Source organism: Solea senegalensis, linkage group LG11 (genome assembly GCF_019176455.1).
Source record: "Solea senegalensis isolate Sse05_10M linkage group LG11, IFAPA_SoseM_1, whole genome shotgun sequence".
NCBI lineage: Eukaryota > Metazoa > Chordata > Actinopteri > Pleuronectiformes > Soleidae > Solea > Solea senegalensis.
Window position 1 is genome coordinate 26,150,583 of NC_058031.1, and position 72,089 is coordinate 26,222,671.

Here is a 72,089-nt window from a genome sequence, read left to right on the forward strand (position 1 = left end):
TTTTTCATTGAGATTGAAGCCAGTCTCCAATGCACTGATGATGTGTAAGTACCTCATATAACCCCACTCCAAAGTCCTGGATAATCCTTTTAAATCATGTTAAACTTCATAGACCCCTGTGTTCTACCAGCTGTTTGTGTTGCTGAGTCCATGCATCTGATTTAACTACTGCATGATGTAGAATTCGACATGCATGTGAGGATGTCCGGTGGTCCTCAAAGAGAGGGAGAGTTGGTACAAGCTCTCCTTTGTTGACTTTTCTTCTCATTGAGACTGTGAGTTTGAGGGGTGTTGCTTTTATTTGTTGTTTCATAATGTGTCGGCTGTGAAACCCATCGGGACAGAAACTATGATGAAGGGCTGTGCAAATAAATCCAGCTCGACGTGGCTTAAATCATGGACACTGGTGTGAGAAGCCTGACAAAAGCACATACTCAGAATTCCTCTCGCAGTAAATGATGTCTACACGGTTTTTGGGTGGCATGTTTTTAATCAGAAATGTCTTTTTGTGACTGTTATCAATTTGGGAACTTGTTTATCTCACTCGTCAAACTTAGGAGAAAAGAGCCATTTAACATTTTTTGGAGAGTGAAAGTATGAAGTTGCTTGTTTTGTGTTTTATTGTTTTTGAGTGAAGTCAGGAGACACCAGGGCACAGTCACATGTACAGCCCCACATTCTGATTTAAAATCTTTTAAGAGTACAAGCAGAAGAAAAATGCTCTCAACAGCAACAAGAGCCCAAGCTCTTATCATTTCAAAGAGGTGTAGTTTAAATGTTTTTTCCATGAATTCATCGCAGGAAAATGACAAACTTAAGTCGTTTCCTGTCACAAAGTGTCTGGAAAATTAGGTCTGAGCATTTTCCAGTGTTTGCTGCTCACACATGAAGAACTTAGGAAGGGATTGTCTGGTTTCAGACATGTTCACAACAGCCAGCAGGAGAATGTCTGGAATTATCAGGAGCTTCTCCTGCTGTGTTCTCACATGGGCAAGAGGATTTGTGATTAACGTCCAGAGCAATTTTTGTGGGCATTTGTGTAACCCTGTGGAAGGTTATCTGCACAACGTGTCCTGACTTCAGTGCATGTCTGAAAGCAGTTAGGGATTATTTGTAGGATGAGAATGTTGGTGTTAGCACTGGTGTCTCACAAACTACGTCTTACAACTTGAAGGTTGTAGGTTCAATTCCCATCTCTGCTAGTCTACATGCAAATGTGTGCTGAAGTGGCAAAACCAGAACCTCACATTTCTTCCGACAGCACAGTCAGAAAGATGAGTGACAGAAAAAAAAGAAAGACTAGAAAAGTGCTGTATAAATACAAACCATTTACCATCAGTTTACAGCAGGGTGAGTAACTCTGTCAAAGCCTGAGCAGGTTTGCAGTATCTGGACTGGCACTTGAATTTGGAATCTGTAATAGGTTTGACACAGTCTGACTGTGTGGAGTTTTCTCCCACTGGCCAAAAACATGTGAAATTAGGAAGGAGGGATGGATCCAAGTGAATGTCACTGATCCAAGTGAACTCGAGACTGTTCACTGTCCTAGCTCCCAAATGGTGGAACGAGCTCCCCATCAACATCCGGACAGCGACATCTTCCACGGCCGACTAAAAACACATTTCTTCCGACTCTACCTTGACTAAGACGACGGCGAAAAAAAACAAACAAACAAAAAAAACTTGCTTATACATCGCACTTATGACTAGCACTTCATAGTTTGGCTTACTTGAAGCTCTTACTTACTTCTAGCTCTTATGTTTAAATGCACTTATTGTAAGTGTCTGCTAAATGACATGTAATGTAATGTAAAAAAATTAACATCACTGATCCAAGTGAACGTCACGGATCCAAGTGAACGTCACGGATCCAAGTGAATGTCACTGATCCAAGTGAACGTCATGGATCCAAGTGAACATCATGGATCCAAGTGAACGCCATGGATCCAAGTGAACGTCACTGATCCAAGGGAACATCACCGATCCAAGTGAACGTCACGGATCCAAGGGAACATCACCGATTCAAGTGAACGTCACGGATCCAAGTGAACGTCACTGATCCAAGTGAACTCGAGACTGTTCACTGTCCTAACTCCCAAATGGTGGAACGAGCTCCCCATCAACATCCAGACAGCAACATCTTCCGCTGCCGACTAAAAACACATTTCTTCCGACTCTACCTTGACTAAGACGACGGCGAAAAAAAACAAACAAAAAAAAAATCTTGCTTATACATTGCACTTATGACTAGCACTTCATAGTTTGGTTAACTTGAAGCTCTTACTTACTTCTAGCTCTTATTTGTACCCAAATGTTTAAATGCACTTATTGTAAGTCGCTTTGGATAAAAGCGTCTGCTAAATGACATGTAATGTAATGTAAAAAAGTGAACATCACTGATCCAAGTGAACGTCACAGATCCAAGTGAACGTCACGGATCCAAGTGAACGTCACTGATCCAAGTGAACGTCATGGATCCAAGTGAACATCATGGATCCAAGTGAACGTCACTGATCCAAGGGAACATCACCGATCCAAGGGAACGTCACCGATCCAAGTGAACATCACAGATCCAAGGGAACATCACTGATCCAAGTGAACGTCACAGATCCAAGTGAACGTCACTGATCCAAGTGAACGTCATGGATCCAAGTGAACGTCATGGATCCAAGTGAACGTCACTGATCCAGGGGAACATCACCGATCCAAGGGAAGGTCACATCCAAGTGAACATCACGAGCGAACTGGATTCATGAACGCCATGATCCAAGTGAACTCGAACGTTCACTGTCCTAACTCCCAAATGGTGGAACGAGCTCCCCATCAACATCCAGACAGCAACATCTTCCGCTGCCGACTAAAAACACATTTCTTCCGACTCTACCTTGACTAAGACGACGGCGAAAAAAAACAAACAAAAAAAAAATCTTGCTTATACATTGCACTTATGACTAGCACTTCATAGTTTGGTTAACTTGAAGCTCTTACTTACTTCTAGCTCTTATTTGTACCCAAATGTTTAAATGCACTTATTGTAAGTCGCTTTGGATAAAAGCGTCTGCTAAATGACATGTAATGTAATGTAAAAAGTGAACATCACTGATCCAAGTGAACGTCACAGATCCAAGTAAACGTCACGGATCCAAGTGAACGTCACTGATCCAAGTGAACGTCATGGATCCAAGTGAACGTCACTGATCCAGGGGAACATCACCGATCCAAGGGAAGGTCACTGATCCAAGTGAACATCACCGATCCAAGGGAACATTTTTGATCCAAGTAAACATTACTGATCCAAGTGAACATCAATGCATCCATGGGAACATCACTGATCCAAGGGAACATTTCGGATCCAAGTGAACATCAACACCCCATCCAAGGGAACATCATCACTGGATCCAGCAGGAATATCACGGGCGAATGTCACGGATCCGTAAGCGGAATTACTTAACGGGCGAAACGCCATCATCCACAAGTGAACGCCACTGATCCGGTGAATGTCATGGATCCATGGAACGCCATGACCAGGGAATACCGACTAAGGAACGCTACTGATCCAAGTGAACATCACTGATCCAAGGGAACATTTCTGATCCAAGTAAACATTACTGATCCGCGAACATCACCGGACCAAGGGAACATCACTGATCCAAGTGAACGTCACTGATCCAAGTAAACGTCACTGATCCAAGGGAACATCATTGATCCAAGTGAACATTATTGATCCAAGTGAACGTCACTGATCCAAGTGAACATTACTGATCCAAGTGAACTGCTAAATTTGAAATTTGAGGTGTTCTCAAAGCTACAGTAGTGAGATATTTTACTTAATAGATCTCACTCCCCCAACACTTTGTAAACCATACTGTTTGTTACATCTGTTGTGAAATAGAAAGATACCAGGAGCAGATACACAACAACTGTAACAACTGTTTATACAAATACGATGACATTATGTTTTTTTTCAAGATATTACAAATGCCAATGACGTCACTTCCAGGTAACTGGCCAATCACAAGACAGTCCGTGTTCTGTGAGTGTGGTTTTGGTCTGACGAGAGCGTCAGTGATGAGACATTTGAGACGTTTTTGACCATAAAAACCTCTTCATGTTTGTAAGTACACCTCTATATCTCACATAGAAGTGGACCATGCTATGGCCGCTTTAAAATATACAAATAACTAGTGCTGTCAAACGATTAAAATATTTAATCGCGATTAATCGCATTAATGTCATAGTGAACTCACAATGAATGGCACATTTTTATCTAGCCTTTTTTTTCTTATCAACATAGAAAAGTGGATCATCTTGCTTCGTGCAAATGTTTTTTTATTTAGACAATATCTCTGTCACCTGCATATTGTGAGTTATTCCTCTTATTGTGAGAGCCGTACAATAATAAGAGAGGCTGTGTATCAGCCTGCAGTGTGTGAGTAAAGTGTCGTCTTCAACGCAGACGGAGTCCCGTGGTTTTATGTGTTGTTGCCGTAACAAGCTAATCCGAGCTAAAGGAGCTAGCGGTCTTCGGTGGTCTCCTTGCTACGGTTCGGGGGTCTGCCAGCTTGGTTGGTAACACTGCAGACATCATGACTTGGATGTGGCGAGTTTGTGGAGAAATGATCCAGAGAAGCACAAAGCGCTCACCATCCACTCAAAACAGAACGTTAGCTATTATTCTTTGTCCCAAACAAGTGTGTGCAGCGTGCCTGTTGTTTTGTTTCCCGTCTAGCCAGATCCGGTGTGGTGTTGTGGTTTTTCTAACGTTATTAGTTGTTGCAACAGCATGTGAAAAAAACTACAAAGTTTGCTAGGTTAAAAAGAACGTTAATCTTGCGATAAACAAAAATTGACGCAATTAAAATGGGTGTTAAACGCTGTTAATAATGCGTTTAACTGACAACAGTAATACAAACCAGTTAGTCTGATTGAAATTGTACTAAATCGAGTTTCATAAAGTCGGACAAACACACCCGGATAATGGGATTGGGTGTTGAATTAATATTGAATGAAAAACAAGACAACAGCAAGAAAAACATGGTGAAAGCAGTGTGTTTTGGACCATATTTATGCTACTGCATGTATAGCTAGAATAGAACAATAGTCCAAATAAATGGCGTAAGTGTGATTCAACTAAAGCCTGATTTAACTGCATAGACTGATTTGCAAAGGTTTTTTGGAAAGCGTTGCAGAATCAGCTCAGAAAATTGAGTTAAGCTGTGGCTGGAGAGTTGGGCCAAACCAAATCCTTGGTCATGATGAATAATGAGTGATGAAGGGGAAGTGGAGTCAGTAATAAAGAGAAGGATTAATGTCAGTGTGTCCTGTCGAGTCTGGAGGACAGGAAGATGTGGAATGAGAACCGACAGCTTGAGTGATATTCACGGATATGGGTAAGGAAAGGCAATGATGGCTTTAGTCTTGTGAGTTTATGTCCCTTTTAAGTGCGGACCTCACATGACCCATTAACTACCCCCCAGTGTGTGTGGGAAAAAGGCACACATATCGACTTGCACAAATAAGGGCACACACAAGTACACACACGGGATGGAGCTGTAAGGGTGATTGGTCATTTTTGTTTTCACCACAAACCAGGGGAAGGAGAACAAACACGAGAAAACAAGGCAGCCATTGTGTTGTGCCGGCTCTTACCACAGATAAGGAAAGGATAACATGAGCCGTTATCTGAGGAAAAGACCTGAAGCTCATTTCAGTGTTTTTTTTATGTTGACAACATGAGTGACTTAAAATAAAATAATGACAAAAGAAAAAAGTGTTATGCTCCCCATCACCCACTTACACCACAGTGAAAATCCTAAACCTGTTGACCCCGTGTGGGTGCAACACTGTGGAGCCCTGTTTCAAGCCTCTCCAAATCACAATCATCCTACTTCATCATATGTGTCTGTTTTGCTGTTGGAGGGGTTTCAGAGAGAGAGAGTGAAAAATATGTTAAAGATGGAAAATGTTATGCCCGTTCACACACTGAGCAGAGCTGTGTGATAAGACACGCTGGTGTCTCTGCACAGCAAACACACCAGTAGAACACTATTTAGCCGTGATATACGCTCAATCTCAAAGATTTGTTTTGGTTTGCAGCCATTTCTTAGAACATGCTGGATGCTGTGTGTCTCTAGCCCTCGTCCATTCATCATGTCATTGGCTTTGATCCGCCCTTTCCACTCATGTCCTACGCTGACTCAGCATTCCCAACTAATGAATCCGCACCTTTGCTAAAATGAAGACCCACATCAATGCCATAATGCATTTTAGTGTAGAGCACGTGTAGTGGGTCTGAAACAGCCACATATAGTTTATTATGTTTTTCATTGTAATATTTGAACTTTTATAAAAACAGTTTTGCAGAAAGCACTACTACTTTGCACCAGTAGAGGGTGCTATGACACCAGTGGGTCCAAGCAAACGGCTTCTGCTCTGCTTTGCTCGGCGCATGTGCAGAGAATAAACATAGCGAGCAGCAGTAGCAGAAGCTAACAGTTGGATCCACAGGTATGTAAAATGTACTATTTGTACAGTTCTGTTCACTTCAACTATGTAACAACATATAAGCGAAGCTATGAAGTAGAGCTTAGCATTGTATTATGTTTAAATATGGACTTTATTGCCGTGTTCACTTCACTTCTGTCACTTCTGTTAAACAAGAATGAGTTTATATGTGTGTGTGTGAGCCGTTCTGACCGTAAACGTTGCTAGCTACTAGTTATTGTCTGTTACTACTATTCTGAAAGTAATTGGTATGATATTTGCAATGTTGTATATATGAAATGTGATGTGCTCGGCGCATGTGCAGAGAATAAACATAGCGAGCAGCAGTAGCAGAAGCTAACAGTTGGATCCACAGGTATTTATAGCGTAGCTCAGCCACTCAGTGCACGATGCCTGAGGGGCTCATGCTGCCGGACCAGAGACCCGAGCTCTGGCGCCGGTAACACACGCAAAGATACCCAGCTCCACTGCTGCTCTGCATGCCAACGCGTCCTTTGTCCTGACAGCTGTGCCGGCAGCATGTCAACAGGTATGATAGATGTGAGGTAGACCATGAGATAGAACAGAAGTGTGAATGAAGTCTGTCTCTGTCGCCACTCTTTGATAGACATGAATCCATGAAGACATGAATCCATGAAGACTTGAATCCACGCAAAAACTATCTTAAATGACGTGAATGGTGTGGCGTGACCACAGCTCAGGCCCCACTTTACACCTGACTTTAAGAATCTGTGATTGGATAGCGCTTCACCACATGCTGTGTCCCCATCAACATCTGATCGTTATCCGATCACAGTCCTTATGTCAGATCCCGCTCTTCTTCTGCAAAGATTTCCAGCAGCAGGAAATGGACTCGGGGAAGAAGTCGTCCTCGACAAGTGGAAAGCCGACGCTTTCATGTTCGCCGCGCTCGCAGCCGCCAACGTATTTCCACTCACATAGTGTGGTTGTGGGTGGAGTGGAGACGCAGTGGAGAGGCATCTGACCACCTCCCAAAGAGGTCCACTTACAAGTGGTCAGGAGGTATCTGATTGCAATCCAATCACAGAAAACACATTTTAACGCCAGGTGTAAAGCGGGCCTCAGAGTCAGCTTTCACTACCAGACCACACCCACTGTACTGCTCCCTCCTCCTCTCTCTCCCTCACTCAGCTCTTCTCAGTATTTTTCAAAATCTCAGCTTCAGCAGAGGGGCTTTAGTTCGCATTTAAAGCTTTACATGGACCTGTGTTCAGTTACGATAGCAGTAATGACTTTGACATCATGGTGCAGTTTCTGTCACTCTCTGCAGCGTCTCGTTATTGGAAGCTTGGCAAGGTGCGCGCCACGCACAGGGAATCCCTTGTGCTCCAGTAACGGAGCTTGTTTTTCCTCTGCCAACGCTGGCTAAGCGTAAATGACATATGTATGTTTGTGCATGTGGGCACACACATGCAGCTGTTTATGTCTCCCTGTGTGCACGTGCTGTGCCCTCTGTGTTCCAGCATGGCCGTCACTCAGCCTTCAGCTGGACAAATGTGGAGCAATTGCGTCACAGTCAGAGAAAAGAGCAGTCCTGGCCAGTAAACTAGTCTTTAATTGCTTTGCAACTGAGAACACATTGTGGAGGAAACAAGGGGCTCATTGTGACTGAGCGCGCGCGTGTGTGTGTGTGTGTGTGTGTGTTCATCTCAGCACACCTCATATTTTTCTACCGACCACCCCACCCCCACCAGCTCTGCAGCATTTTACAATAAAACCAAAAGCCGAGCAATTAAAGTGTTTGCTTGCAAGCTCATGAGCAGAAGCTCTTAACATGTGTGTGTGTGTGTGTGTGTGTGTGTGTGTGTGTGTGTACAGTGTTAAAGCACCAGAGGAACAACGGGAAGTCAGTTTGGTCACCAGAGGATGAAACACAACAGTGTGCTTCTGTGTTTCACACCGACAAATGCTTATCATGCATGATGAGCTATTAAAAATGACTACAGTTGAAATGTGTGTGTGTGTGTGTGTGTGTGCATCCATGTGGTGGTGGTGGTCTGATCATGATCTAAACCAGATGTTGAGTGGATGGATGCAGACTACCGTACCCACAGGAGGGAGAGTGCAGCCAAAAAGTGTGTGTGTGTGTGTGTGTGTGCACAGAGCGCCAGCATTGATTACAGATCCAATGTAATTTTGCAGTGCACCAACCACATTGGGCAGAGTATGGATTGTGTGCTGCTGGAATGAGCTCATGGTTCATACGTCTCACCCATAAATCACACAGACTCCGTAGAGCCGCTGATGTCACAGCTAAAGCTCACTGCTGCTTCATATGCTGATATTATTACATGCATTTAAAGGCGATGTTGGATAAACTATGTCAGTGTGTGGTGATAACCTATAAACCTGTCAGAACACTGCAGGTGTTGATGTGGAATAGAGTAAAATAAGCCTTCAGTGATTTATCTTGGCAATCAAGTTTTTACAAGAAAAAATGTCAAATTTTCTGAAAACACGTCTAAATTTGCCTGAATTACTTTAAGCGTAAATAATCAATAGCAAGCTAAAACGATGGTTTCTATGAAATCCCAACTGCTTCTAGTTGTGTGCGTCACAGAGGTAAGTTGGATTTGAGTGCGTGTGTCAAGCCACAAAAACACTGTAAAATGCTGCCTACAATTGCAGCATTACAGAGTAATAAATACACATCAATCACTCAATTAGAACCTGCTCAGAATACAGTGCACTTAACCGCTGAGCCATTTGGACTCTTCTATGGCTAATGTTTGGCTAAAGTAAAACATGGACGTAAACCTATAGCTAACCATTGTTAGCCACCGTTAGCGACAACTGTCGATAACAACACGTCCGCGGATCAAATTGAACAGTACTATGTGTACGACTCATTAACTTAACAGAGTTACCAACTCCTCAGTAATGAAAGTAGCTATTGGATGTCATCGCCTCATTTGCATCATTGACCATGTACATGGAATTGTAATGGACGCAGGAGGAGAGAGGAATGGGAGAAACAAACAAAAAAAACACCCTAAATATGTTTAAAACTACAAATTAACTTTCTCTGGATCTACAAACGTGACCCAAAAGAGACACCCTGCAGGAGCTACTTTTTGATTATTGTTTATTTAACAGATCAGTCACACATTCATTTGCAGTCTGGATGCAGAGAGCTGACTGAGGACTGGACCACCTGTGAGTGCTCTGGGACAGGGGAGGGGCCTGTGGCAGCGTCTGCTGTTCGTTGACAAGTAAAATTATATTTTCTTTCACGCCAGAGTCTAAAAAGTCTCCAGTGACACCAGAAAAAGTCACTAGATTGGTCGATTCTTTTGACTTTTTTGAAAAATGGCTGCTAGTGGGGTCTGAATCCTGACTGGATGAAGTGTTGAAGTCCTAGATTTACTGTCAAAGCCTGAGACTGAGAGACAGAATACAGATGTGAAGCACAGTTTTTCACAGCTTTAAGGCCTTTGCACTGTACATTTTTATATTTTTCGTGTGATTATTTGCATATGAGGAAAGTTTAAGACCTATATATATATATATATATATATATATATATATATATATATACATAAGCCACTGGTTAATAAAAGTTTGTTACCTAACACTGTAAAAAGGTTGGAGTTTGACTAAAAATACAAAGAAGCAACTTGCTACTGCTCATATAGAATGAAGATTTTATGTGAATAGTTTGTATTTCCGAGTTGTTTATTCATCTTTTCTACACTCTGTCTTAAACTGGAATACACAAACACTTGACTTTAGCTTAATGATGATGTTCATACAGCAATTAAAATCCATTTGTTTCTATATGATCCCACAAGCACCCGTGTCTTCACCACAAAGGACACAAACCTGCCTTGTTTTATCCCCTTTACCCACTTTTGCTCTTAAACGCTGCTACAAAGAGAAAATGGAAAAAGTGAGTGTTATTCCTTCACGTGTGCACTAATAAAATGCCATTCCATTCCCACACCTAGATCTTTATGAGTTCATATCTTCCTGGTCCTATTGTGGAAAAAGAAACAGTGTTTCCATCACAGGAAGTGCCCTTTGACCCCCATGAAAATCTTGTGTTGTTTGTCCCCCTTATTTGAGAACCTCCACCAACAATGGTTGGCCTTTGCTTGCATTGTTTGGAAAGACCACACTCCAAGACAAGAAAAGCACATTGCACTGTAGAGGAGTTTACACCTGCGAGCTAACCCTGCATGATTATCACAAAGATTAGAATCAGGTTCCCCTTATTTTAAGTTGGGTTTACACATGTGACACGTGGCAGCCAGTTTCCACACTGTCTCAAGTCCGTGTGAAATCTTACCATCCCCGAGCTAATACAGAATACTTCCCCTCCCTTTGGTTTGGCTGCAAAGTGCCGGTGGTTCTTAACTGCCCACAGAGTCGGGTAATTTATCACCGTCCATGTTGAACTGTTGTAGATGGAGGCTGCATTTTTACTGCTGGTGTCACGTGTTAACGAGCAGGTTTTACGGTGGAAAGGATGGAGGGTCACGTCACCTAGAAATTAACACACCAAGTGGCTTGATTTTACTTGTCTTTGCGGTTTCATTTTTGATAATTCAACCCTTATCTGTATTTACTTTTCAACAACACACAGTGTCTTTAGCTAATTCTACACTCTCTCACTCCTGCCGTGGGAACAGAAAATAAGAGACAGCCTTCCTTCCTTCCTTCCTTGTCCGCATTGCTTCATGAAGTTTGAGCTGCTTCCCAGGTCACTACTGTTAGGAAAGGATCAAGTGTCTTCACTGCTCAGTAAGTGATGTCACTGTACTGGAATCCACCAATTTTCTCTGCTTCTCCCACATCACGCCTGTGGCCCGGTGTTTGAATCTAATATAAGTGGGTCGTGAAGAAAATCTCTGAGAAGACTGATCACAAACAGTGGAGATGTTTCATGAAGGTCTGAAGACAATTAAACTAAATGAGTGGTGGATTCATTATTATCTCTTATCACTGCAGGACTGTACACGTGGTGATGCACCACCTTGGGGTCATGACCTTCATTGGGGTCACGGGTTAAATTCTGGGGATTGTTTTTACATTGAAGTGCCATTGAGTGAGTTTGTGAGAGTCAAAGTCTGTGCACAGGATTCATCTGAGCAGTTAGTGCATGGATAAAACACAGAAGATGCTCATGCACATAAATACTTCCAGTAACGTCCAGTAACAGCTCGCCTGGGTCAACCTAGACGAGTCTGCCAACAGTGTGGCAGACACATCTGTGTGAATACACGGTTGGACAACCACAGAATCTCCTTCAAAAAGTGAACACAAGGGTGACAGAACCGTCGTAACGCCGGCGCCACCAGAGAACGACGACAAGCCTGTCTGAGATTGAGATACAGTCTGGTATTAGCCAGGGTAACTGAATTATTGATAGTACACACAATAGATTTGTATTTTCACTGACAGTTACATGGTGGAAAAGAGGAAAAAAAGAGTCATACTCAACCCAACTCAACACAACCAACCAACCAACCAACCAACCACCAGTGGCGGTTGCTGGTCTTTAAAACAAGGGATGCTCATTTCAGGCCCAGTTATTTATACATACATTCTTAAATAAGCATAACAATGTTATAACAGTGTTTTTATTACAGAGTATATGTACTATGTGGACTATATTGCAAAGTAAATAAAACATCAACCAGCTGTTTGTCTACAGACTTCCCTCACAAAAATACACACACACACCCATTGACTCTGAGAGAAGTCGAGCTTCCCTGGAAGTGATATCAAATCAGTCATGGGGAGCAACTGAACCTACTCATATGTAGTGTAACAGACATTAAATCCAATATTGGCTATCTATGTTACTTAAAACAACAACAGCAATGGTCTTAGTTCAGTTATTCATTATTTCTGACGACCGCAGGGTCAGAAAAATAATAACTTTCCCATGTTTTTTTAAGGTGAATATCATTGTACAGTCTGAAAGATCATGAATCAACATGACGCAGAGATTCCCTTATCTCAAGTCCCTTTCTTCAACATCTGGACACTGTGCTGGGACAGACATCTGTTTAAAATTGTGCCACTTATTTCTGTGAATAATGGTATTTGAGAGTAGCACCGTCTGTCAGAATAGACACACATTTAGAATCATTTCCTCGTCACTGTCTCGCTCCTTCTCAGTGTTTGAAGTGATGGGATGAATCGTCAGTGGGAAGAAAAGATGTTTGGAGCCAAAACATACAAAAGGGAACTGCAATGATGGTAAATATGATCTTATAGAATATTATGAAAAGACAGAAATAAGCATATCGAGTTCATCTTTTGTTCAGAGCCACCATCTGTTGGGTTCTGTTTGCACCGTCACTCCTCCACTTATGTCAAGTGTCTGTTTGCCGACTGTTAAACGGTGTGTTTTCCTTTCACAATGACCCATGAATGAGGAGTCAATAGAGACACTTAAATGATGCATAGTCCACACACAGGTGAGAAGGACACGGCAAACAAAGGGGCCCATTCACATGCCAGTCTGATCGTCGAGTTGAAACTGTGATCCAGCCACTGCATATTTATTTGGCAGCGTGATCAAACCTCAGTTTGATTCAATTGTTTTCATCAGAGCAATTCATTGTTTGTAGTGAGCTATTTCAGTTATGCTGTTTACATGTTACATACTCCATCTACAACTCTAATGTCATCATTCAACTGTATACAAGTGGATATAATGTGATTTCACAGAAAAGCTCATGTGGCTTATTTCCAACAATGACCTCATCTAAAATGTGTGAAAAACATCTGAAATCAATGTATAAAACATTATCAAAAGAGCACTTGTTATATTTTATACAGTCCAAAACTATTGTGATGCACACTATTATTTTGTATGTAAAAAAAATTGCATTAAACTTATCAGTTCTTTAAAACACATTATCATACAAGCTTCTTTTCAGTGAGAAATATCTGTTGCATTACAGCTCAGATATTCCACACTTTAAAGTGACAGAGAAAAGAAAAGAGTTTTGAAACGTTCATTTAAAAAGCTGCTTCAGCGACAGACGCTCAGCAGTTCCATCAAACCCACGACCTTTCAGCTCAAAGGTCGTGGGTTTGATGGAACTTCTACCAGTGACCCTTCAGACCTCAGTGTGTGTGTGTGTGTGTGTGTCACAGGCTGGGATTTTTAATGAGTGACCGTGATGAAGCATGGAGGAGGTCCATTGTGTCCACAGCAGCCACGCACACGACACTGGACTGTGATACACAGCTGCTCCCACAGCAGATGGAAAAAGAAAAAGAATTAAAGAGACAAAAAGGTTTTGATTATTGGAGAAAGATGATGTCAGAGCTTTGTTAGCCGTGCTGTGTGAAGCCTCCGTTTACTTGAGTTTTCATATTTCTTACAAATTACAATTTCTCACAAATGACACTTTCCCCATGCATGTGTTTGGTTAAGGTTGAGACAGAAAGCAAATGCTGCCCTCCACAGTTCAAACTAGGAGAGAGAAGAACCTTCCTGTGGCCCCTGGTTCGTCAGATGACCTTTACTGTGCCAGGATGCCACTAATCTGCTTCATTATCATGCCACGGCACAAACACGCCACAGTGGCTCAGCAGTGGAGTCATCTCTCTGCATAAAGGTTGAGGGTTCGATCCCTGGCTCCACTAGTCTAAGTGCTCATGTCCTTGGGGAAGAACCTTAAGCCCATGTTTCTCCAGCAGCGTGATAGAAAATGCACACACAGTAAATGCACGGTATGAATGAGTGAGTGAGTGAGTGAACGGGTGAATGGGTGAAAACTGTAGTGTAAATCGTCAAGACGAGAAGAGCACATTATAAATACACATAATGTAGCAATCAGTCACTTGGACTTGATTTACAAACAGCCTGACCATTCTCACCACAACACCACTTAAAGATGCTGCCCCCTACTGGCAACAAGGGGAAGTAGGTCTCTTTTTTTCTTCTAGTGGAATAATAAGTTAAATTTTTCATATTCAAGTACAGTAAATATTGGTACTTTTCCTCAAGGACTATTCTAATTTTCTGGTGAGGAACTTTCACTCAAGTGTGGCTTTCCACTGCTTCATACACAACTGTGTGTGTGTGTCATTATTGTGATAATTATTATTGATGATATTGTGTGTGTGTGTGTGTGTGTGTGTGTGTGTGTGTGAGAGGGAGAGAGACAGAGAGCGGGAGTGAGAGAGAGAGAGTAGTGAGTCCAGCCCCCACCTCCACCACCGTGCAGAGTTGTTGGGGTGGGACATGCAAATCCAGGCTGTCTGTCTGTCTGTCTGTCTGCCTGCCTGCCTGCCCCCTTCACAGGCAGCAGATCAGCACACTGCTTCTTACACACACACACACACACAGTAAAGTCAGCAGGTCTCACACTCGCTCTCGTGTGTGTGTGTGTGTGTGTGTGTGTGTGTGTGTGTGTGTGTATATGGAGCCGAAACTTTCCTAGAGACACACTCGTTCTCTTCCCTCCGTCTGTCCTGCTCCTCTCCTCTCCCTCTCTCTCTCTCCTGCCTCTCTCTCTCTCTCTCTCTCCCCTCCCCTCCTCCAGCACACCTTGTGTTGTTTTCCTTGCCCCTCTTCCCTCTTCCCTCCCTCTGCAGCCTCACTAGTTCTCCCTCTGCTCTCTCCTCTAGCTCTCAGAGTGTGTTTTGGGAGCGAGGTGAAGACAGGATGCTGCTGCTGCTGCTGCTGATGCTACAGCTGTCTGGGCTCCATGTCACCTTCAGGGCCCACTGAGGAGGACAACGCTGCAGGTGTGACCTCAAGGACCCTACAACTGTTGCTCTCGACCCGCGTTTCTTCACCATCATCATCATCACCACGCGCAATTTAAGAGAGAAAAAAACACAATGAGGACCAAGTTGTGCTCAGTTGAAGTGGCTGCACAGCTCTTTCTGTCAGCAGTGCTGCTCTGTGTGGTGGACAGTAAAGGAACCTTCTATGGAGGAGGTCACGTCAACCCGTTCTATGGAAGCAGATACAACCTGTTCAAGGCTGGACTCAACGCTCAGCATCTACCAAACAAGCCAATGACACGCCACAAGTAAGTGCTCAACCAGTGTTGTCAAGTGACTTTTGTAAATAAAGTACACACAGGGCCACTGTTTGTTTCTACAGAACAGGGTTAGGGCCACATGTGAATTTAAAAAAGAAAGATCAAATTCATAATTCATATATTTAAGACAACATTCTGACTTGAAAAAAGAACATTTTGAGAAAAAGTCCCAGTCCCTTAATTCACATATTCACATTTTGTGTAAAAACTTCTCAAATGTGATATTTGAATTTTTGTGTTTCTGTTTCTTTTTTTAATTTTTACGCACAGATTGAAAATGTAATCAAATCCAACTCATGTCACAGGAGCTCATGCACAGTTGATTTCCCGCCCAGTGCTGCAGGGTAAAAGTCTATGCATTCCAAATATGTGGACCCACCTTACACTGTATTTCCCCAGAGAAACACATGTCACTGGCGAGTAGTATGGAAATATGGTTTCAGTTAGGGTATCGGCTCGGTAACAGATCCCTGAATTGACTCTGTGTTTCTCTCTCTCTTACTCGCCATCAGCTTTCTCTGCTGCGGTTCACACCTAAAACCATCTGTGGCTGCAGATAAACATTATACAGTAACAATGACAGCATGAAAACAAAAGGCGTCATCGTGGCCTGTGTGCTGCTCGGTTGATGACAAGGGTATTGATCCCGTGCAGCCGCTGACTCTGTGTGTGTGTGTGTGTGGTGAGAGCGTTAAAACTTCTCTTCTTCTGAGGCGATTGTTCATTGTTCATCACACTCTCTGCAGGTCGATGTGAGTCTGTATCAATACAACCTGCTGCGGTGTGTGTGTGTCAAAAGCTCATCTTATATTGTGTTCTTGTTAAAGGTGAGTATGATGTTCTAATGGATTTCAATCCTACTAAATGTTCAGATCCTCTGTGCTGATAGTTTCATTAAGGTTCCAGTCAATCAACATGTGACATGTACAGTATAACATCTTTTCTCAGACCTGGAACTCAAACCTTTGTGTCGCCTCCCTTTATCAACCCTTACAATATCAATAAGAATGAGAATGAGGCTTCGTCCTCTGTGTTCAGTCAGAGATGTATGGACTGATATTGTGCAGACATGCAACAGCAGAGGAATAACAACCACACACTGTGCATGGAATTTAAAAGTCCTGAAGGTGAAGCAGAGCCTTGTTGATCTATTTCACCTGGACAGAAAGCGCTGATGTTCGCCTGCTGCAGAACACTGTTGACTGTCACCTTCAGCCTGAATGCACTAACCATGTTGACCTTTAACCCTGTCACTGCACTTTAAGACAAAAGTATTCAGACGCCTGACCATTACACCGACAGGGACTGTTATGATGTATTCAAATACATATACAGGACTTAAATATGGAGTTGCTCCCCCTTTTGCAGCTATAACAGCTTACACACTTATTAGAAGACTTTCCTCAAGTTTTTGAAGTGTATCTATGTTAGTTTGCCCATTAATTCTGTAGAGCAACTGTTTAACTTTTAACTTCTAACTTCATAGTCACAGCAAGTCTCTTAAGGCATTAAGAGACAGTTTCTCATTTGTTGCATTGGGTCGATACAAGCTCCATAACGTTGGAAGGGAACTATGTGAACTGACATTAGCCATTTTTAGACATGACCTTTGGGGACTCGGGTTTGGACAAAGTGGCAGCTACTTGCGACATCTAAACTTGTTTTGAAGCATCAAGACTGGCAGTTTGACTGGCACCATGTTGAAGTTTTGCAACTGGAAGTTTAACAGACATCACCTGCATTAATGATTTTACTTGTCATGTCAGCAGAATTGCTCCCTGGTGGCTATTTAATTTTGTCTTGCATCCATATTGTCGTCAACCAACAACTTAGACCAAGACCATGTCCGATATTTAAGTAGGGATATAATCTGGAATTTTTCCAAAGTTTGAGAAGAATGCATCATGTTTTAAGTTTTTAAACTTAATGGTGCAGTACATAAATGGAGTGCTGCATTTCTGACACTGGTCACATTCACATTTTTGCTCAGACAACAGCAGCATGTCTCTCCACAGGTTCCAAATGGCTCTGGGTCCCTCACAGTGAATGTCATCACAGCTGTGTGTGTGTGTTGCTTAACCGTTTCCTCCACTGCACACCATCATGTCCCAGGACAATGTTGCTCCATTTACCACTTCTTGTGGAACTGCAACTGCACCTCATGTTTTTCATCACCTTTGTAGTCTTTGGTTCAGGCTCATTCCATCAACATCTGATTCCTCCTGAACAGAACACTGGAGAGATGGTGTTTTCAGTTTTTACTCCTTAATTCATTGTTTCACACGTAGTTTTCCTTAATGTTCTCAGCCACTATTTTCTAACATATGCTTTTGCTTTCCAGTGTTTTTAATAATTATCCATGTTTTGTATGGGTCTAACTCTTCTGTCATGCACTGCTGGCTGTTCCATTTAACTTGGACAAAAGAGCAGGTGGGTTTGGAATTAGCAACACCATCTGTCTCTTCCTCTGTTGAGTTATTCTGTCAGTTTATCCTACATTGTTACCTTGAGTGTTAGTTGGATTGTGCTGACAGCTGTTTCAGCAGGTTTTGAAAGTTAGCGTCAGAGCTATAATTTGCATTTAGGAGAAATGCAAATTATAGCGCCCCCTCACCAAGAGGGGGCGCCCAAGTCATGCTTATCTTCCCACATGGCTTTCACATAGGCTTTAGTATGGAAACGTGTGCTGGCACTCACACTCACATAAATCCTCAAAGTTGTAGGTTTATTGTAGTGACAGTATAATCAATTAGTTCTATCATAATGTTTAATGTTTGGACTATTGTTATTAGAGAGAGAAAGAAACACAGGCACACGTGCATGCAACCAAAGAGAAAAAGAGAGCGAGATGAACAAAGTTTATCATTAACTGGTGCTGGATTAGAATTTGTTTTCTGACCTCGATGATGCTTAAATCTGATTGCAGATCAGCACAGAGGCATAAACTGGTCCCACAGGTCAAACTCCAGGATGAAGGAGGAAGTTTGTGACTTGAACATATTTATCTCTCTACAAATCTAATGTCAAGTTTCTAACAGCACCCAATATCCAAGCAGTATAGTTTTTTTAAGAAGTAATTCACAAAATGACACTGGGCTACAGTGTTACCAATTCAAATTCAAATTTCAGCTCAGATACAATATACATTTGCAGCACAGACCTACAGGTCGGTGTGATTACCGCACATACCGCACATCACATGCACTGTTGCCTCACAGCAAGAGGGTTACTGGTTTGGAATTCTGTTTAAGTCCAAAGACATGCAGATTAATGGTTATGTTATACTGCCTCTCACCAGTAACCTCCAGTAACCATAAGTTGTGTTCTTAACAATAAAGATATTGCAGCATGGCTACTTTCCATGTAGCAGTATCTGATGAAAGTGTGATATGCAGTACATACAGTAATGTCTGCACATAACAGTTGAATGTTGTGTTATTTGTCTGCAGCTGTGGAGGAGCTTGGTGGGGATGAGGTCAGTGAGTTTCTAATCGTATATCGGATGAACTAGGAGGGAGGAGGTGTATTGTGCACCAATGTTGTGTCAAAGTAAGTGTTATACTCACTTGTGTTTGCTGGTCTGGGGTTTTTGCACAAATGATGACTCATATGAACTCATATGATCTCACAAACTCAGATGGGTTGAGTCCCAGTTGGAACAAGGACCTTTCTGCGTGTTGCATGTATTATGGTAATTGTTCTCTTCCTTGTATTTGAATGTAAATCATATTTTGATGGTGTGTCATGTGGTAACTCTCCATCCTGTTTCATGGTGAATATTGAATTGGAGCTTGACTTTTAAGATTTATCACAAATCCCAATGACAATATCTTTCATAAAAATCACAATTAGAAATTTCCCACTTCAGAAAGCCTTTAGGGGGAAAGTGTAACACGCAACCATCAGATACAAAGGAGGAAACGGGACAAAGTCAATAATCCTCAAATCAACAGCATTTTCCTCCCTCTCTAGACCCGGATTATAAACTGTGAGCCAGGTTACAGCCCCTCGCCATCACCCCCACTGTGGGGACATTTTTCACGGCTCCAGTGGTTTGATGGCTGGATTAAAAGGTCAAGTGGAATCAGCCAGACATGCTGCCTCGCCTGTTGCACAACATGGTCAGTCTAATAGCACCCAGTTACTGCAACATATTCTGTGTCAGCCGTGTGCAAAGCACGGTCAAGCCCTTTACTTTACACTACACTGCAGATAGTGTGGAGTCAGAGGGAGGTCAGGAGGGGTCAGCATGCTATGATACATGTCTGGGCTTCAACTCTCAGCCTCTCTCCTTTCGCTTTCGCTGTTTAATGAAGACACAAAGGCCCAAACTCTATAGTGAGCTACCCTGTTTACGTTGGGTGGCATGTTCCTTTATTACCATGAATACACATACACACACACACACAGGGTACTTTGTTTTAACTTGCATCCACATATGCGGTCCTGCTGCTGGGACAACTTAGTATATATATATGTATATACAGTAAATCTCAGCTGAAAATGGGCCCCAGCAAACACACTGCTTCCTCCTGTTTGAGTAATGTTAGCTGAAAACTGCAGTGCCCCACTGTTTAAGGAAATCACTCAACCCTTGTATTGGAAATAGAACACATTTGTGAGGTTAGCTTTATATTATTATTAGTTTGAACCAATGGGTCTGATGCTGAACATAAACACCTTATTGCTTTTAGTCAAGTTCATGAATGCTGATTTGGAAATGGGTGCCTGCTTGTGAACATATTTATGAACTTAATAAGTTAGTAACATGTTGGGGTTCTGTTTCGAGGTAAAGCAAAATTACATTAGTTTCAATAGCTTTGGTCCAGCATGTGATATCTAAGGGTGAGACTGCAGATTTTAAGCAGGCGGAGGGATCCTCTACTCACCCATCCCTTTCCCCCAAGAGTGTCAGGGGACTACGGTGGCCTTAGCACACAGAAAAGATGTCATTTTTCTTTACTTGCATAGTAAACTTCCACTTCAAAACACACGCTCTGGATAGTTTGTCCATTCAGAGAAACATGGCTAAGCAACGTGGTAACCTCTGTAAAGCAAGGCCCTTGCCTAAAGTACATATAAAAAGGCTTATTCTAAGGCTTTCAAAGCCAAACAAAAGCGATTTTACATGTCACAGGAAATATTCTTGTGGATAGTCAATATAGTCAATTACTAACATTTGTGACCTCTGTCCTTATCTCTGTCCCGATCTCTTCTCAGGAGACAGACATTAGCCGACGCACTCATTTCACAGACAACAGGACAAAGGCAATTTCTGAAACTCTACAACCATGTCAGCATGTGTTTTATTGCATTAATTATCAGACTCTCTTACAGAGTCTTTGTGTTCATTGCAGCGTAGAAAGCTGCTGCCAATGCTGAAGTAGCAATCTTTCCACTTAAGGGACATGTGCGCACAGCAGTTGTAGCAGAACAGCCAATAGGAGTGTTTCTTTCACTGTACTGCCTTGTGATTGGTCAACGTCTCTTGTCACAGGCCAGATTTTCCTAGAGCTGTAATCAGAGTTTATTAAGATATCAAGCCTACTGCACCTTTAGTACAACAAATAAGGTCTAATCATAAGACAAATAAGGTCTAATCATAAGAAGTATGCACTGTGCCTACTACATACATGTATCTTAGATTATTGGCACTCATGCATACACACATTAGCAGCAGAGAAAACAATGTTTTCATATAGCAATGCATCATGTTAAACAAACAGGTCACATAGTCGCAGTTACAAAGTAATTGGCGCCTTCAGTCATCAGATAAATGAAATGGAGTGAGACCTGTCACCTGAACATGTATTTATTTACCTTATGTATGTAGTTCATGTTGGCAGGAACCTTCTCATGATATCTTGTCTTATTCCCATATGTACTGGAAGCAGCTGTTGTTACTGTACATATTTATACCTGTCATCCACCAGCACCGCTCATCCTCTCCTCAATAGGGAACAGATCATCTTTCCATGTAAACATGATGCTAAACAGAAAAAAAAAGTGAGTCTACTTTCAGCTCCTGCCTCCAGGTGTTCACATGAAGAAAGGTGGGGTTGTCAGTTACGTGCATACGCCTGTAGTAATTACAGGTGCATTACCCAAAATAACTCACAATAAAGTGATGTTAATGTGCTGCACATTAAAGAAGAACATGGAACACTTCCTCAGGCTCCACTGGTTTACCCACATTGTTCTTGACAGAGTGTCCAGGTATTACTACTGGTGTGGGGACCTAAACCTGTTTACACAGTCACATTATGGGGACTTGTCTTCCTTGTGGGGACAAAAAGCCTGTCCCCATAATGTAAATTACTATGATTTAAGGTGAAGATTTGTTTTTAGGTTAGGGTTAGGGTTAGGGTTGTGGTCAGGTTTAGGATTAGGTCAGTAGTAATTATGGTTAAGGTTAGAGGCAATGTTCCCTCAAGTCATGTATGTCGAGTGTGTGTGTGTGACCGACATTTATATGACAAAAAGACTAATGTTGGTCGCACTGGAATTATAGAAAATGGAATAACACACCCATCTAATAAGATTGGGAGTCTGCCAATCTGCTGGGTGTATGTTTATCTTTAGTCAAACGGAATCAATCTGGCTTGGCCGCTTTGTGCAGGCAACAGAGTTCCTTCTTAAACCCATGAATAAAAACAAACAAACCAGTACACGGACGAATGACACAAAAGCAACAAATCTTAGGCTGACGCATATTTGGACTATAAGAATGAGACAGAGTTTAGTTAGTTAGTTTAAAGAATGTAATATTTTAAAGTTCATCAATGGAAGGAAGGTTTGGAATGGCACTTGGCAACTATAATCAACTTTAACCAGAAACCGCCTAATACTACCACACCTTGGGTAGTGAAGGTGGACACTTTTCAGTCAGTAAATCGATTTCCCACTAGGGCTTTTATGGTGGGACAGGACAGTTGTCCAATTGAGTGTTGTAGTCGAGCTATAACCCCACTGTGACACTTCTGGTGGGCTGACCTGCTGTTGATGCTGTACAGTTAATATTTGCTTTGTAGGTACAAAACAAAACAGGACCTTTTGATCATTTCATGTGATTTTCAGCCCCAGTTTTCACTGGACTATGAAAATGACTACAATATTACAATGTAATGCAATAATTCACACTGTGACCTTGCTTTTTTCATTGCCCACGACTGGCTACACCCAGCACCTGATAGAAAAAGCACTTAGTGGAGCACTGGCCAAATGAAGAGTGGTGGCTCAAATGAAGGACTCCTCCGCTCACCCGTCCCTTTCCCAAACGTATCAGAAAAGCCGAGGTTGCCGAAGAGGATGAGTAGATCAGTCTAAGACTGCACTGAAGATAGGGAGAGGAAAAATAGGGTTATATACATATATATATATACATATACATGTATATATATATATATATTTCAATGTTCAAGTTCTGCCAACCAATAAGCTCTTAAATCTTTACACCCTGGGCCGAGGTTGGTTTTATGGTACTGTTTTGTCTTGTTGTTGATCACAGGTTAAAAAACACTCTGAGGCCCACATGTTTTTCCACGCAGCACAGACTCTCTGTCACTGACTGACAGACCGGAGGACCCGCCTCCATCCCCCACCGCGGCTGACCAATGAGGCTGCGCAGCGGGGACGAGCCTTCAGGAGCAGCAGCCTCTCACACGGCTCGCTCGCTACACTAACCGTGGCGCACACTGGCAGTCATGTGACTCACTTATAGTACAACTCAGTGAACGATCCGTTCAGTCGTGTGTTGTTGCTGCTGCTGCTGTTGCTGTTGCTGAAGTGGTGCGTCTCAAGGGCAAATCCCGTTCTGGTCCCGTCAGGATATAAGCATTTTCCACGCTTCCTCTTCTTCCTGCACTGGGAATATATTTGCTGTGCATGAACACGGTGAGTAAGGAGGTTTGCTCTCCCCGTTACTAGGTCCGTGTGTTGCAACGTGCGCGTGTTTCCGCTCGGTGCTGCAGGGCTGGATGAAAACATGTTTACGTTGGAAGCGGTGACGCGCGCCAACTTGTGTATGCTGTGCGCGGCCGTGGAGGCGACAGCGAGGGAAACACGGCACACTACTCCGCATGGTGAACCTCTGTGGATTAGCACGGGGGTCCGGGTTGTTGCTCTGCGGCAGATTAAAAGCACAATATGGGCTTCAATGAATGAAGTGAGCAGTTTGAGTCTCCTGAACACAGCTGCGTGTGCGAGAGGGGAATTTTCTGTTCCATGTTGCCTTTGAAGGTGTGACTGTTGGATCACATCATGGTTATGTAATTGTTGTTGTTATTTAGCAAACAGGAAAAAGAGAGTTTCTTAAACACAATTTCTAAGATGCTTTATACTTAATCATTTAGATACAGTGTGAGTGTTGCATTTGTTACGTTTAAAACCAGTTTTGATATGTTTTTCTCATTGCTCTTTTTCTTTTTGTCTATGTAAAAACATACTTTAGAATAAACTCCATTTTATATGTATATATATAGTAAATGGAACATGCCCCTTTTCAAGGTTTTTTTAAAATTATTCCCCTAAACAATAAACACTTTTAAATATGTCGTTTCTTTAAAAAGTAATTTATATAGTATTAAATATAATACAATAACTAATAGAGAGAACACTTGCGGGAAGGACACGTGATGTGACCCATCACAAGTAACATTCGGCTCCTAATGGCTTACTGTATATATATGAAGTAACATAGATGATGTCGTTTCCTCGGCCAGTGATGTGGCTGCTGCTTAAATGCTCTAATTGTCCCATAAACAAACAGAGCACGTGATTGATGCAGCACAAGAGCGCGCTCTGCTGCCTGTTCTGACCCATGCGTGTTTTCTGATTATAATGTGGACAGATCCCCGTTACCCCCCTCCTTCTCCTCCTTCCTCCTCCTCCTCTAGCCTGAGTTTACTCTCGGTCATTGAGACCATGCAGGGGCCTCTGGAAAAGGAGGAGGTGGAGGAAGGAGGAGTAGGAGGGGGGTATATGACCCACGCTCTCTGTTCAAGGAAAATATCCTATTTATAAAGTTCATAGTTGGAAATAATAATAATAGTACATGACAAGCTGAACCACATGTCATTATTTGTTTTCATACATGACACTACAGCGGCCTACTGATCTTTAAGCCATAAAGTACTTTAAACCCATAAAAAAGAGATAAGGTTGATAATAAACAATCCTTGTACAAGAAAAAGGAAATAATATCCATAAAGAAAGATAACATTCCTTCTATTTTCATTGAAGATGACATAAGGTGCGTTTAGTCGGACTGTTTTTTATGTGCATTTATGATTTTCATGAAAAAAAAACTCTTAAAATTTTATCTCTGTAGAATAACGTCCAGTAACTGGAAAAATTATTTTTACAGAAGGTTTGCAAGGTCACATAGTCTGTTACTGGTTTTAATGGCGTTTGCTGTGAATTTGGATAACAGCGTGCAAATATTCCACCAAAACAAGGGGGACTGTCACTGCATCTTTTTCTTAGAGACACCCAACATCCAAGATAAATGTAAAGGAGAGTTTATTTTTTCCTCTGTAAATGATATTAGCTGGTGGCAGACCAATCTCCACCTCTGACAAAGTCTGTGAAGTAAAACAAAAAAAAAAAAGAAAGAAAGATTATATTGTCTTTGGATGCAAAGGAAACAACCCTGTTTGTTTGAACTGTTAAATGTCATTGATGATGATCTGTTGTGCTGAGTTATTATACGTGGAGGTCAAAGGGTTAAGCAATTAAGTTGTGAGTCATTGCAGTAGAAGTATATTTTCAAGTGATGCTTGAAAACAAAATGTCATTGTGTAAACAAACATTACCACAGTTGTGTTTTGTCGTTGGACCTCTCGTGGTCACAGTGACTATGTTAGCTTTAATGATATGAAGGCAAAGTGGATGTATGGGTCAACAATACACTTTCACACATTTCCTGTCATGTGATTCTTCTATTCACAACCGTATCGTGACAGTTTGGCAGACTTGACAATGTGTTTATTATTGTTGCCATGATGACAAAGATCCAGTAGCCGTGCTACTGTCATGTTCCTATCGATCATATCAGAGGGTAGAGACAGATGACCTACACAGTCTTGTTGAACTCCTTTGTGTTATGTAATAAATGAAGTTAATTCTTAACTGTGCTATGTCACAGTTCTAAGCGTGTAGAAGACATGGCACTTTGCATTTAATTGAGAAATTTAAGTCATATTAATCATTTAATGCACTTTTTCCCAATAGTATTTTTGAATTGGCACAGTTAGCATTAAGACTAACAGATTATTTCGTCCTGTGTTTTTTTTCTATTTAGACATACTGTATCCTGACTGGAGACCTTGGATTGTTTCGCTGGCATTTACTTTTTCCAGTCTGAGAGAACACCAGGTGTTTCACTATCTCACACTAGTGGGACGCATGACCTTGATGACCTGGGTATGTTTGGCCTAACTTTTCCAGCCGCACAAGGAATAACTCTCTTATAAGCCAAACACAGACTCCGAGTCCAACTGGAGACAGAGGTTTGGCACTAGCCAGGGGATGGTAGACAATTTTCCTTTGAGCAAGGAGATTTTTCATCCCAACAGTGGCTCTCCACTGGCCTACCAGCTTTCTGACATGGTGACAGACCTGGGGATCTACCAGGTGATGCCTTCACCACTTTCTGAGGATGACCTAAGCGAATCGTCCAGCCCACGTTCCTGCTCCAGCCCAGACTCCCAAGTGCTCAGCTCCAGCTATGGCAGCAACTCCAGCGCTGAGAGCCAGGATAGCATCCTGGACCACTTGCTGTCCCAGGCCTCTTTAGGTGTCAGTAGCATTTCAGCAGGGTCGGGGGCACCTATACCATTATCCACCTTCCTCTGGGACTCACGGAGAAATGAGCTTTCTGAACGTGAGCCGGTAAAGGAGGAAAATCTTGACTTCCTCACCTGGTCTAATGTGGAGACAGAGGAACAACTTTGTGGGTCCTTTCAGCCCACTCTGGAAGAAATTGAAGAGTTCCTGGAGGAGAATATGGAGGTGGTGACAATAAAGCAGGAAATCCGAGAGGGTTCACCTGAGATGAGAATGGGACTAGAGGAAGCTCATGGTCTAGAAGTTGGGATTGAGTGGTGCAGGGAGGCTTCATCTGACCATACGCCAGAGCCAGAGGCCAAGTATTCAGACCAAACTGTCCCCACTGGCAGCACCACTGACCTGGCCACTGGTGCCTCCAGCGAGACCAAAGCTACATCAGTTGACTCTACAGATGAATCCAGAACTGGGGCCAAGAATGCATCAATCAGCAAACCTTCATCAGCACACAGTGAGGCTGCCAGTAGTGGAATGCCTGTCATCCTTCAAATTCAGCCACTTCAGATCAAGCAGGAGCCTGCAGTAGCACCTCTTGCCCCAGCACCCCAGCCTCCACAGCCTCCCCCAGCAACAGACATCAAAATTGCACAGCTACTCGTCAACATTCAAGGTCAGACGTTTGCGCTGGTGCCCCACGTCGTGCCATCATCTAACCTGAACATGTCCTCCAAGTTTGTGCGCATTGCTCCTGTCCCCATCGCAGCTAAACCTGTTGGGCTTGCAGACAGCTCAGTCTGCCAGGGAGCAGGGATTCTTGCTGGAGGTCAAAAGTTCCAGAAGAATCCAGTGGCGGATCTTATTAAAATGCACAAATGCACTTTTCCTGGGTGCACCAAGATGTACACCAAGAGCAGCCACCTAAAAGCCCACCTGAGAAGGCACACAGGGGAGAAGCCCTTCGCCTGCAACTGGCAGGGCTGTGGATGGAGGTGGGTGAACTTAGCGTACACTGGCTGAATGAATGTGTATCTTCTGAATTTTGAACATATCGACCACTTGTTGACAACATAATAAATTCACTTACAGACAGACTATAAGAATTTGATTTAGAATAATCACCCATGACTGGTTGTATAAAGTTGTTCTGGAAGCAGCAGTAATTATATGTCAGTGGAACGTTGCTGTAGAGTATGTGCTGTAGATAGTGTCATGTTGCTCAGTGTGCTACAGATTGGAGGTGACACTTAAATTGACCTGTTACACACACACAGACACAGCCTACAGTTGTGAAAATACTCAGGCATAATGCTTTCCTTACTCTTATCTTATACCATCTCAACTAAATACCTAACCCCAAACTTGAACCTAAAGTGGCAAAAGACAAAAACAGAAAGAGTCTCATTATTTTGCACAATATGAGAAGAGGTCTCTCCTGTCAGTAAGTGATCAGGTCTTTCCACCTAACCAAGGCAAGTTCTGTCCCCTCTTTTCTAATCTCTTAACCAAATGTCCTGTCCCTTAAATCTGGTTTGTAACAGTGGGACAAATCTACTCCTAACCCCAAAACCAAGTCTTCACACTCAAAAATCTATTTGTAGTTGTGTAGCACAGTAGCATTGTCCTCCCAACAATACTACTGTATGAAATCATGTGCTCTCAAGCCGAGAAACACACAGATAAACACACACATACACTCACCCTACCAAACTCAGAGAAGTAGCTTTTGACCATGAATGTCATTGTTGGTTTATCACAATGGAAGCAAGACTTTCCTGTGTGTGTTTGTGATTTTGGACTGTCAGCAATAATGCTTCAGCAGTGATACAGGAAGCAGTTTTTCAAGGGTCACTTCTACAAGAGCCTGTTTTTCTTTTCACTAAGCTGTGGAGCTGAAGAGCCTTTAATGGCAGTCATGGGGCCTTGTGTTTATTACCATGAAGTTAGGTGAGGGGGTGAACACACTCACACTTCTGTGATATCTGAGATGAACCGGAATTGTTGGGGTTGGTGTCTCCTTTTTTAAGGATGTGAACTGAATCTAGGACAGAACATATGGCCTGGATGGTCACAACATTGGCACCTCCTGTTGAACTGTTGAAACTCCTGTTCAGTTGCTGGGACATTGTAATGTGCATGTGTAAATGTGTATTTTTGTATGTGAAGTATAAAAAGTGGCAAGCTCTAATTACATTGCATTATATTCCATGAATTGTCCTATCTGGAATGCACACGTACAGCTGTTCTGGCATTCACACGTACAGTTGTGGACATCTGTGGATGACAGTAGTTAAATCTCAGCTGACTTTTTTTGACACGGAAACTTGGAATTGTCTTTAGGTAGGTGGGTTTACTCAAACTTCAGTTGACCCCCTCACCAGTCCTCGACACCCATATTTGAAGCTTGTTTTGTTTGGAAGGTAATGCAATTTAATTTAATTTAATGTGGAATGGAATTGTATATTGGCTCAAGGTCCCCTGTGACCCTCAAAGAATAAGTGGTAGATGATGGATGGAGGGAATCTTGATGGATAGAACTGTGTGCATTTACTTTGGTACTTTTTAGTGTATATAATTTAAAGGTACTTCAACCATATTACTGATCTACTTTCAGTTTAGCCAACATGATTATACCCCTTATGGATAAACATTATATACATACAGGTGTTGTAGACCCATGATTCTCAAACTGTGGTACATGTACCACCAGTGGTATGCAAGTTAGCTTCCTCTGGTGGTACTTGGAGGAAAATCAGAAATACTGTTCTACTGTATATACCAGGGTATGTGATTGGTGTGGAGCTGAGGAATTTTGACCTGAGTGCGTAGAAAATGAAACAAAAAACTGCGTATTTTCTCAGTTGGAACTTGGTTACACAGTATAATAACAAGCAGAAGTGCAGTTTCCTACATGTGGTTTGGTGAATTGTGTGTTATCTTTGCTGTTCACTCTCTGAACTAGTTTTTCCATTTAGCTCATTTGTCAGAAGCTACAAGGCACCCAACCCTAACTCTCACACTAAACACATACTGTAGCTGAAATGACTGACAAGCCTGACTGCTTCATGTTCACTGACGTGCAGTAAAAGTCAATTACAGTAGTGAAGCTACAACAACAATTGTATTACTATATATATGATTGTTTTTGTTCAGCAAGATGTGCAAAAATACTTATTAGTGGTCGGTATACAGAAGGGAAATATTCCCATACATGTAGGGCACCCCTACATGTATGGGCAATAGGAGGAGTCTTTTGTCATGAATACACGCTCTGACTTGTTAAATAGAAGTCAAATTAAATTGAATGGATGTTAAGTTATTTCATCAAGTCAAGTTATTGTAAAGCATTACTGAATGTATGAGTCATGCTGAAGGAGCAGTTAAGGCAATGAGCACAATGATTTACTTAGATGATGTGTGTCTATCGATCTATCTATCTAATAACTAATACTAAGTTATCTAATAACTCTCTGACATTTATGAATGATAATATCCATTTTTCATATTCACAGCTATATAAATAATAAATAAAATATCAAACAAATCTCAACAGCAGCTACTGCACTGGACAGGTGATAAAGACCCATCCTCAGTTAACTGATCAAACATGTACCTTAAGAAGGCAGACAGGAAGTTGGATGCGTGATGTCACACAGTGAAATGCGTTGGTGCTGCATAAAATCACATTCACATGCATGTAGCTATTTATAAACGGTTCTTTGCATGCAGTTACTGACTCAGAATTAAAGTCCCACAGGAGCTTTGTGTGAGACCATTTGACTGTAGAACCAAACTGGAGATCCGCCACCAGTTCTTGTCATGCTGCACAAGTGAGTCCTAAAACATGAGGGGAGAAATGTTTGTGCTAGTAATCTAGGCTGTGTGTTCCAACTAACAAAGGCCTCTTGTCTGTACACAAAAGGCAGGATCTAGTTTGGATGGAACTGAGCATATGTGTGAGAACCAGAGAGAGTGTGTGTGTGTGTGTGTGTGTGTGTGTGTGTGTGTGTGTGTGTGTGTGTGTGTATGTGTAACCCACTGTATGTGATGGTGTAAATGAGGGGGCCAACCAAAGGGGGAAAAATGGGGGTTGGGGAACGTCTGGGAGATGCAAGTGAGTGGAGCCGAGAGTTACTGAGATTTTCAGTTTTACAGTCACTTAAAGAGTTGAGTTAGGAAGTGGAGTGAACAAACACAAAGCGTTGAATAGTAACCATGACCGTGGGCTCGGAACGTCCAGGCTGCCATACTACATAATAGGGAAGAGAGGGATCAGTCAAGGTTCCTCACTTAGACCCGGGAGGAACAGAGAGGGAATGGTTAGGTGGAAAGATAAACTGCATGTGGCACTGCATATTCTAATGTGCAAGGTTGACACAAGGTCTACTGACTTTTTCAGTGTTAAAGTTCTCCTCCAGAGAGACTGACTTCCGAAAAGTACTACATGAAATAGTAAATGTTTTAAAGCAAACCTTTCCTGCATGGCCACCCATTGGCCGAGTGGAGTTTTTCAAAGCTATTTAGACGTAAAGTTGAATTGTCACCAACAGCACTGGACTCTGCTGCCCAACAAGTGTTGATCCAACCCTTTTTTACACTTAGCTGCCACTCTTTCCACAAACTTGTCCTTGCTTTGCTTGCTGACAGTGCAGCATACATTGTTTGTTTACATCTGGCCTCAAGAGTCAGGACAGACGTTTTCTAAAATTTTAAAATCAGTCATAAACTTTGATCACCCGTGGGTGTTTGAGGCTATAGACAACATCTTCTATAACTTTATGTAAAGGTCCTAAACCTGTGTTTTGATACAAGTCCTCTGATGGGGCAGTTGGTTATCAAATCCTGTCCTGTGGCAGTTGTTAGGTCATCAGGGACACAATTTGTGCTGCCACAAAGATGCTCTTTGGTTTGGGGAAGTTGTGGTTCAAGAGGTAAAGCGGGTCATTTTCAAACCAGAAGGTTGCTGGCTCAGTCCCTGGCTCTCCTTGTCTGCAATAGGAATGTCCTTGGGCAAGATATTGAACCCCTATGTGCCATGTTGTTAAATTGCCTATCGACTTAAGTGTGGGTGTGTGGACTGAATGGTTTACAAAGCAAGACAGACTTTAGTTTCCCAGAGGGAAGAAGCAGTCTGCAGGAAAAAGATATTTGAGATTTTAGCAGGTGTAGATCTTATTAGGTGAGCCTTTTTTAAGAGTGTTCCAGCTGGCGGCTGTGTTTTCACTGAGAGCAAGCTTCCAAGTCTCAGGCTGGTTCTCGATGTAGGATGCGCACAGAGTGCTGTCAGCTCTTATCTATGTTGGTTCCTCATACAACTGGGTTTCAAAAAAATCACCTGCTCTTGGACCAGATTTGAAGACATTTCCTCCATGAGGAATGGATGGACATCCTGAAAATGTTATGTCTCCTTTCCTGAGTTTCCCGGAGAAATCTTAAGGAGCGTGACATCATCAAGCCCATGCACTTACTCAGCGCACACTGACTGCTGTAGTGGTTGAGCTTGTGTGTGGGTGCACTATTTAAGTATGTTTTTAATCCATATACAGATTATTTAGAAGTCAAGTCACATGAAATGAAAACAAATCCTTTTAACAGAGAGCAAGCTGCTTCAAATTGATGCTGTCGGGACTCCAAGGGGATGAAACGTTGTAAATCCTGTCACTGTTTGCTCTGATAGTTTTGTTCCCTCACATAGCAACAGATCCAAAGCAGATGTTGGAATGTCAGACTTCAGACAGTCTTACTGTGTACATTATGAGACCATCTATGCAAAGTACGTTGACCAGGTAGTGGATCACATTTGAATGCACACAGTTTACTGACAAGTGCCGTGTTATTTGCAGCATTGGGTGCAATAAAAGCTTAATTTACGTGTAGGATATTGTAGGATATTACATCCCACGCTCACCCTGTAATAACACAGACAACCCACTCCACAGAACAGTACATATGTCCTGTGGTGTATGTGTTAGTTCCCATGGGATCTCAATTCTCTACAGCACTCTGTTTGGTTACTCATGACTAGAAAGGGTGCAGTAGGTGTTTTTCGTGCTAATAGAATATTGTCAATGGCAGTGTCTCCCTTTATAATCTGTCGTCTGATACCTTAAGCACTTTAATCATGTCTGTTACTAGAGCAGCTTAACTCTGGCCATCAGCTCTGAGCTTGTTTCTGCACTTGACACAGAGTACATTTGGTTTCTGCTGCAGCTCCCAGAGTGTTGTTGCTTAATTACAGCATGCAATTGCATCAATTCATCATCTTGTCAGGTCAGCGGAGCAACATCTGGGATGCAGAGTGTGGCTGGGGACAGTCAGTTCCAGAGAACTGGGTCACTGGGAAAAAGTCACGGAGTTGTCGTTTCTGTGGCTTCGGCGAAGCAGCATTTGCCTCACATGCAAAATCTGCTGCTGCTGCTGCAGAAGACACAAATGCTTTGCTTGTCTAAATGAGTTACAGAGAAGAAGTAGCATCAACCTGTGAAGCGTGCTCATGTCACATAATGATGCTAAATCATAGGGGAACACATGCGAGAGAAGAATTTAGAAGATAAAGTAACAGTGTGAGTGTAATGAAAAATTAAAAAAAAAAAGTCCTTTTCTTGCATCACGCACTGTGGGTAACTGTCAAATGTTGCGCAGTAAAACATCAACTCAGTTTACTCTGAAGATTTTAGTTTTTGTTCTTGCCATGTTTGCTGGTTGTCTTTAAACACTTCCTCTTCCTCTAACAGCACGGTGTGTGTGGTGTTACTGTACAACCCCCCCCCCCCGATGAGCAGCAGAAAATGACCTTTGTTGTGTTTGTGTAGATTCATCCAGGTCATAGTTATTCACAAAACATTGCATCGGTAGCAACTGTGCTGTCACCTCTCCGAGGCTTCTTCAGTGGTGAAGGCTGGTGGTCAAACCACGGAATTGAGCTTTTGAGAAGTGTGGGCAGTGTTCACTGTGACTCCGGTTTTTCCTAACACCTTATTTGTTGTTCACTTCTCTATTCATCCTTCATCTCCTCCACAAGTGTGAAATTGTGTGACTGCAGCTGTGAGACACTTGTGCTGTTCATCTTCACTGTTGTGTTTGGCTCAACCGACACTGACACTATCAGAGAGAGGCCAGCGTGCAGCTGACTTGATTCCAGTCTCTGTCCGCTGTGTTGTCTGTTGACATTCCTACTATCACCATTTCCTCCCTCCTACATCACTTAGTGCTTTGAGTTTTGTGGGATAAGATGAAGAGACCCAGAAACATATTCATAATATAAAGCCAGTTAAAACGGATTTGAACCAGAGGATTTAACTGATAGCAGCTTTAGGTCAAAGTCAATTGTGTCTCACATTCATGAGACAATTCCATGTCACATTTGACTGTTCATTTTGGAATATAAATGATTTTTTTCTTCTTGTTTCTTCCAGGTTTTCACGATCAGACGAGCTATCCCGACACCGGCGCTCCCACTCGGGGGTCAAACCCTACCAATGTCCTGTTTGTGAGAAGAAGTTTGCCCGCAGTGACCACCTGTCAAAACACATCAAAGTGCACCGCTTTCCACGAAGCAGCCGAACAGTTCGCGCAGCAAACTGACGCCCGGCTCCCATCAATGGGAACACTGGGATTACAGGGAAATGCTGGGATCTCTGGGATCACTCTCGTACAGACACAAGTCACAGGAGCAAGGTGCGAGTGTGAACGTGAAGGTGAACGCACAATTATTTTGGGCAAAATAAAAATGTGAGAGGAGGAGAGCCTTGTTTTTATCGATTGTTTTAATTTATTGTACAAAAGCGAGCCAACACATTTGACCATCCAGCCTGTAAAAGCAGCTGACGGTTGTTGTTGCCATTGGCACTTTGGTTTGTTTGTTCTGTCTTTATCTTCTGCTTGAGCAGGAGATAAGATAACCTTATTTTCATTCAGTCTGGATTATGTGTCTGATTTTGTAATGGCCTTGTTTGTCAATTCTACCTGGATAAAAACAACTGCCTTTGATCTTCCTGAAAGCTGCCAATGTCTTGCACATTCCCGATGTTATGCAATGTTTAGGAAGTTTGAAGGTCACTGGGATGTCCAGTCCTCTACCTGGGCTCCGCAGGTTTTCTGACAGCTTTGCTGGCTCATATATTTGTGGATGGACAGGAAGAGGACTGGAGCGCGTCAGAGACACAAACTACTGATCAGCTCAGAAAGAAGCGAACAGAGGTCTCACAACAATGCTCACCTTTTTATGTAAACCTGCTGTGATTCAAGGGAGAGACTGACAGAGCAATGCACGGAATGCAAACGTGAAACACAACTAAAGGTGTGTTCACAGACCAAAAGGGAAGCACATTTTTCATGTTGAAGTTACTAATGCTACAGGAACACGACGTGTGTTTGCTCATAGTTTGTGTGTGTGCTGAGGTCGACTACGATCCATGTGTCATCGTCACCCACGTCTGGCACGAGCAGACGCGCTGTGGATGTGCACATTAATCCCATAATTTGTGACCACACACACAACTGTTGCGTGCTCTAGGTAGAACAATATACTGGGAATGAATTGGATTTGATATCAGGTGCATATGCGTGGTCACCAGACTGACACAGACCTTCATTTTAGTATCACGTAACCACTTTTCCCTCATTTCTGTTCATTGATTGGTGGATCATCCTTTTAATAAATGTGAGTTTTGTGACTCTCATTTTGGGCAACACAAATGATAACCTCATCCTCCGCATTCATACGTGTAATCGTGCAAAAAATGACTTTTGTGTTTGGTCTGAATGTACTACAGAAATGGAAGCGCACAGCGATTGTTAAATCGGCTTTTTTGATCAGTGTTAAGTGTTTCTAAGTGTTGTTGATTAAGCTATCATATGTACCTTATTGGTGGTCTTATGTTTTATCACGTTTCTGGCCTTACTGTACCATGTGGCCAAATGGTTTTTGGAAATCAGGCTCTAAGGTGATCCACATGTTAAGCAGGTGACTTTTTAAAAAGGTTTTTATTGTTTGGCCTGTTTCACTGAATGTCTCTGTCTTTTATTGTTTTCTGACAACTTCACACAAAAGCTGCCTCAGCTCTGCTTCATCAGTTACTGGCGACGTCCAAGGAAACAGGCTTCCCCCCCTCAGCTGGCAGTGATGCTATGCTGAGGACACATTACATATAATGGTGCTGAACTACCAGGAGAATGAGCTTCTTGGGAAATGTAGTCACAACAACCTTTCAGAGGCCATGACTTACCTTTCCCTCAAACATTGCTCGCTATGTAAAGCACGCCCCGCTGTAGGAGTGCGATGCTGCTCGAGCATACTTCATGTGTATTAAGTGGGGATTTTTTTTTTTTTTATCATTCCTTTCTTTCAATTTTTGAATTGTCAATGCTTGTGTGAATACAGGTGTTATATTGCATCCTATGAATGTATGTAAATATGCAGCAACATCAGTGCATCTGGAAAAAGAGACTGCTCTGACACCATATCTTAAAACGAAAGAATGGTTGTGAAAATTTCTAGTTCGAAATCGAAATGTGTACATAACTTAACGTTTCAATACATATGAATATATTATATCTATTTTTTTTTCCCTTGTTCTATCCGAGATGCATTTACAAATAAAAGTGAAAAGAAGCAAATGTGTCTACAATAATTCTCTATTCATTCAGGGAACATCTGTCCCGTCTGTTCATCCATCTGCAGGTGACTTAATAAGTGCATGATTGTGTGCAGTGTCGACATTATAGCCGTGTTTGGATGAGATATGCGATAGATATGAGAGGAAATGTGACAGACGCGTCGCTGAACGAGCTGCTTCCGTCCGGTCTCACATGGAGAAATGAATGGCTACAGATGCCGCCATCACCTTCCTGTTATCTAAATGCAATGTAGCAAAGCAACCGTGCTACTAAATCACACACTTGGATTTTTCTTTCTTCAAAGAACACACCAGGGTGTGCAAAGTTGACTTTGATTATATAAGAAATGCAAGAGATGTCCCCAGAGATGTTTCTCTGTTAATCCTCAGTCTGTCAAACGGGTTGCTTGACAGGCCTCAAACTTGAGGGGGACTTTTACTAAGGACACCATCATTATGTGCACCGTCGACTTTGACAGCATTTGGATAAGAAATGCAAGGGAACGTGTACAGGTGGTGTCCTCGTTTCAGACACTCAGCGTTGGTCTCTGTATATTATTATTTTACGCAGGAGTAAAGTGATTTACAATTTACAAAACTGTAATAAATGTTAGAATTACGAGATCGCCATTTGTTTTTGTTCGTTGCAGACCGACTTATGATGACGTACGTGCAGCTGGTCACATCAGAAAGAATATGCAGAAAACAGTCAAAGTTTGGACAGTGATTTATTTTTCCTTTGAGAGGCTGCCATGGTGAATAAAGTGGATTCAGTTCCAAAGGAAACTTCTTGATTGTATTAACAGAAGTAATGTTGCTATATATGAGTATTTTAAGTCATTATTCTTGATACCAAGTAATTAGTAAAGTAATATGTAATAATTAACGTATTAAACACTGAATTCTATACGGATATTTGGCCTGGGCTTGAACAAATATTTGAACATTTTAATCAGTTTGGGTTTCGTCATGTTGGCTGGGCGTTTTATATGATATCTATGTGTGTATTGACAGTTATTTGCAAAAACAAACATTAACCCTGGTAATAATTGTGTGTTCAGAGTCAGGCTCAGGTCAGGTTTGGTCTGGTTTAGACAGTCAAATGCAGCCTTAATCATTCTCTGTTGTACAATTTAAATATTTTCTTTGAAATGTTTTGGTATCGACCTTCATAAAAACTGCATTTTTCATCAATGGGAAGTCATGGGTAGTTATGTGTGGACAGCAAACATTTTCCATTCCATTCCACAAAATGTGGCTGATAATGTTGCTTTTATTTTGAAAAAAAACCCAAAACATCTCGACTGCATGTCAGACGAGGAGTTTTGCACAAGCTATAAACCACACAGGTCTCATCAGCAGAAGTGTTTGGTGTATTTCCATAGAAACAGAAATGTTCAAAGTGAATTAAACAGAACCAGGTGAACAGTTGAGCTATAAGTATTTGTCCATTTCACACTCGCCAGAGTCAGAAGATGAAGCCAAAATCACATCAGCAAAGAAAAATGTGGCTGACGTTTCAGCTCCTGATGACTGTTCATACGTTACTCCAGTTCCCTCAGCTGCTGCTCTGTTATACATTTACAGACACTTACACCAATCGGTCACAACATTAAAACCAGCTTTTTGTTTTAATGTTGCGACTAATCACTGTAATCCTTGGTAAATTCACCCCATGCTGATGGAAAAATCTAATCAATTTTTTTATGCATCAAATTTAAATCTACTGCAGCTAAAATCAGATGATAACAGAGATAATCAGATGAAGAGTCATCTCAAACGGAGTGTGTACCAGTAGTCTGTGGAGAGATAATTATAGTGCTCTAAGATTTCATGCTGAAATTTAATCCTAAACATGAATGTGCCGTGGTTTGTAGCAACATTATGCTTCCTGTGTTCATCTTAAAGCTGCAGTGTGTAACCTTTGGTGGGGTTTTCTCTGTTATTGATGTTATTTTCCTTCCTCTATTTGTGTCCATGAACAAAAACAACGTTACCTTATTGGTATGCTGGATCCTTTGTCCAGCATACAAATAAAAGGGGCATACAAAGGGGCTCTGACGGGCAAAACTATCAGACCTGAGTGAGGGAGTGTTTGTGTTTACACCAGCAGAGCGGGGGGAAGATTTGTTTATCCATCAGTGCAATTCACTTTTGACATAAGAATATGAACTCCTGTTCCCAGTATCGGTGTCATGTCAATGTTGTGCATGTCACTCACTACATTTACATGCACTGTTTAATCCAACTAAGACAGGCAATCGGACAACTTGCCGAGTCTGAGGAGAAAATCAATTTATTGGCCGTGTATATCCGCCTCCGCCTCTGTAGGTGGAGCTGTATCGTCCTATAAGCTGGTGTGTATCTGAATCAGTTTCCTGTTGACCTTTATGTCAGCGAACGGTGAGACGTAACCTGCTGTGACACAAATTAGATGGAGTGTGGCTCTTGTGATTGCTGTGTTGTCCTATGAAAGACGCCGCTGTGAGATTTCAAGCGATATATGTCGTCTCCTTCAAGCAGGAAATTCCCCCGGAGGAAAGTTTGACTCCAGTCGGACTACATGCAGGAGTAATTGGAATCACATTATCCAGGTAAGTTAGTCTGATTAATTCAATTTTAGTCGCACAAACGTGACATGACATTGAGAAAACCGAATGATTGTCTTAGTCCGACTAAAACTGAGTGTCACAGGGTACATTTGAAATTAAATATAGATACAGTACAGGATGATTATGTTGTATAACCCCTGATGTTCTGCTGTATGTGTGAATGGAAGTGCCCCGATAGACTAGTGCGGTCTTAGTATTTACCATTTTAAGTAATGAATGAATGAGGGCAATTATGGAATCAGGTTTAAATCTGTAATTCATCCAACCCCGTGTGGAAGCATGTGCCTTGATGTCACACACACACACACACACACACACAAAGGAGCCTCATCTGGTTTGGATCATGAGCTGTTTTCTAAAATATGGACACATAAAGTTATTATTGAAGATTAGATTAAGAAATGTTGGCTCTTTGCTCTGATGTCATACCTTTACAGAGGGAGGTGCCAGGTACCACCACAGAGTTCTGCAGGCTTTTTAAATAGTAACTGTTGCTTGAAAAAGGAACAGACAAGTACATAATAGTAATAGTGCTGTTTAAACAAATATGAGAAGATAATGAGCAAGGCAGTGGTGACTATTTAAAATGCAGCTTTACAGCACAGGTCCTCCTCAAGACTAAAAGAAAAAGAAAGACCTGCAGCTTTAAAGACAAACATTACCTGAATTGTAAAAGAATAATAATCTGGAAGGTTATGATTTTGACTCTTAATGTTTTTTTTTGCAGACATTAAATGGTTTTTCATGGCTAATTTTAGGGCATAAAAGTGCAACGTGGCAGTATTTATATACATACACAGATAGAATGCTTAATTCACATCCAAAATTATCAAAAAAAATAAAAGTTTTTTTTTTAAAGACCTCTATGGGTGCATATGGCTTTTAATGTGTCACTGCTCCTTAAATTTATATGGAGTATTTAAAGTACATCAATAATCCAGGCACTCCATTTTCACTCTGACAGGCACAGGAAGATGTACATGCACATTAAGTGTCTTATCAGTGATGCTGCTGCCTTTATGAATTTCAGACAGGCTCAAGGTTACATGCTGCCGGCCTAACGGGGGGTTGTTTAATGTCTGAATTGAGTTCAGTCAGTGACAGTCGAGCAGATTGTCTGGGCTGATGAATAGTTCTTTTTGCACGCAGCACTGCGGTTGTCGAGAGCCGTGCAGAATCACTGTGCTCTATCATTTATGCAATAAAGATGATGACGGGTGAGACAGCTCGGGGCGTGATGACTGTATTTTGTGTGGCATGTGTGTGTCCAAGGGGAAGCTGTTAATCGTGATGTTTGTGTATCTGTGTTGGTCCAAATGGCCTGTTTGCATGCGTGTCAATGGACTCGCCAAGCAGCCTGATGTAGCTCTCACCAGTTTCCCACAGGGAACTCTTTCCTGTAAGACAGGAAACAGCAGGACAATAGGCTGAAACTGCAATGCCTTCACTGACACAACACCAACAGCAGTGCACTGTACACTGTACTGTTACTTCAGTGTCTGGAGCAGCCGAAACTGCAGAGCAAACACAAAGCAAAGCTGATTCATCTTCAAACGGCTGTGCAAATCCCATTTATTTTGGCATGTGCATTGATTATTCATACACATCTATATTTCTGTAAATATCTCTTCTGAGAATCAATGTGCTATAAATCAGCAAACAGACGCTGTGGATAAAACCAGTGGGAATCCACTTTTTGCAACGACAACATATTTGTGGACTCAGTTGTTATTATTATGACAATGATTATTTTTAAATGTAAGGAAACACTGTGATCTGTCCGCTGGGATCGGCACAAGCAGCCAACGTATTACCAATGTTCTCATTTACGCACGTGTTTGTCTGCATTATGTCTTTTGTTGTCTTACTGTAAAGATCAGGCAGCTCTAACAGTCAGTCATGAAGATTTTCTCCATAGAGCCGAGGCCAGAGAACACATATGGGGGCCATTACTCACATGACCGTGTGTGTGTGTGTGATTGGGAGCTGTCTGCTGAACACTAGCCTGGGCTCCTGGAAAAAAAAACAACACTTTTGCAATTATGCAATTATACCTTTTGGCAAACTATTTGCATATGTAAATGTGACTCATGTACGACTCTATGTGTTTCATGTCATCGTCGCTGCAGTCCACCGAGTCACCAGAGCGTGATGCTGAGGCAAATGTGACAAACATTGTGATGTAGTTAAAGCAGTATTTAAGTATTTAAAGCAAAGGGAGAGGTGGAGGAGCGGTTGTTGGTGGTGGTGGAATGAAACATGGCAAAATGTCCGCCAAGCCGCAGACCTCGCTTCATGCCAGTGTTTGTTGCAGTGTTTTTGTGAACATGTGTTTTTATGGACAGGATGTTGACACTATGAGGACAAACCAAGAACCATCTTTTCTTGTCCTAACCAGGTGCTTTTTCTAATTAAAGATGCCTCACAGCATTGTCACTCAGTCCAAGTGAGAAAATAGTTACATATATGTATTTGTAGTTCACAGTATTGTACAATTCCTACACCTTTTTTTTTCTTTGCAGGTGGTCACTGACAAAAACTGGTGTGTAATAATAGAATATATAATGTATATATCTTAATAACCAAGGTATTGTTACTGATTGTGAAGAACACAGTCATATTGATCTGCTCGTCTGTAGACACAAATAAGGAACATCATTTTGGTTGAGAAACATGAGCTCGTAAATATCTGTGGTTTGCCAAAAGGTACAATGGCAACATATGATCCTCGTCACTCTGTTGCTCCACCAGCAACATGATCACTTTATTTCATCAAGGTGAATTTGGGACATAAAATATTGTCCCATTCGCACTTGAGCAGATGACATCATCAAAGTCTGTGACAGTTCAGGGCTTAGGAACACGATGCCGTGACTGTACACACTCCGACACAGTAGGTGGCAGTACTGCATACTGCCACCTCTATCCTTGGTTGTGGTCCATAGGGGAAAGGGCAGAGGAAGAAGAGGAGGAAGAAGAAAAAGAAGGAGCTTGCCTGTGAAGTTCTTCAGTTTCTTTAGCGTTGGATTATCTGAGTGCATCTGCCTGACAGCTGAGGCCTGTGTAAGCATGTTCATTTCATCTTCAACTGTCTGCACTGCACCACCACCTGCCTCTGTCCTGTGTTTACGTTTTAAGCAGAGTCATTTCATAACAGCAGTCAGTGTTATCTTAAGCATGATTTCCACATTTCCTTCCCTCACTGTCAACCTTCAGTGAATCTACAGCCAAACCACATTTTAAACAATAGCACTGACAGGCCAATATTAACCCTGCCAATGTGGATCAATGATATTTTTTGGTCTGGGACACCTCGGTTACCACTGAAGGGCAAGTCTTTGATATCGAGTATTTTAGATATGAGTCATATGAGTTATGAGTTCACCTGTTGTCTGCTGTAAAGGTCACAGTTGACCACACTCTGGTCTGTCATGAAACATTCAATGTGACGTTTCTGCAAATGTTGCATACATGTCATATTAACATTTCTAAAGTGTCATCATTTACAAGGATTTGAACTCACCAGGGGGAGAAGGGGTTGACAGTGGCATGTAGTATAGTAACATATAACTACAGCTAAACCTGTTAATGTTATCGTCACTGTCATGTTAGCCAAAAGAACCACCAATTATTTAAATACTATCACACTGATTATGCTTGTAAACAATGTATATAAATAACGTACAGTGGCTGTATAATATGATCCTGTGAATGGATTTGTTGCTATTCTGAGGCATTGTTAAAATGTGTTTTGCTTCAAAACCATGAATATTGTGTTTGATATATAGAGATCTCTGTGTTAACATTTAAAAAAAGTTAGAGATAAATCTTTGTCCAACCTTTTTTTTTTTTTAGTAAACTTTGTGTGTTTTTGCTTCTCATTCTCCTCCTGTTTTGTCTCGACACTCAGACGACACCTATGCAGATATGCTCCGTCTTTTCTTAGCATTTGTCTTCCCACTGGGACGTCTGCAGCCTTTATTTTTACTCTGTGTCTCTCTGTTATGCACACAGGCTGACAGTGGAGGCCACGTTCTGTTAAACCACACAGGAAAATAAGATGTCAACTGTGAGCTGCAGGAAACAGGCTTCTGGGACCAGAAGGCAGTTAATACACTGATGGTAGGAGGTTTCTTATGTATGATACACATTCCACATTATTAAGCAAATCCATGGAACTTTAGATGATCCTTTTCTCAGAAAACTGAACATTTCATTATTTTTTTAGTCAATATGCACATGTAATATGAGGCTGAAAACCCCTCGATGTAGACTGAACCTGTGGGTCAGTGGAGGTGTACGACTGCTGGGTGGCATTTCTAATTTCTTTCATGTGTTTCTAAAATAATGACGTGCAGTACAACAGTGATGTGCTCATTGTGCCGTCTTATAGCTCTAGGTGTAAAGAGAAGGCTAATTAATTTTGTTTGGTGTGAACCACAGGGCGTCACAGTCTACTGCTGTGTTCCATCAATCTGTTATGGATGACTCGGGATCTGTTATTTTCTGGGGACAAGGTCCCATTTCTCTGTACACTCTACCCAAAAAGTGACATAATTAGGGTCGTGAAACATGAGCTGATAGTATCTATAGTTTGCAGAAATATACAACATATAATAAGGTATATAGTGCAAGAACAGACATTCAGAGCGCTGAGTGGGAAGTCAGTGTAACATCAAATTATATAGAAGCAGTGATTCTACGGTAACATTTCAAATGTTTCATGAAACCACCAGTGAAAGTTATGTGCAAACGCCGCCCCTGAGGCCGAGCAGTGTGTGACTCATGGTCACATGTGAACTGTCAACTGCAGGTCACAGTAACCAGGCCTTTTGAAATCACACCGACTCTTACATAATGAAGGGTCAGATAAAGGAGCTGCTGCAGAGGGACAACTGCACAGTATGGTGACATTGAATTTAACATGAGATTTTGACGTGCAGCGTCAGCTGTCTGTGGGGAGAGAGAGAGAGAGCGTGTGTGTGTGTGTGTGTGTGACTCAGATACTTCAGATATTAACCCAGTCTTTTGATAATTGATTAATTGGAAAAGAAAAAAAAAATGAATCCCAAAAGAAACAATTTACTTACTTACATTTTGAGCAACTTTATAAAATTACTTTTTATGCTGGAAAAAGCTCTATTTTTCCAGCATTACTCAAACCCCCTGAACCCTACATTACCACCATGACCCCTCATCATCCAGCTCAACTATATCACTTAACAAATGTTGCCATGAAACATTTGGCAAAAATGTTTAATTTCCTGTAGTTTGCAGAAAAATGCAAATGCAGGCTCTTGATATCCTCGCTTGATGGATTTCCTTAATGTATATGAAAAACAAATGAATACATATATATTGTGTATATCAGGATATAAACCCCAGCTTACTGCACATAACAAAACAGTTTTTATAGTCGGTGAAGAGCAAAGACAAGACAATAATAACGTCAAAGACACAGAATGTTTTAGAAATCCTTCACATCTCATGTAAACTGTCTATGATTAAAAAACTGTCTGTCTTTCCTTCTTCTTCATTGAACATGACTGGCAGTGTGATTGCTCTTCCACAGATGACTTCTATAAAAAAAAAGAAAAAGAAAATTACAATCAAGTTGTGCAAGATGTGGTCCTGGTTCTGTGAGCTTGTAATATAATTGCAAACATGCTGTCTGTCTGTCTGTCTGTCTGTTAGGGTTAGAATTAGGTTTTGGTTAGGCTTAGGCATTTAACTGTGATGGTTAAAGTTAGGAGGTAGGGAATATGTCTGAGTGTCCACACAAAGAATGCAAGACCAGCATGTGTGTGTGTGTGTGTGTGTGTTTGGGGGTATGATTAGACTGTCTCTTACTTGTGTAGAAGCCGAGTCTTTTGTCGACCTGTGTGTCTGTGATCCGCATGAGGACGTGAGTGCTGCAATTTCAGAAGCTGATACGTGGATCCCAAACAGCAGCATGTGTTTCTGATAAAGCAGTGCTTCTGCTCAGCTCCACATAAGAACAGTATATGTCTTCAGTCCCATTTTAAACCAAAATGATGATAAAGGTTTCCATATGAAGAATGTGCTTCACTGGTGGTGTCTGCTAAACGAAACTGATGCAATAGCAATGAAAGTAATGGAAGTGGTGTGACTGTCATGGTATTTTGGGACCAAATAAAAGCACAGTTTGATCATGTGATAATTCCTTATGATGACAACCAGAGAGGCAATTTGCTCATTTCAATCCTGGTTTGGCCAGAAGTGTTTTTGTGAGTAATTTGCATATTCTCCTCACATTATGTGGGTTTCTTTGGACTTTCCCACTTCCTTCTACACTCCAAAGACATGCAGACTGGGGTTAGTCTAATTGACCTACGGCTAAACCCCACACTCGGGTACAGAAGAGCCAATCTGGCCTAACAAACCTGACTAAACCAGCAGCCAAAGGTAAACAACATCCACTTCAGTACACTGCAGTGTACAGAAATCATGCCTTCCTTTGCTGTTTCATCACTAAATTCACCATTTAGACCAAAGCTGCTGCTGTTTCCAGATAATATAATGATGTAATGGATTGTTTTTGACACACAGAGTGTTATGTTTGTCTGAATGTGACTGTAAATGCTCCTTTCGTCTCTGTATGTCCTGGCTGGAGATAATGCATGGATGGGTGATTATTAGGTGTATAAATCAGTCCAAGCAGACCCCGGTCATTAGCCTGGAATAACACAGTGTTATGCTATTTCAGACACTCCGCATACTGAGGTATGCAATTATCCACAGTGACCGACGATCAGCGTCTGTAGCCCTCGCAACACTGTAATAATCATAATCAATCATTTCATTCAGATCACATGAAATGATTGGCTGGTGTACCTGTCTGTCCCGAAACACTGGAGCAGAAATCATGTCCAGAAAAATGTCAGAGAAAGTGCAGCAACTTCCACGAGAGACAATGACTTTGACGGGAGGACTGATGGCAACCGTCAAATTATATTGGTTGCATTCTGCGTCTGCTATTGCTGTCTAAGAACCTTGCTTTGTATTACATTTAATTTAGATGATAATCACTTGATGCTTCAGTGTTCCCTGAGTAGTATTTCAAACTGGACAAAACAGAAATTATTCATGAAAAGATTTAATAGTTGAATACACAGGCAAACATTTCAGATATACAATTTATGTGCAAAAAAAATTTGTTAGAAATCAGGGAAATCAGATTTGGTTCTGTAAAAAGACTTTTTCCTGATATGAGCAAGACTGCTGAGAGAGTTAATCCTTCCTTAATGAACACATGAATGTTAAATCACAGTTATAGAGGGAGATGAGAGGCAAAATGGAATTTGCATGAGAAAAGTGAGTGAGGAACAGTGGGTGCCAGGTTAGTTATTGATGGACTGTATTACTGTGTTTACTTGACGTAAAACACATTGGCAGCAGGTTTTCGGAGCTTCTGTCGCGACCCTTAGATTATCCAGGCGCTTTTATTCTGTCTGGTTCTCAGTTTCTTGTTTCCTGTTTCATTTTGAGGTTCCTCCTTGTGTGTACCATGTCCAGTTTTGCTTCCTGTCCTGTCTCCGCTGTTGATTGTCTGCCCTGCCCTAATGTGTTTCACCTGTGTCTCGTTAGTGTCACCTGTGTCTGATTGTGCCGGCCTCCCTGTGTGTTTAGTCTCTGTGCTCCTCGGTGTCTGTGTTAGTTAATTTAGTTTGTTCATGTCACGTTTCAGTCCCGTCTGTTGCTCTGTGTTGTTTTTTTTTTGATGCTCTGGTTTTCATGTGTTCATGCTCCATGTTGCTTTTACACTTCCATTACAGTCTTCTCTGGTCTTAAAATAGTACGTCAAGGATGTCTCTCCCCCTCTCTCTCATGCTCCAGATGCCAACATTGAGGTTCTTTCCATACGTGCACTATCATGTCTGGAATGAAGCCTTAAGGAGCATAAACATGAAGAGGCGACGCACATTTATTTGTGCAGCGCATTTCAATGGCGAGGCAGTTCAAATTACTTTACATGAACATGAAAGGCGTCATGACAAATTGCAAAAGCAACACATGACAATACAAAGAAAAGGGGCCATTCAAAAATAAATTAGAAAAAAATAGGCAAATGAATCTATCGAATTTAGAATTTAAGATATTTAAGATTTATTTATCCCTCAAAGGGCAAATACACTTGTTACAGTAGCAAAAACAGTTAAGACAGACGTGTGCACACAAAATTAGACAACACCAAACAAGCAAGGGATTAAAGAAAGTTCAAAAAAGGACTATAGTCTATGTGCATTATGTACTGTACATAGTCTTTAGTCTATTTAGAGGTGACTGAGGTTAGAGTGGGTTATCTTTCATCTTGAAGGGTGGGGGTTTGAATCCAGCCCCTCTATTAGGGGCGGGAATCACAGGGAATGTCATGATATGATACAATACGTGATGCATGGTTCATGATAACTAATAATATCATGATAGACATGAAAGACAATCATATGGCTATACATCACGATATCTGTCTCACTGAAGAAAACAAAATGAAAAGTTAAAAATTGTAGGATTTCTCTGTTTATTCACACCACAGAGAACAAAGAACGATATTTGCCCTGGTGTATCCTGGTGTATCGATTATCGTATTGCATGAGGAAGGACAACGATATATATTACCAAGTCAATATTTTGACCCCCTACCCTCTAGTCTACGTGAATAACCTCAAATAACCCAACAGATGGGGCATTTACAGAGAAAAACAAATAGTATAAAAAGTAATTAAATAAAGGTAAACTGTAGTTGTGTACTTCTATGTAAGTTTGTTCCAGATGTATGAAGCATAGCAACTGAATGATGCTTTTCCGTGTTTAGTGTGCGGAGTGTGGATAGAGCATTGTCGAGAAGCAGATCAGAGATGCATTTGACCCCAAACGGTCAGTTTTTTTGGTTTTGGTGACTCATTTGAATCAGTGTTTTAAATCAGCTGCAGGTGTCTCATTCATTTTTAAATTGACTGAAAAAACAAATCCATTTCCTGAAGAGAGAAATGCCTCTGCTTAAAGCACTAAAGGACATAGTGTCGATATAATTTGTAAATCAGTGTGTGCTGATGTAAAGTATTATCCTGTAACTCGTCATAAGTTCAAGTACTTTTAAATGAGTATTATTAAGAAGAAAAGGAAATGTATTCATTTTAACCACTCGTTATCAGTGTGCAAATACAAACATTGCAACACTCGCTGTTTCATGTACTTCACTGACCTTGTGACACTGACCTGCTCTGAGCCGGTGACGACAGCAGCTGTGTGCTCTGGTTAATATTTGTGCAGACAGGTGATGTCCAGAGAGTCTGGTCAGGACCCCACAAACAAACACGGATGAGCAGCTGATGACGACAGCAGACATGGTGCCAGCCTGTCAATCAGTTACCCTTCAAAAGATGGTAGATGGTAGTTTTGCTTAGCGTTGTATGTAGATTGAACAGAGAGCTTCCCCGGCGGCCATGACAAAACTCAACACATGAGGAGGCGATAGTGTGTAACTAACCTGGTCATCACATTCAAGTTTTTTTTGACTGAAGAATCATGGGACACCGTGAAAACTAGGAGACAACAAATAGTTGCAAACACAAGGCTAAAAATAATAAAGAAAGACTTGTTTTCCCCTACACTCAACTAATAATTAACGTGTTTGTCCGGTAGAACAGCAGTAGAATGATTGACAGGAGCAGAAAAGTTTCCATCTGTTAATTCGCTTTTTTGCGCTTCTTACTACCTGATGTATTTCAATGCATAGAAAATACACATAACATTTGCTTTAGTTAATTTTTTAACAGAATTAGAAAAAGGCTCATACTACTACTAATGGTGTTGTCATGGCAACACGTAAAGAAGGGGTTTTAAACTCAAATGACCTGGGGGCCACATGAGCTTGAAGTCTGGTTAAGGAAGGAGGGGCCAACTGTGGCCGATATTAGATTAAAATTGTATTACAAAATTACATAATGATATAGCAACTTTTGCAATGATATTTTACACAGTTTCAAAATAACAGTTATTTTTGACAATAAGCGATATATAACTGTGATGATATTTTACATAATTTAAAAATAAAATCTATATTCTCATTTTAAACGATATATAATTCAGTATGAAAATAAACATTTATGAAGCAAAATTAATCTATCAACAAACATTTAAGTGGGGGGGCCCACATGAAATCGATTGAATGGCCACATGTGGCCCATGGGCCGTGAGTTTGAGACCTCACATTGAGACCTTGAACAGATGTCAAGCTCCAAAATCCAAAGGCCCCAAGGTCATTTGAGTTTGAAATCCCTGATTTAAAGGTTGAAATCCTACATTGTGTTGCTTTAACTTCCAAAAACATTTACAGAAAATGACAAGAGAAACAGTTAACACCTTTACATCTATTTCCTGGAGGCGGTTTGTTCACATGGAGGAGGCCCACTGTGATAACTGCACTGTCTCAGTCAGGTTAGCACTGCTGTGGGATCAGGTTTCCCAGCTCCAACAAACTTTATCTCTCACTTCCTCTTCACTGTCATGATACTGTGCTCTTTGTTTATCTACCACTGATCCGCCATAATGCTAGTGGTGATTAAACTGCCGTATTTCATGAGTGGATTTTATGTACACGGCTCTTTTCCGCCTTCACATGAACACAGATGTGGAGTTACGGTGCTTTACCACCATGTTCCTGCCCATGTGTGACTCTGACGTTGGGCTTTGTCATGACTGTGTCGGATGAAGCTGTTGAAAATGAATCAGTTGAAGCCGTTTGGTGAAACAGATGTCAATACCAGCACCAGATGTCAAGTGGGATAGAAACAGTCAAGTTCACTGGAGCAACAGCAGGGGGAATGAGTGACTCTGTCACTGCTGTGTTATTGTGTTTAAATCACTAGGGGAGGACGTATAAAGCGTTAAGGTCAAGGGACAAGCAGTAGTTGGATGATCTGATGGAGGGTTACCAACGTCCTGATAAGAAAATAAGGAAAAATCGATATATACTTAATAATAATTAATATATTTTTTTTCTCCTGAAAATCCTCCTGTCGCTATTTTACCTTTTACATGTCACAGCATCTCTGTTGCTACGACACACAGCACTCTCAGTGAATTGGATAGTAATGAACGATAGACAGAGAGGGCCTGACAGCAGGAGGAGGGTTTTATTCTCCCTTATGCAAATGAGACAATCTCTACTCGTGGACTTATCTGTCATTTTTGACTTGATTCTCAAAAATAAGGAACTTACTCTACTGAATCATTATTTTTATAATTTTAAAATGAAGCAGCGGTGGGTGAGGTTGTGTTATGTAGAATCAATCAGATTATGCTCTTTGGTGTGAACAGGTCATATGTCAGCAGACTAACTGGCCACTTTATTAGGTACACAAGAAACCTGATAAAGGAGGGACACTCCTGCCAGTTTTCATGGCTGAAAAACACAAGCATTTGTCTTCATAACGTGCAAATTGCCCATTTTCTAATTATGATTGAATGGCAACTAAATTGCTCCCATAAACCCTGCTGAGTCTAATGAACTGAGATTGATTAACAAACATAATCTGTCTACTGTGTTTAGACATAAAGCAGACAGACGTCTGTTGCACTGCTTCAGCTGTTGACATACGAACGATTTTCAAGTCTGTAATGGAAAAGCATTTCCAGTGAAATAAGGATCTTTGGGTGGAATGTTATGTAACATGGTTACTGAATGCACATTTAGAGAAACTGCAGGCCCCCTGTAGATGGAACATCAACATGTGTGCGGTGTGGTTTCCCCAGATAGAGCTGGTACTGTTGTGGTTGACAGATGTACATACCCGAGGAGGTGTTGAGTTTCACTGTGAGCTTCATGGTGCTGTTCATTTCATGAATGCTGGGGAATGTGTGACATCCCCCACTTCAACATGGACGTGCATAGTAATAATGTAAAAGAAAATACAGTTATTCAGTGTTCAGATTAACTAAGTAAACGGAGTGAAAGTATCCCAACATGTCAGCATGTGAAATGTTGTCTTTTGGGTCTGATTTCTGTTTTTATTTTGGATTAAATTCTTACTCCAAACACACCCTTTACCTTTTTTCTGAAGTGAAAAAAAAACCATGTTCATTTATAGCACGCATTTGAACAAATAAATCAAAGTAAAGGAGGAAACGATCCAGGGCGACATTTAAGTCTAGACAGGCAGAAACAGAGATTTAAAAACAATAACGCAGTTACTTTTGTGATTCTACTCTCAGCTGTGAAAGAAGAACTCTGTTAAGACCTTTAGTCTCAGTTTTATCTGGTCATGACTCACACAGCACAAATCTTTGCCGTTGCCATTGTTGTTTCTGGTTCATATTTTCTGAAACTAAGCAAACAAACTGCAGGTGAGGAAATCTGATTCTAGTTTACACTGGTATGCGCTAGCTCAATATACTTCAGTGGTCACATGATCCGTCACATTTCCGGTGCACATTAAACTGAAATGATTGTTTGGATGTTGTCCAACACAATTTATTTATAAAGCTACAGTGCTTGGTCCCGCAGGCGCACCCTTGGTAACAAGTGTTGTGGGAATGATACACAACTCTTTATATGGACATCCTGGGGGTGTGTGTTCATAGGTCATATCTGCAGGCTTCTCAATTCTCAAAGTTATGATTTGATATGAACTTAATATCGCTTTTTCACACACAAAATAGACCGAGCCAAGTGAAATGTGACACATTTCCAAATTTTACAAATTCAATCAGATTTATAAAAAAAAAAAAATGTATGACTTTTTGCTCAGGTGTGTTTATATAGTTGATGAACATGAATGAGAATGAGAATGCAATGAGACTAAAGATGTTCTATTCTATTTCTCTTCTTTTTCCCATGACCTGCTTTTTGTTAGTCTCAATTTAAGTGATCCATAAAGTTCTATTGTAGTCCTCTGTGTTTCTGAAGCTTTAAAATGATGTCACTGCCTTGGCAAGAAAGAAAATGAAATAAAATAAATGAATAAAGACACTGTAAAGTCTGTTCCACACTGGAGGATGCAGGACATCAAATAGCAGTGGGGCTTCTGTTTGAGGGAACTGCTGCATACTGTCACTGTTGAGGCAGAGAGTGTGTGTGTGTGTGTGTGTGTGTGTGTGTAACTTTTCCCTTTTAGCTCTCTGGGCGTATTCCTAGAACCAGGTTTGTTTAACACACAGCTTGGAGCCAAGTCACCCTCTCGCTCTCTCTCACACACACACACACACACACACACACACACACACACACAAGAGCAAGGCAGGAAACGATCCCCCCCTGTCTTTTCCTTACATAACTGGTGGTGTGTGTTACAGCACCAATCATTAAATATACCAGACCACTGCAGGTCAGTTTAAAGATTGTTTAAGAACAACATAAAAAAATATATTATTACCAATTAAAAACTACCATGACTAATGTTATCAGAAAAGCTAACGATAATTAAAATGGATTGAAACAATCAGACAACATTACTTTATTAACCCGTCATCAGCATAATGAGTTTTGTTTATCTGTGTAGCTACAAGTGTAGTGACCTTTAATCCAGTCTGATCAGGGATGAGGAAGTTAGGCATCACAGTGTCGCTGGTGTGTGGAGCACTTGTATCTGATTACTGCTTGTGTCTACGTTTACTTGCTTTTCGCCGAGCGATACAATTACACTGCGGCGCATTCTGACACTGAATAGGCACACTGGCTATCATATTCACCGTACAAACACGGAAATAGAGACAAATGGAAAAATCATTCACTGCTTTTGGAACAACGGCATCTCTACTATTCATTATCACGCTGAGAAAGTAACAGAGCGTTGCACGCCGGGATCTGCTGCAGGTGTTTAGTGAGTGCTGTAACTTTGGGGTCACCGTCATGTCTTTTTATGGAAACAATGTACTGATTTAACAAACGAAACAGTACTCAGAGTGGAACTCAACTAATCAGTCATCAAAATGAAAGCTGCTGTCAATGATGCTGTCTTTTGGCTTCAAGTGTTGAGGGATACTGGAAGGTTTCCTGTGGATCTACTGTCGGATTTCTCGTGCGGCGTTTCCATCATGGTATAGTTTGGTTTGGTACAGTATGCTACAGTTTGGAACGGTAAAGCCCTGGGTCAGGCTTGCGTTTCGATTGAGAACAGTGCCTTTACGCTTTACTTTGCCTTTGCGCTGTGTCCGTTGGCCACGTCAGCGAGCATGACGTTGTACTGGTGCACAACAGACAACCAGAAACAACGCTCACTGTCATGGGTCTAGCTCCACAGGCACCATACCAGTACTCTGGTACCGCAAAGGAAAGGTACCTAAAAATTGAACTGTTGGTGCCGGTTATCTTGGTATAATCCCTAATGGAAATACAAATAAATCCATACGGTACTGAACCGTTTTCATGAGAGAGACCCCGAGCCACTGAGCAAACACTCCAGATCAGTGACAGTGTGGCTGTGAGAATAAAGATATTCAACAGATTGGAAATCTTAAAGACATCAACTTTAAGATTTCCACTCATGTTTATTTAATAGGAGTGGTGTCGTTGGCTCGCTTCACAAAGAGAATTAGATCTTCTAGGTCACAGATTGATTTTCACAGTATGTTTGTGGGAGAGCATAGTATGTAACCTGTGTACAAACCTCACAATCAAGTGTTATACAGTATATGATCCAAGTAGTTTAGTTATTATGATTAACAGGTAACATGTAACACTGGTCCTATAGCAGAAATTTCCGCAGCTTCAGCATTTTCTAAAAATAATAGTGTGGAAGGCAGATGCATGCAGTATCTCTCTGCTGATAGAGTTGTGAAGCGGCTGAGGCTATTTCAGGCACCACTGGTTCCAGGAGTATGAGTCCCTTTGTTCTTTTTCACTCTTTTGGGCAGTGTGAGACGCACCAATTACAGCTATGTCAGATAATAACTGGAAGTTTAATAAAAGAAGTCGAGGGTACGAGCCTGTGCATGTAAAACTTTAGAGATTGTAGCACCCGGCTTCAGATACACATCCACTCAAGCATAAAATTATACAATAGCGTCTGATCACAGCAGGTGGAAGCTGAAATATTACAACACTCAGGGGAATGGTTTTGCACTCTGCAGCTTGAGTGGAGACATGTTTTTCACCACCATCATAATCAGGCAGCAGCAAATGTCTCTCCAATTACTACAAAACTGCATTTAAATGATTCCACTTTTGATGTGTGTCTTTGAAGTTATTCTCTATAGCAATGCAATCCAAGCTTTTAATCATTTAACTCCATCAGCCAAGTCTGTCTGAAGGGAAATATGATTCTAAAGCTTCCAACACCGTAGATATGAAGACGTTATCAAGATCACTTTTTAGATACCTGTGTGGATATTTAACTGGCCAATATTATGTTCCGTAGAATTTTATTTTTATCAATTAATAGACCGATAGACTGGATACAAAATGCACATAGTCTCTCATTTGGAGATTCATGCCAATGTTGAAGTGCAATAAACCATGAGCGGTGACAAACCTATGACAGGTTGTTGGTCTATAACCCATGTGACAGACTGACACAGATACATGTGTTATCTCTACAAACTGTTTGAAATAATGAATTCATTCATTAGTATTCCACTTATTCTTCTTGACTTGACAAAGAACAGCATATACACTAGAGGGCAATAAGTTTTCCCAAGGTGCCACCAACAGAAACTCAATATTAATGTAATCTCTTTATAAGAAGCAGTAAATTGTACCGTTTTCACAAGCTGCAACTGGTAAGAATAAATGTTATGATGAGGCAATAGAAACTTAGGGCTTTGTAAAAACACCAACATTATAATGTTAATCAAAATTCCACAAAATTATACAGAACAAAATGTACATTCCATTTTTCAATACAATGGAAAATTTAAAGTCAATCTAGAAGCATGTACTGTATGATGTTAACTTTTATTTTCTTATGTCCAATTAACCTTACACGGGCCAGTCGGGAACAGCCAGCGGGCCACATGTGGTCCTGCGGCCATAACATGTCCAGATATGTGCTAGAGCAACTGCTACTATGCATCGGGTTCAGTTAAGCTGGTACCAATTTGTACTTCATCTGAAACAGAGTTGTGAAGGAGTCCAATCCTGTCCTGTGCACGTATAACCCACAACCTGACCTGTCACCCATGATTATGTGACATGCCACATACACAGTCACCCACATCAAACAGCTTCAATTTCATTTAAACTCATAGTTTCTCCATAAAAAAACTTTAAACGTACAAAAACTTTTTTTCCACCTGTCCATCTGCATTAAGTTAATTTTCACGTGTGCACATACCCATGAATTTATATATACAACTTTTTTTCCCTGTGGGTTCCCGACCCAGGGGCTCAGATCAAGAAATTTCTTCTAAGGTTGGTCAAATGGGGCCACATGGTTGGTGTAGTGGTCGAAAGAAGGGCCTTTCTGTATGCAGTTTGCATGTTCTCCCCGTGCGTGTGCGTGGGTTTTCCTCCCACAGTCCAAAAACATGCAATATGGGGATTAGGTAAGTTGGTCACTCTAAATTGACCGTCGGTGTGAGAGTGAGAGTGAGAGTGAATGGTTGTTTGTCTCTATGTGGCGCTGTGATGGACTGGCGAACTGTCCAGGGTGTCAGGCACAGCACCCCCCACGACCCTCATGTGGAGGATAAAGCGGTAGAAGATGGATGGATGGATGGATGGATGGTTGGTCAAATGGTCACACAAATATTTACCAGATATTATTTGGTTACACTGTACATGCTTGTTTCAAAACAGTTTCTGAGTGTGTAATCTGGCTGCCAGTTTCCCAGGCCAGTGGACCAGGAACATTTGGCTTGTTGTGGCAGGATGAATAGGGAAACAATAGTGAGTGGGAGCAAAGGAGGAATCAGACAATGGGCCTTTATTCTTGTGGCGATTTTCTCTGTCTGCCTGAGGTAGTGTTGTCTTTCCTGTTAGTATTCAGTGAGGAACTTAATGAGGTCTCATGGAACGTCTTTTATATTGATGAGATGGCACGTCAGGCTGCAGAAATAAGGTATAGGGTCTCGAGAAATGTGAATGAGGTGTCAAAAGATGTTTCCCAGTTAGGAATTGTATAAATGGGTATGTGTGTATGATGGACGCACTTAAACATCTGCTGACAGTGGTGTGTGCATTCCTGTCATATGAAGCTCCACAGATGTCCGCTAATGTTTGCATGGCATACATTTCGACTTCTGCCAATTTCCATGGTGTGCAATGCGGACAAATGCGAGTACATCTACAGTTTGAGTCTGCATGGATTGCGCCAACTGCACATGCTCCCTGTAGAGCAACACTTTCCAGTCCAGTTGGTGGTGTGTTTTTTGTTTGTTTTTTGCTTAAAAGGGACAACAAAGAAGATGCCTACCGTGCTTTGTTGTGTAACCATGCTTGAGTTTCCATGAAGAAGTCCTCAGGTATTGCTCAAAGAATACAAAAGAGGGCAAACCCCTGGCTCGAAATCACCACCTTTGGCAAAAACAACACTTCCACAGAAGCTCAGCTGTCTGAAAGGTGGAACCAGTTTTTGATTGACAGTGTTGCTGAAACATACTCAACAGTGGAGCCTTTTCTGCCTCAGTCCTGTGTGGATTTTGTGAACGAAGTCTATGGACAAATCGCTGGTCATTGTGTGTTATTTGCTCGGCGATATCAATAAGTAAAATCACTATTATAGCATTTCAGTTTTTCATAATTATCGCATTTCCTAGTTGTTTGTTTGCAGAATTTACGTAAGAATTTATGTTTAAATAACTGGCCCTGAAATCAGCTACCCCTTTTTCAAAGACCAGCAACTGCCGCTGGTTCCATGTTAACATTGCTCTACGATAACATTGTCAGCCTCAGCATAGATGGTTTGGTCATCGCACATACCAGAACAAAATAGCTGGTGGATTGACCTAATTGACATGTTAACAAAGCTTGATTTCAGTCGATCATTAGGTTTCTCAGCTTTCCAGTTCCAGTTCTTTCTAACAGGCCTCCTGGGAAAAGGCTGCTGTTGTACAGCAGCCTTTGTACAGCCTCCATTACCTGCATCAGTATATTGCCGTCATAAAAACACTCTGTAGTTTGTTCCGCAGAGGGAGGGAAGAGCAGGAAAGAGAAAATCCTCAGTAGATGAAGAGGAACAATTTAAGGGATTACAGTGGTTTAGGACGTCCACAAGGGAACGCAAAACACCTGGTGATAAAAGGAAGGTTGAGCGTGTTTGTAAGGTTCTGTATTTAATAAATATACAAGCTTTGACCTTCACAGTTTCGTGACTGATACCCCAGGTTTTCTTGTATTTCCTCAGAGAATAGATATATACAAATGTGAAGGATGATACCTTAAATTGCAACATCATTGTGTCTCACTTGGTTTGTCTCTTTGTGTTGATCTCCAAACCTCCCCTCAGAGAAATGTTGATCAACGGTGTGTTTGTTTATGTGGACTGTGTGAATTGTCAGCTCTCTGCATTCCCGAAGTCTCAAATGTCGGTAAAATACAGTAAGAAACTTGGTTTCCTTAAATCAGATTACAGCGTACAGTATAAAGAAAAAAAAACCTGCTAATTTACAATCCTCATTTTAACCCAAAACGATTTCCTCATTGTGGTGAATATTTGAGGAAAAAAGTCAGAATTCTAAGATTAAATTCAGAATTCTGAAATTAAAGTCTGAATTCTGAGAAAAAAAAGTCAGCATTCTGAGATTAGTCAGAATTCTTAGATTAAAGTCAGAATTATTTCAAAACATTTTTTACGTGTCCCTATCACTCTAGTCTAACCCGGTAACAACATGTGTCTTCTTTTGTATTTTTTATCAATATTTTCCATAATAATCTTCTTCTTCTTTTCCCCTGATTGGGGAAAGCCGTTTCCATGGAGCCTCACAGGGCCTTTGACCTGTGCTGCTCTGACTGTCTCACACCATCCACACTCGGTCATGCTTGATTTGGTCAAAACAGAGCTGCAAATGTAGACCAGACACTGACACACATGCACACTCCATAGATCCAGGACATGTTTACACCGGCTGCCACATGTCTGGTGAAGCAGAGCAAAGATTCTCCTCATGGATGTAGATTTATAGACACCGGCTTGTTTCCCCCAGTATGTAGGAGATTATACACATGCATGCACACAAACAAATGCACATCAGTACTGAACTACCCATGGAATTAATGGGTGCATATGTGTTTCTTCAAACAATAAAACACAGAGAAACAAATGCTAATCTTGTGTTTGCTACTATACAGCATGTGCACTCAGAAGCAGAAAAAAGAATTTCTTAGTATGAATCAATCTTATTGTTCCCCTAGGATGAAGCACATCAAGCATGTAAAGCTATAAGGTTTCAGAAGTCAGTTCTACTGCTCAAAAATCCCCATCCTTCAGCAGATTGACAGAATAAATGCGCCTCGTGTCTCTCCGCCCCGGCACTGCATATGTGTGCATATGCTCCCTCAGATGAAGGACACAGCATAATGTTACACTGTTTCTGTTCACGAAGACCAAACACATATCACCGACAACAATAACAATAAGCAAACATTACACACGATTGGATACAGTGACAGATACGTGACGTGACCGCGGCCTGTAATGTAAAGAAAGTGCAGTAGGTGTCACGGCTGTAAAACACAGGCAGCTTAGGGACGCCACGTCTTCATCACTTTTTCCATGTCAGTCCACACCAAGGTGTGATAGCTGGGGTGCCATGTTGTTTATGTCAGAGCCACTGGGTGTGAAGAGACAGAGAGAGACAGCACGTGTTTGTTTTATGTGTCTGTATTTATTGCCTCAAGTGACTCTTTGGGGCCACTGACGTTGTCAGTAATCCTCATGGGGACCAAAACCTAGTCCTAATGAGGCAGAAGCTCATTTCTCATTAACTGATTAAGTTTGGGGGCGAAGATTTGAATTATGAAATTCTGGTTAGGTTAAGTTAAGGGATAATGCTTTGTTTAGGCCATCCAAATAAGTCAATGCAGTGTCCTTAAAAGGACAGCTGTGCAAACCCATGAGAGACATGAGACATGATAGTAGAAGACATCCGAACATGGCCAAGGTGAGATTCTTCCCTGTCGTTGTGATGAATAACAGCTGAGTCACACAGTGGAAGGGACGCATCATTTTTCTTCAGAGGACATTACATTGACTTATGGCATGTCTCCACAAGCGCTACTCAACTCACCTCAGCACGACATGGTTTTTTTGCTTTTCCATTAGCAATAGTACCTGGTACTTTTTTAGTACCTGCTCTGGTGAGGTTTCAAGTGAGCTGAGCTAATACTATGCACGACTTCGTCAGACTGCAGTGCACCGAATGGTCAGAGTGCCGTCACATGAAGAGGCACAAGAATCAAACTGAACAATGCTGACCTGTAGATCAGTTAAAAACACTTAAAAATCCTGAAAACGTGTGTTAATCTCAAATTTTAGCAAGGACATGTCAAAAAAAATCTTGTTCATTTATATATATATCATTTAACAGGGGAGTCTGGTGTATTTAGCGACAGCACTGCTGAAAGAGCTGCATCACAACCCCTGCCGCTGTGTTCAGTGACTGTGTCATGCGGAGTCTGTGCTCCGGTCATGGATGAAGTACTGAACAAATCTCTTTAATTAACTGATTCTAATGATTCAGTACACTGGGAATAACTTTACTAGTCACTAGTCACTAGTTTGTGCATGTTGCATATGATGCATGCAGCTGTGCTGTGATGACTCCGCCCATTTTGAGGAGGCTCTAAATTGCAATGGAAAACCAACCAAGTCAAGGCGAGGAGGTACTATATAGTGGAAAAATGCCATTACATTAATTTCCTGGAGACTTACTCTAACCTTTATCGTAACAAATACTGGTCTATAACTAACCTTAACCTAACCCTAACCTTCACCTTAAAACATATGAGTGGTATTTACTTTATGGGACTTGCTTTTTATTCCCATAAGCAGACAAGTCCCTATAATGTGACTATACAAACAGAATTAGGTTCCCGCAAATACCCAGAGGTTCTGCTTCATCAGGACCAGATCTCCATGAGGACAATTGGTCCTGACAACAACAGCCAATAATAGGAGTTTCCCCCTCTCTCTGAAGTGAGCTGTGATTGGTCATAGTCTCACAGGTCATGGTTTCCCAAGGCTTCTACCACTTTATCCTCCACATGAGGGTTGCAGGGCTGGTGTGCCAATCTCAGCTGACATAGGGTGATAGCTGATAGGCGGGATATACCATGGACAGGTCCTCAGTCCATCACAGTGCCACATAGAGACAAACAACCATCCACTCTCACACTCACGCCTACGGTCAATTAAGAGTGTCCAATTTACCTAATCCACATATCGCATGTTTTTGAACTGTGGGAGGAAACCTGAGAACCCAGAGAAAACATATTTGGTTCTATTTTAAATTAATTAATTCAATGTATGATGAAAGATACTTAATTTATTTGGCACTTTTTTTTAACAAATGTTGCAAAATGCTTTATTAAGCCTAATTAGATATTCCAAGGTGTTTTGCCTGATAACAGATCACATAATGAGCAAGCACCTATAGGCATCAGTGCAGAGAGAGAAAAACTCAACATTATTATGATGCATAGATCCTTTTATGGTTTTGACGTATCAGAAGAATCAGAGGGTAAGTAGTTTTATCCCAAACCTCAGTGTCAATGCACAGAAGTCCTGTGCACAACACTTACTTACTTACTCACCTCTTTTTCCAAACATGAGCCCTATAACAAGACCTATCATTTCAGTTAGGCTTTAAAAATGAACATACTTTTCTATCTGTGGAGGACACTGAACAAGCACATGCATATAAAATGTGAATTCCGTTGTTTTCACACTTTTAAATGTGTAATACTGTGTAATGTCGATATTTTCACTCAGCGTTCTCATACGATATCATGCTAAATGCAGGGTGACTGTCGGTGTTGGTATGTGATGCATGACTTTCACATTCTTTGGCCCTCAGAATAATTTTGCAGCTCATATATAAGACCAAAATAGAGGCAGTCACGCTCAAATGGGTGTGTGTGTGTGTGCGCGCATGCTAGTGAAGTGTCATTGTCACTTTCTACCTTTCACACTCACAAGGGCATTGGGGAAGCAAAACAACTTCACCATGTGACATACGGAAATCCAGGTCAGTGAAATACAATAGAAGAGAGGGAGAGCGAGTGTGAGAGAGAGACTGAGAGAGAGAGAGAGAGAGAGAGAGAGAGAGAGAGGGGGAAAGGGAAAAGAGATGGGAGGAGGGAGAGAATTATGCGCAGCACATTTTACTATATTTGCTGTGTGTGTGTGTGTGTGTGTGTGACCTCATGAGTGTAAAGAAAACATATAATTCTGTGCCTTCCTTCCAGGAATACAATTAAGTCGGAAAGTACACGCACGCACACACACACTATCTTCCCTTTCTCCATGGCACAAGTGTGTTTCGTGCCTGTGTGAGTTACGATGCTGTTGGGAAAAGGGGACCCCTGGCTTTAAAACTAAGTGTGATAATGGGGCTCCGGTTATGTAACAGAAAGCTCTGTGTGTGTGTGTGTGTGTGTGTGTAGGTTGGGGCTGGATGGGGGCTCGAGGGGAACAAGCAAGGTTTTCTTCTCCGCAGTGCGTGAAGGAATGCCCATAAGTCCGTAGACGTTTGAGTTCAGAGCCGTTGACTGTAAAATACTTCCCGATACACTATTACAGCTCTTTCTCAGTGCTGGTTAAAATGTGCATGGTCACATTCTCTAAACTGTCCACAATCAGTGAAACAAAGCAAACGCTGCATTCTCGTGACCATTTATGATCGCCCAAGTCTTCAAAACTGTTCCGAACTCTTTCAAATCTCAACAGCAATGCATTTTCTGCAGGAACTGTGTGATTATAGAGACAAAGTATGCAGAATATGCATGATAAAATGTAAAATGTAATGTACGTGTGTGTTGTGTTGTTGGTGCAGTGTCATCAGTACACATTGTGTACACAGCAGATGTGCATTGTTTACTAGTAACTGTAGTACATTTTACAGTACAGCATGTTTATATTTTTACATGCACTGACTTTTTCTAAAGCATATTGATTGTTTTGTGTTTTATATCCAAAAGATCACAAAGACACAGGAGGGTGGGGCACTAGATTTTCAGCTGTGCAGGAAATTGCCGCTGATTAAATACAGAAGTCTAATTCAACTGGGAAATTCAGGACAAGGAACTGGAAGACAATATCATATTTTTTAACTGTAAATGTTATTTCTTTGTGTATTCAACCATGAGCATGTTGCCTTTTTCATTTAACTACATCAGAAAATAGTTATTTGAATGTTTTATTTTTACATGTCAAATGATTAGCTGTCAGTACCACATTTTTAAGAAAACCTGTGGAGTTTTACAGTGGAGACGGGTCCTCTTCCTGTATCCCACTCTTGAATTGCACAGTGCAAGTGTTCTGGAGGCTCTGTGGTTCTGAGTTTACGAAATACAGATGGAAGTGATAGGTTTTTGATGCATTCATGCGAGAACGTGCACGAGGGAGATGGTTTTCTTCAATGATTTGGATGCAACTTTATACCTGCTAAACAGATTCTGCAGCTGACTCCATGAGGGGCGGTTTCTTTAAACAGCTGTCACTAAAGGTTAGGGCAGTGCTTTGTTCAGCCAGGAAGGTTTTTCTCCAAGAGACAACAACTCTCTCTCTCTCTCTTTACTTTGTAGTTGTTCCCCCCCCAGTATCATGTCATGTTTAACTTCCTGCCCTTGTGTTTCCCCTGATTCGCTGCTGATTGTTTTCACCTGTGAGTATATTGCTTTTGTTCTCCGGTCTTTGTCTCCACGGGGTTGTCTCATCAGTTTGTGTCCAGCGTTGTCCCTCCTAAAGTGTTTTCCGTGTAGCACTCTGACCACTTGTTTCTCGACTCTAATTCTGCTGCTGCATTTTGGTCCCTTGGAAACAAGTAGTGACTTGTAACTCTGTTGTATTTCTTTATTTCTATCTACAGTGTGACTTTACACACTGTCACACTCGCAGCTACTCACATCTGTTGCTGTCTCCATGGCACATTTCCTGTGGTCACTTCCAGGTACAGTATGTCCTTGAGTGGGTCTACTGCTCACATCTGCAGAGGAAACTGTGACCCTGTTCATATCTGACATTAACCCATTTAGACTGTAAATCAACATCCAACAAAGCATTATAAATAACTATCCTAGAGCTTAAATGCTGAATTGCAGAAATTCAATAATTAATTGTCATGAATCATGAATCAGTCGTATATGTATATATACTATGTATACAGTATGCTGAGAAATACAGGCTGCAGTGACTATGTCATGATCTCGAGTCAGTCTTCAGAAATCCTCCTCCTTGACCTCTTCTCACCCTGAGAGTCAGCAGGCAGCTCATGTAGCTACACTGACGTCTGTGTGTGTGTGTGTGTGACTCTTATCAACATCGTAGTTGTTTTCATGCTCTACTCTTTCACTGGTGTTGGCCGCACTGCTTCAGTTTTGCTCTCCCTGCCGTGGACTACAGTCGTTGTATGAACTGCAACTTAAAAAAAACTGGATTCTTTGGCCTTCTCAACAATAATGCCAAGGAATCGGGATTTTGTCAGTCACTTGCCTTGACATTAACATTATGATCAGTTTTAAGGCTTTTTACCTTAAAGTAGTGTTGATGGCTCACTGAAATCTAACAGGCAGACTCTGCAAACTCTGCAAACCTCTGACCTTGTAAGTTTGGATAGCAATGAACAATGTTGTGACGGAAAATAAAGAAATGTATTTGTGTATCAACCGGAAATCTGCTATTGTAATCTGAAAAGTTCTTCCTAAAATGCATGGTTCTTTGTGAAATCACGGCTTTGAAATGATCTTTTGGAGTTTCCTATATGAAAATGACTTCCAGTCGGTTGCTGCCATGGAATTTATTCACCAAATATCAGCTCAAGCTCACATGCAGAGAGGACTACCTGAGACGAATCACTGAGCGTCAAACTTTCCAAATAAATGATAGCCATCAATGTAGAGCTAAATCCAGAACCACTTACTGCAAAGTCAATGGTTCACAGAAGTGTCAAACTCTTGCTTCAGAAACCAAATTCATCCTCATTTGTCTCCCTCCCAGCAGACCATATGGCGACACAGTCGTGTTATTGAATATATGCAGTCATTTCTCTCTAAACCAAAAAACATTATGGTGACAGCCAGTTATTTAGACTGACTCACAGCAGCCATGAGGCCTGAGAATATCTCAGTCCTGTTTGGGTGTTGTAGAGTTTTGTGTAGGAGGGAATTAAGCAACAGACTCACACCTGAATAGTTGCTGTTTCATGGATTAAATGAGGAAATGAGGATGAGGATATCCACATCCTGCTTATGAATGTGGTTAGTTTTAGGCAACAAAAGCATCTGCTCAGGGTTAGGAGGTGATCATTGTTCCTCATAGTCTCATCATCCTCAAACCATAATGTGTTGCCATGTCGAAATACACCGCTATGTTCCCATTGTTAACACACATTGTGTCACAGCGCCAAAACATACTGTGCCCCAGTCTTGAATTGTGACCTTCTGATTAACAAGGCTGTTTTTTTTTTTTTTACTTCAATCTGAAAAGAATAGGGAATTGTTTGCAATTAATTTAGTTATCATTATTATTATTTGTATTATCATTATTATTATTATTATTATTATTATTATTATTGTTGTTGTTATTATGAATAATAATAATAACAACTAGTACCGCGCGCGGTTCTGAACGGGTTCGAGCCGACCCACGCGGGTCGCCGTGTGCCACGGCTCCCCGTGCGCCTCGCGCTCTCACCCGTTCATTCACCGCGCGCGGTACTAGTTATTTTCAGTACTAGTTATTTTCAGTACTAGTTATTTTCAGTACTAGTTATTTTCAGCGGCGTCCCCGCACATGTCCATCCAAATTTCGGGGGGGATCGGCAACGTATGGCAAAGTAATAGGGCACTTCCTGTTTAAAATGGCCGACTTCCTGTTCGGTCAAATGCGCGTCCGTAAACGTGTTCAGGGAAGTTCCCTTGTCTTACATATCAAGTTTTGTGCAGATCGGACAATCTTAGAGTTTACTTCCTGTTTCGGGCATTCCACTTCCTGTTGGGAGGTCATCTTTTGCAGACATGCTCAGGACAGGTCCCTGGTGTGACATATAAGGTTTCGTGCAAATTGGACAACGTACGGCAAAGTTAGCGGGCACTTCCTGTTTTAAATGGCCAACTTCCTGTTCGTCTCTGGAAACATGTTCAGGGAAGGTCCCGTAACTCACATATCTAGTTTTGTGTCAATCGGATAATGTAAGACTTTACTTCCTGTTTCGGGCGTTCCACTTCCTGTAGGGAGGTGACCTTTTACAGACATGCTTAGGACAGGTCCCTGGTGTCACATATAAGGTTTTGTGCAGATCGGACAATGTACTGCAAAGTTAGAGGGCACTTCCTGTTTAAAATGGCCGACTTCCTGTTCGGTCAACGGCGTCTCCGTAAACATGTTCAGGGAAGGTCCCGTAACTCACATATAAGGTTTCGTGCAAATCGGACAACGTACGGCAAAGTTAGAGGGCACTTCCTGTTTAAAATGGCCGACTTCCTGTTCGTCTCCGGAAACATGTTCAGGGAAGGTCCCGTAACTCATATCTAGTTTCGTGTCAATCGGACAATGTACTGCAAAGTTAGAGGGCACTTCCTGCTTAAAATGGCTGACTTCCTGTTCGGGTCAACGCGCCTCGCATGTTCAGGGAAGGTCCTGCAACTCGCTATAAGGTTTCGCGCAAATCGACAACGACGCAGTTAGAGGGCACTTCCCTGCTTAAAATGGCCTACCTGCCCGCCTCCGAAACATGTTCAGGGGCTAGTCCCGTAACTCACATATCTAGTTTCGGGTCAATCGGACAATGTAAGACTTTACTTCCTGTTTCGGGCGTTCCACTTCCTGTAGGGAGGTGACCTTTTACGGACATGTTGAGGAAGGGTCTGGGGTCCCACATACTAAGTTTCAAGTGGATACAACAATCCCTGTTGGAGCAGCATCAAAAACTATAAATGTAATTCTGTCTGCTGTCACTAGGTGGCGCTGTATTTGAAATTGAATATTTTCATATAGACGTGTTCAGGGCCGGGCTATCATCAATCCCAGCAACTTTGGTTCAGATCGGACCAGGATTGGCAAAGTTGTAACAGTTTGTTTTTTTAGAATTTTCTACCACCACCAGGAGGCGCTGTTTTCAAAATGTACCGTTTCAGCAACACAGTCGTCTTCAGCAACTAACCATCATCAACTATAGCAAGTTTGGTTGGGATCAGACCTTCCATCGCAAAGTTATAAGTTTCATTGTCCGGGAAGAGCTACTTCCTGTGTGCAGGTCATGGTTTACAAGCATGTTCAGGGCGGGCCCTTGGTCTCACATATCAAGTTTTGGGCCAATTGGTCAATGTTTGGCGGAGTTAAAGGGCACTTCCTGTTTCGGGCGACCTACTTCCTGTGTGCAGGTGATGTCTTGCAGATGTGTTCAGGGCAGGCCTTGGTACCACATATCACATTTTAAATACGGTCTATGTTTGGCGGAGTTAGCCGGGCACCTCCTGCTTCGGGCTTACCTTACTCCTGTGCAGGTCATGTTCCTTGTATGACACCAGGGTGGGCCCTTGGTCTCACATATCAAGTTTCGGGATGATTGGTCAATGTTTGGTGAAGTTGAAGGGCACTTCCTGTTTCAGAGGATCTACTTCCTATGTGCAGGTGATGTCTTGCAGACGTGTTCAGGGCGGGCCCTTGGTCTCACATATCAAGTTTTGGGATGGTTGGTCAATTTTTGGTGAAGTTACAGGGCACTTCCTGTTTAGCGGCGAAACGCACAATTCAAAATGGCCGACATCGCGTTGGGGTCAAGTTCGCATTTGTAGACGTGTTCAGGGGCGGTGTCTCGTGTCACGTATAAAGTTTTGTGCCGATCGGCGAATGTGTGACGAAGTTATAGCACACGTCCTGTTTCGTGGCGAGCCGCCGAAATTCGCCAAAATTCTGATGGCTGCCGTGGCCACACCCCTTTGAATCTGCAAAAGCTTCCTATAACTTTTGATCTTGGATAGGTCTCGAACAATTTGACGCGTTTTCCGTGTTGCTACAATGAACGCCCTCAGACAAGTTAGTTCAGTTACGAAACTTGTAAAACGCCAAGATGGACGCCAAATCCAAGATGGCCGACTTCCTGTTGAGTCGAGGTCATGGTCTCAAAAGGATTTTTTGTTCGGCTTGCGCCAAACAATCACTCCACCAAGTTTCAGGAAATTCGGTGAAACTAAATTTTGCCTGCTCCATAGGCACGTGACCTGTGGGGGCGCTACTGAGCCATTTTTCATTGGTTTTTCGCAATTCCACTATTTTATCGAATTTTTCGGCAGTTCTGATGTGCGTGTTAATTTTCGTCTGTTTTCACGCAGGTTCAGGGGGTCAAATTCAAGATCCCATGGAGAGAAAGAAAATAATAATAACTAGTACCGCAAGCGGTAATCAACGGGTTCGAGCTTGACGGCTCGCGAGTCCCTGTGCGTCCACGTTGCAGCGCGAGTCCTCTTCCTCATCTTCCGTTCATTCACTGCTTGTGGTACTGGTTATTTTCAGCTGCATCCCCGCGCAATGTCAGGCGTGTCCGTTTAAAATGGCCGTCTTCCTGTTGGGTGAAAGGCGTGTCCGTAAACATGTTTAGGGAAGGTACCTTGACTTACATAATAAGTTTCGTGTGGATCGGAGAATGTCAGACATTACTTCCTGTTTCGGGAGTTGTACTTCCTGTAAGGAGGTCATCCTTTACAGACATGTTCAGGGCCGGTCTGAGGTCTGAGGTCTAACAGTGTGATTTTGGCTATAAGTTGTTATTTTTGTGAAAAACAACTGATGGTATCAGAATTGAAGCTGAATTTTAGAAATAACTAGTTATTTTTGTGATAGAACATCTGATGGTATAAGAATTTAGGGTGCATTTTCTCTTTTTTCCCTCTGTTACTTTTTCTCGCTTCCCATTTTCCCTGTTTTTTTTTTCCTTGGCCCCTCTTGCAGTACCTTTTGCCCCATCTTTCCCTTTCAGAGCAGCATGAGAAACTGTAAATGTTAGATTTGATAGATTTGTAGGCAAATGCCTCCATCATGTGGCTAACAAAGGTTACTGCACTGACGAACCACTCAGTAGAGTAGATCCTGTGCAGTGTTCTTATGTCAACGCCGTTGAACCATTTGTTATCATATTCAGCAAGCATCATCTACCATGTGTTTTACATGTTTTCATTCATTTTGAGTATGATACAATGAAATTTGTTAAAGTTATAAGGGAAATTGTGAACTTGTACTTTCTGTTACCACCAGAAGGCGCTGGTTTCAAAATGTACAGTTTTTGGATAAGCATCTTCAGCAAGATCCCATCATCGGTCGTCACGAGTTTGGTTAAGATCTGACCTTCCATCGCAAAGTTATAAGAGTTTGTTGTTGTAGCGAAATACCAGACGTCATATTGTCTGCCGGCAACAGGGGGCACTGTTTTTGAAAATGAATATTTTCATATAGGCATCTTCAGGGATTGACTATCATCAATCCTAGCAAGTTTGGTTCAGATTGGAATAGCATTCGCAAAGTGGTAGCAGTTTGTTTTTTGTCGCAATTATCTGACTTTGTAGTGTTGTCATGGCAACACTGTTGAACAATTTGTTATCATATTAGGCACACATCATCTACCATGTTTTTTGAATGTTTTCCCAAATTTTGAGTTTGATACAAGGAAATTTGTTAAAGTTATAAGGGAAATTGTGAACTTGTACTTTCTGTTACCACCAGGTGGCGCTGTTTCCAAAATTTACAATTTTTGCATAGGCATCTTCAGCAAAAGCCCATCATCGATCATCACAAGTTTGGTTAAGATCTGACCTTCAATCGCAAAGTTATAAGAGTTTGTTGTGTGTTGCGAAATACCAGACTTCCTAGTGTTTGCCACCACCAGGAGGCGATGTTTTCAAATTTTACAGTTTTTGCATAGACATCTTTAGCAAGGGCCCATCATCGATTGTCACTTGTTTGGTTACTATCTGACCTTCCATGGCAAAGTTATAAGAGATTGTTGTGTGTTGCGAGGAATCGTGATTTTCGCCAACTTTCCTGACCTTCTTCTTGTTCGCCGTGATACTTAATGAAAAGATTTTGATACCTTTGGATCCTCAACTTGTTCACAGTGACCTCACAAAGTTTCAAGGTGATCCCATGAAAGCTCTATGACAAGTGCGTTCACATACCATTGGTGCGAAATGGCCAAAATCTGCGAAAAATGTACTTTCAATCCAAAATGGCGGCTTTCCTGTTCGTTTTAGAGGTTCGGCTACGCTGACTTTTTTGACCGTCTGGACCTAACGAACGCGTGAGTACCAAGTTTCGTGCATGTACATTCAACGTGCTCCTCAGGAGGACAAGTTTTACGGGTTGTAAGAGTTTTGCCTTTTGTTGTGAAAAATATGAATGAACACCAACTTTGGCGCCCCCTATCTCGTACACCGAGCGACATTTTAAAAAGCTTTCAGTAACTTATGCTCGGCAACTTGTTCACAGTGACCTCACTAATTTTCAAGGTGATCGCACAAAAACTCTAGGACAAGTTCATTCAAATATCAGGTGTCATAGTGGCTGCTGTCACAAGGGGGCGCTGTTTTTGAAAGTGAATATTTTCAAATAGGTGTCTTCAGGGCCAGACTATCATCAATCCTAGCAAGTTTGGTTCAGATTGGACTCAGTTTCGCAAAGTTGTAGCAGTTTGTTTTTTTGTCACAAATATCTGACTTTGCAGTGTTGCTATGGCAACACCGTTGCGCCATTTGTTATCATAATAAGCACGCATCATCTTTCATGTGTTTTAAATGTTGTCACAAATTTTGAGTTTGATACGATTAAATATGTAAAAGTTATTACCGAAATTGTGTATTTGTTGTATTTTCTGTTACCACAAGGAGGCGCTGTGCTAAAATTGTACAGTTTTTCCACAGACTTCTTCAGCAATGGTCCATCATCAACCCTAGGTAATTTGGTTGGGAAGTGACCTTCTATCGCAAAGTTATAAGAGTTTTGTTGCCTGTGGCGAAAAATAAAAATTTTCACCAACTTTGCCGGCCCCTTTCTCGTACACCATGATACTTATTAAAAAGTTTTTAGCAACTTTAGATCCTCAACTTGTCCAAAGTGACCTCACCAAGTTTGAACGTGATCCCATGTAAGCTCTAGGACAAGTTCGTTCAAATACCGATGGTGCGATATGGCCAAAATCGGCAAAAAATGAATTTTCAATCCAAGATGGCGGCTTTCCTGTTCGTTTTAGAGCTTCGGCTACGCTGACTTTTTTGACCAGCCCGACCTAAGGAACGCGTGTACCAAGTTTCGTGCATGTACATTAAACATGCTCTTCAGGCCCACAATATTTAGGTGGGTGGAGCAGTTATTTGTCCCGCCCACTTTCATTTTTTAACGCACATTCCCCGAAACACTAACAAACGTAAATTTACACCAGGTCTGATGCGCTTGCAAAAATTGGTGAGTTTTGGGGCATGTTCAGGGCCTCAAAAATGCGATTCATTTGGTAGGCGGAAGAAGAAGAAGAAGAATAACTCTTACGATTACAATAGGGTTCTTGCGCAACATTGTTGCTCGAACCCTAATAATAAGAATAATCTTCACAGTTTCAATAGGGTTCTTGCAACCAAGTTGCTCGAACCCTAATAAGAACTAGTACCGCAAGCGGTAATTAACGGGTTCGAGCTTGACGGCTCGCGAGTCCCTGTGCGTCCACGTCGCAGCGCGAGTCCTCTTCCTCATCTTCCGTTCATTCACCGCTTGTGGTACTGGTTATTTTCAGCTGCATCCCTGCGCAATGTCATGCGTGTCCTTTTAAAATGGCCGTCTTCCTGTTGGGTGAAAGGCGTGTCTGTAAACGTGTTTAGGGAAGGTACCTTGACTTACATAACAAGGGTGCATTTTCTCTTTTTTCCCTCTGTTACTTTTTCGCTCTTCCCATTTTCCCTGGGTTTTTTTTCCTTGGCCCCTCTTGCAGTACCTTTTGCCCCATCTTTCCCTTTCAGAGCAGCATGAGAAACTGTAAATGTTAGATTTGATAGATTTGTAGGCAAATGCCTCCATCATGTGGCGAACAAAGGTTACTGCACTGACTAACCACTCAGTAGAGTTGATCCTGTGCAGTGTTCTTATGTCAACACCGTTGAACGATTTGTTATCATATTCAGCAAGCATCATCTACCATGTGTTTTACATGTTTTCATTCATTTTGAGTATGATACAATGAAATTTGTTAAAGTTATAAGGGAAATTGTGAACTTGTATTTTCTGTTACCACCAGAAGGCGCTGTTTTTAAAATGTACAGTTTTTGCATAAGCATCTTCAGCAAGATCCCATCATCGATCGTCACGAGTTTGGTTAAGATCTGACCTTCCATCGCAAAGTTATAAGAGTTTGTTGTTGTAGCGAAATACCAGACGTCATATTGTCTGCTGTCAACAGGGGGCACTATTTTTGAAAGTGAATATTTTCATATAGGCATCTTCAGTGATTGACTATCATCAATCCTAGCAAGTTTGGTTCAGATTGGAATAGCATTCGCAAAGTGGTAGCAGTTTGTTTTTTGTCGCAAATATCTGACTTTGCAGTGTTGTCATTGCAACACTGTTGAACAATTTGTTATCATATTAGGCACGCATCATCTACCATGTGTTTTGAATGTTTTCCCAAATTTTGAGTTTGATACAAGGAAATTTGTTAAAGTTATAAGGGAAATTGTGAACTTGTACTTTCTGTTACCAGCAGGTGGCGCTGTTTCCAAAATTTACAGTTTTTGCATAGGCATCTTTAGCAAAAGCCCATCATTGATCATCACAAGTTTGGTTAAGATCTGACCTTCAATCGCAAAGTTATAAGAGTTTGTTGTGTGTTGCGAAATACCAGACTTCCTATTGTTTGCCACCACCAGGAGGCGATGTTTTCAAAATTTACAGTTTTTGCATAGACATCTTTAGCAAGGGCCCATCATCGATTGTCACTTGTTTGGTTAATATCTGACCTTCCATGGCAAAGTTATGAGAGATTGTTGTGTGTTGCGAGGAATCGTGATTTTCGCCAACTTTGCCGCCCTTCTTCTTGTTCGCCGTGAAACTTAATGAAAAGATTTTGATACCTTTGGATCCTCAACTTGTCCACAGTGACCTCACAAAGTTTGAAGGTGATCCCATGAAAGCTCTATGACAAGTGCGTTCACATACCATTGGTGCGAAATGGCCAAAATCAGCAAAAAATGTACTTTCAATCCAAGATGGCGGCTTTCCCGTTCGTTTTAGAGCATAGGCTGCTTTGAATTTTTTGACCGTCCTGACCTAAGGAACGCGTGAGTACCAAGTTTAGTGCATGTACATTAAACGTGCTCCTCAGGAGGACAAGTTTTACGGGTTGTAAGAGTTTCGCCTTTTGTTGTGAAAAATATGAATGAACGCCAACTTT

The 72,089-nt window shown here is 41.5% G+C and overlaps 1 protein-coding gene across 1 annotated transcript; it reads left to right on the forward strand.

Moving 5' to 3' along the window:
• The first annotated feature begins 23,226 nt into the window (after positions 1-23,226).
• klf15 (Kruppel-like factor 15) lies at positions 23,227-36,498 on the forward strand. The gene is made up of 3 exons (XM_044039087.1): positions 23,227-23,434; positions 25,842-27,315; positions 33,739-36,498. The coding sequence occupies exons 2-3, from the start codon at positions 26,069-26,071 to the stop codon at positions 33,905-33,907; spliced, it is 1,416 nt and encodes a 471-aa protein (XP_043895022.1). The 5' UTR covers positions 23,227-23,434; positions 25,842-26,068; the 3' UTR covers positions 33,908-36,498.
• The last annotated feature ends 35,591 nt before the right edge of the window (positions 36,499-72,089 follow it).

Bases quoted from the DNA above. Each gene is read 5' to 3' on its own strand.
- klf15 (XM_044039087.1), top strand. From the start codon at position 26,069: ATGGTAGACAATTTTCCTTTGAGCAAGGAGATTTTTCATCCCAACAGT. The intron at 27,316-33,738 runs GTGGGTGAACTT...TGTTTCTTCCAG, and splicing joins TGGCAGGGCTGTGGATGGAG to GTTTTCACGATCAGACGAGC.